This window comes from Cherax quadricarinatus, unplaced genomic scaffold (genome assembly GCF_038502225.1).
Source record: "Cherax quadricarinatus isolate ZL_2023a unplaced genomic scaffold, ASM3850222v1 Contig540, whole genome shotgun sequence".
Taxonomy (NCBI): domain Eukaryota; kingdom Metazoa; phylum Arthropoda; class Malacostraca; order Decapoda; family Parastacidae; genus Cherax; species Cherax quadricarinatus.
Window position 1 is genome coordinate 43,286 of NW_027195566.1, and position 66,715 is coordinate 110,000.

The following is a 66,715-nucleotide window of genomic DNA, read 5'->3' on the forward strand; positions in this document are numbered from 1 at the left end:
AAAAGAGACAAAAGGGTCTCCCGCCATAGTTTCTCATCCTGCCCCAAGGGGGAGACTCATTGTTTCTTTTTTCCCCGGCCAAAACGTCCCCCCCTGGTATCCCTTCTACACCCCCTTGTTTATCCCCCATAATCACCCTGTATCAAACCTTTTGCCCGGCTAAACGCCCCTATTTCCGCCTCAGTCTAACTGTTCCCCAAATTTCTTCTAAAGCCCGTATCGCAGACCTCGCGGGGCCCACCCCCCCCAATCGTCCTCTCTTAAAAAGTAAAAAAAGGTCCGGTACCCTCCTCCCATCTTCCACCCCCCTTTTTCCCTCCTGTTCTGTCCCTAGTTCTTCCCTCACTGGCTCAGTTCGTGGGGGTTCCCCCCCCTCCCGTAAACCTTCCTTCCTGTTCCCTCCCAAGTTTCTTCCTCTCCCACCCCCGGTTCCTGCCCTTTCTTCTCCCCCTCCCCACGTTTCCATTTCCCCTCCCCCTTTCCCCCCTTTAAAATCCAAAAAGTTCCACCCACTACCCTCCCCTACCATTAATTTTTTCTCTTAGCATCTCAATTAAACTTAAACAATCTCTGAATATATTTAGAGACCAAACCATCAATGGCCCTGATCCCCCTTGTTTTCCTCTCCCTCTGCTCCATCTAACCCTTTTCCCCACAGCCCTCCTTCTCGCGCGCTTTTTCCACTCCCTCCATGTGGACTTTTCAACCCCTTCGTCCGTGGAACCCTTACCTGGTTTGTTCTTACCACAATCATGGCCTTTACAGTGGAATATAGGCCTCAGGGGTAATCTGACTTAGATGTTCCCCCCAGTTTGCCCCCTGTGGTGTTTGTTGGGAACCAAATTCACCTCTGTATTTTCAAATCTCAGGCTATAATTTTATTTTTTTTAATCCTTTCTGATGGGATTTTAAAAAGTCCCCTTTTCTCCGCATATATTCCTACCATCAGCTATTTGTTCATCCTTTGCATTACACAGCATGTATCCATTTAAAAGGTGGTTCGCCTGTTTTTTAATCTCTCCTTCTCGGATTATCTATTCCGGTTTTGCCTTTTTTCCTTACCCCCCCGATTCTGCAGGGTTTTTAAAGCCCCCCATTTCCTCTGGGGGTCTCACGGATTCCGGGGAAATTTCAGTTGGGGTTTTTTCCACCCCCCTCCATTTTTAAATAAGGTACTACACCCATTTTGACCCTCGGACTATACTCTTCCATGATCCCCAATCTGCTTTTCCTCCACCTTTGACCCCCTTGGTCTGTTCTCCCAGACTTCAGAAAAGGTCTTTTCCCCAATCATTTTTCTTCCCTCTTCCCCCCTTTTGCACCCCAGGGGATTTAACGGGCAAATTAAAACAACACCTAACTTTTTTTAAAGGGTTCTTCTCCTCCATCGATGAGCTTTAACCTTTTTCTCGTCCCCCGTTTTCCTGCAGTTTCCCATTCTATCCCCAAACTGGGCAGACATTCTCAGAAACGTCCCTTTGGTGGTCTCCTGCTTGTGCTCGGCGTAGGGAAAAACCCATGGGGCGGACGACAATAGAACCACAGAGCGACCCTTGTTTTTTAAAAGAAGCATGCGATGCTCGGGTCACCCGTGATGAAACCCACTTGCTGGCAAAATTTGTCCCCACCATCCCCCTCTTCCTCTAGGTGCAGTCTAAAAAAATGAAAACTGAGTGGTAAAATTCTCCCGACCGGCCCCTTTTTTGGGGGTTCCCGGTTGATTTTAAAACCATAGATGTTCCCAAAGAAATTGGCAATCATCTGGTCCGTATTTAATCCATCTATGCCCTCATTTCTTTCCTCAAAGTCTGCCGAAGTTCCCCTTTTGGACTTTTTCTTTTGAGAAGAACAGTAAATCCTTTACACTTCAAGAACTGGAAACCTCAGCTTGTCGATCACCAGGGGGCCACGACATTCATATTCTACTCAACTTTTACATCAGTCACCCCTCAGTCCTTTACGCCTTTACAATCTTTTTGGCACAAGGAGTTCTTACAGCTTGGAAACCCCCATTGTTCCCCCTTTTCCCAAACCAGGACGGGGGGGAAATGCCCCCCCCAAATCGTCCCATTTTTACCAGTCGTTTAAAAATGGCCCTAGTAAATGACGTTTAGTGGTATTTGAGCACACAACAGCCTTCCACTCCAAATGGTTTTGAAAAGGGACGTTCTCCATAGCCCCCTTCAGCTTGGATCTATTTTCGTAATGCCTTTGAATAACCACCAGTTATTCCATATTTTTTGACCTTGAAAGGCATATGACACAACTTGGGGTATAATATTTACCCCGCCCACCCTTGGGCCCTTAGGCACCCACCCCCTTTCCCTTTAAAGAACTTTTTAACTGCAGGCATTTCCGTGTTGGGAAAATTTCCCCCCGGACTTTATCCAAGCTGAAGGGTTTCCCAGGGATGTGTTCTGAGCACAACCTTTTTCCCCTCTAAATGATTTGGCCTCTAGTTTTCCCATCAAATATTTGGTCATCACTTATTTGATGATTTCCCCATTGCCTGTGCGGGCCCTGACTGTCCCCTCCACAGTTTCTTAAACATGCAGTCGACCGTGTTTCCAACCCACCACACGGGGGTTTAAAATTTTTCCACACCCCACCAAATCATTTTCACTGCCTCTGTCATCCCCCATCACCCTTTTGTCCCCTTTGGGCCCCCCTTTCCCGAAGGGACAGAAATTTTCGGGCTCCTTTTATCTTTTTCCCTAAACCCTCCATTTCCTTTTGAGGGAACTTGCCACCCGGCTGAACCTTCAAAACCCTTTTTGCTCATCTTTGGGGGAGTGATGTCAACCCTCCTTCCCAATTCCACCCTTTTTTATCGAACTTGATTATGGTACCAGATCTTTCAGCGCATCTCCTGCTCTCTCTGTTAACCCCATTCATCCCCGGATTCGTTTATGCCTTGGTGTTTTTCGCTCTTCCCGTCAAAGCCTCTGAGAAGCGAAAGTTCCATCCTTATCCGATCGCCGGGTGCCCATTGCCCCGCGCCATATGCGCCTCTGATCCCCCCAAACCTTCCATTTATAGAATGGTCACTGATATTGGACATTCTTTTTTGTTCCCGCCCTTTACTCCATCCCTTCTCTCTTCCCTTCTTCGCCTTTTTTTTCTTTTCCCCTTTAACTACCACCTTTTTATGTACATTGCATTTCCCTTTCCCCACCCCTGGGGTTCCAGTGTTGAGTCTGTTCTTTTCCCTCTTTCAAAAAAAATTCACGGGCGTTCCCGCCTTTTTCTTTACCACTTTTACCTCATTCCATGCCCTTTGTGTACACAGATGGCTCTAAGTCTTCTAGGGTGGGGTTCGGTGTTTCCCGGGCAGGCTGAAAGGGCAATATCTTCGGCTAGTATTTTTTCTGTGAATTATATGCCATCCTTTCAGCATTTTTCCGGCATCTATGCCGTTATCATTTGTGGTTGTCTCAGATCCTTAGTGCTTTAGCTATACAAAATTTGATCACCACCCCATCCTCGATTCAACTTTCTACGCCCCATCTTTCCCAAACATAAAGATATTGTTTTTTTGGGTCCCCGGTCATGTTAACAGGGCTGAACAGGCAACACTGCTGCGGTCAGCAGATGAAACCCGTTTTTTTAAAGGATTTCATTTTCGGACTATTTTGCTGTAATATCTTCCCCTTCACACCCGTTGGAACAACTTGGTCCTTATGCTCAGCAACAAACCCGTCTATTAAACCGAGTATAGGTTTCTGGGGGTCTTCTTATCACCCGTGTCGAGGTTGGGAGACTACTCTGTCTTTCTTTGGGTTTCTGTCTTACTCTGGATATCTCATGGAGGGCGTCTTGTCCCCTCGGAGAATTGCGCTCCATTTTCAGTCACCCATTCTGTTTGGGCTGCCCCCACAACAAAAAACGAAATTTACCTCTTTGCGTTCCCCCCGCTGCCTCTTTTTTCCCTTCTCGCGTGGAACCTTTCATCCAGACTCTCCCTTGACTTTTTTACAACACTATTACCACAAATTCTGATCTTTTAGCCCCTTTTTTTCACCTTTTACCCCCCACCCCGTACATCCCTGCCCTTGTTTTTTTTCCGCGTCTCCCTCCCTTCTATCCACCCCGTTTTTTCCCCCACCCTGGCGCTGTTTGCCCTTTTGGGAGCGCTCTTTTTATTTTAAAAAATTCTCCCCGTCCCTACCTCCATAAATCAACCACCCCAAACACTGAAAAAGGCCCCCTCCCCCCTTTCCCTTAAAAAGCCTTACATTTTAATTTCCAGTACCAATAAAAACGCACCACCCATCCCCCATCAAATCTTTTTTACCCCTTGGGTCAGAAAACCCCACATCGAAGGTTTCCCTCCAACATCTATACCCCCCTTTAAAATAGATTTGTCCCAAACCGGGTTAAAATCCCCAGGAGAAAGGGGCTCCAAAGGTATCCCCCCCCCACCACATCCCCCCAATATCTAAAACATCCTCAGAACACCCCAACACACAAACCCCCCCCCTCGGGTTGACATCACCACCCGAATCACAATTCCCAAACACCTCCTATTACTGTTATAGCGGAAACCTCTCAAGTGATACAGCAACCTCCCACAAAACTCTTTTTCCCCGGGATTACAGTTGCTGGGATGTAAAAACCTCGAAACTGCCACTTTACCCCCGACACCATCCACCCTCACATCCCCCCCCACCCTTTAACCGATGACACGCAGGGGGTGGTCTCTTACCCACTCACCCCACCTTTTAACCCAAAAAACCCGGAACACATCCGTATCCTTTTACCCCAAACACACATCCCGCCCTGTGATTATTCGAGAAAGAAATGTCGACATCAACCCCCTAAAAAACCCTAACCCAAAATTTTTTGACCTCAGTCTGTGTAAGCCCCTTTTTTGCGCTTCTTTTGATTATAATAATTTGACCTCGCTTAAGTCCCTTAACATTAAGGTGACACATCTGAAAATTATAGAAGGGCGGCTTTCCCCTGCCGCTGGGGTTTCTCCTGCACTTTACATGGTTCCCTTTCCCTGAGTTTTCCGCAGTCACCTCCCCCCTCCCCCCTGTGCCCCGGGGGACCTCCCAAAATATGAGCACGGCCCACCACCGCTGCCCATGATTTCTTCCCCCCCCTGCCCCGGGGGAAGCCTTTTGTTTTTTCGCCGCAGTTCTTTTCCCGAACTTCCCTTTTAGATATCACCATCAGGTTTATGTTTTGATGGGTTTTATATTATATTCGGGAAATTCAATAAATTATTGATGTGATGGGTATATAGACGTGTTCAGTACAATTTTTAAGTAGGGTTAGGGTGTGATCAAAAATCTGGGCTGTAGAATAAAAATATATCGTTTGTTAATGTTTAAAGAATGACTATGATATTTTTTATAGGGTAGAAAAGTTTTTTTTAAAAAGTAAATTATATTTTGAAATATTACTAAATATAGTATTTGGGGTTCGCAGGATGATGTATTTTGTTCACTTTTAGGGTGATGTAGTGTTTGTTCATTGTGGATGATGTGGTTTGTTTACTTGTAGGGTGATGGTGTTTGTTCACTTGTGGATGATGAGTGTTTGTTCATTTGGATGATGTAGTGTTTGTTCACTTTTGGGTGATGAGTGTTTGTTTACTTGTATGATGGTGTTTGTTCCCCGAGGATGATGTAGTGTTTGTTCACTTGGGAAAGATTGTGTTTGTTCACTTGTGGATGATGAGTGTTTGTTCACTTTTGGGGTGATGTATTTTTTTTTGTAGGATGATGTAGTGTTTGTTCATTTTTTAGGATGAGTTGTTTGTTATTGAGGATGATTGTGTTTGTTCCTTGAGGATGATGTAGTGTTTGTTCCCTTTTAAGATGTGTGTTTGTTCACTTGTAGGATGATGTAGTGTTTGTTCATTTAGGGTGATGAGGGTTTTTTCATTGTGGATGATGTAGTGTTTGTTCCTTGGGATGATGTAGTGTTTGTTCATTGTGGGGTGATGTAGTGTTTGTTCACTTGTGGGGTGATGTATGTTTGTTCACTTTGGGGGTGATGTAGTGTTTGTTCCCTTTTTTGGGGGTGATGTAGTGTTTGTTCCTTGAGGATGATGTAGTGTTTGTTCACTTGTGGATGAGTGTTTTGTTCGTTTAGGATGATGTTTTTTCACTTTTTGGGATGATTTTGGGTTTTTTCACTTTTAGGATGATGGTTTTTTTTTGTGGATGAAAAGGTTTGTTCACTTGTAGGATGATGTAGTGTTTGTTACTTTGGGGTAGTATTTTTTTCGCTTGTGGGTTTAAAGTAGTGTTTTTTCCCCTTTTGGGGTGATGTAGTGTTTGTTCCTTTTAGGATGAAGTGTTTTTCACTTTAGGGTAGTAGTGTTTTTCCTTTAGGATGATTTGTGTTTGTTCACTTGTGGGATGTGAGTGTTTGTTCCTTGGGATGATGTAGTGTTTGTTCACTTGAGGATGATGTAGTGTTTGTTACTTGTAGGATGATGTATGTTTGTTCACTTTTGGGGTGATGTAGTGTTGTTCTTGTAGGATGATGTAGTTTTGTTCCTTGAGGGTGATGTAGTGTTTGTTCACTTGTGGATGATGATGTTTGTTCCCTGGATGATGAGTGTTTTTCCTTGTAGGATGATTAGTGTTTGTTCCTTGTAGGGTGGGGTTTGTTCACTTTAGGATGATTGGTTTGTTCACTTGGGGTGATTGGGGTTTTTCACTTGTAGGATGAAGTGTTTTTCACTTGTGGGGTGATGTAGTGTTTGTTATTGTAGGATGATGTGTGTTTGCAAGTAGGATGAGATGGTTCACTTTTGGATGATGTAGTGTTTGTCCATTGTAGGATGATGAGTGTTTGTTCCTTGAGGATGATGGTGTGGGTTACTTGTGGGGTGATGTGTTTTGTTCACCTTGGGGGATGAGAGTTTTGTTCACCTTTTGGAGAAAGTAGGTTTGTTCCTTTTGGATGATGAGTGTTTGTTTCCTTTAGGATGATGTGTGTTTGTTCCTTGTAGGATGATGTAGTGTTTGTTCACTTGTAGGGTGTGTGTGTTTGTTCACTTGTAGGATGATGTAGTGGTTTTTTACTTGGGATGATGAGTGTTTTTCACTTTGGGGGTGATTTAAAGGGTTTTTTCACTTGTGGGGTGATGTAGTGTTTGTTCACTTTGGGATGAAATTTGGGGTTTTTCCCTTTTGGATGATGTGTTTTGTTCACTTGTGGGGTGAATGTAGTGTTTTTTCCTTTGGGATGATGAGTTTTTTCACTTGTATGAATGAGGGTTTTTTGTTGTGGATGATGAGGTTTGTTCACTTGTGGATGAATGATGTTTGTTCTTTGGGGTGATTAGTTTTGTTCCGGGATGAAAAGTAGTGTTTGTTCTTTTGGGGTGTTTTAGGTTTGTTCACTTGTGGGGTGTGTAGGTTTTTTCGTCAGGGGTGAATGTAGGTTTGTTCATTGGGGGTGAATGTAGTGTTTGTTCGTGGATGAATGTGTTTGTTTACTTTGGATAAGAGTGTTTGTTCATTGGGATGAAAGTGTTTTGTTTGCTTTTGGGGTGATGTAGTGTTTGTTCACTTTGGGGGTGAATGAGGTTTTTTTCGCCGGGGTAATGGTGTTTGTTCGTGGGGTGTAAAGGGGGGAAGTGGGGGGATGAATGAGGGAGGGAAAAGGGGGGACGAATGAGTTATGGAATGAGGGGACGAAAGTAGGGATGGAAAGGGGGGGGGACGAATGTAGTTAGAAATAGGGGGACGAATGGTGTATGGGAAATGAGGGGTGGGGGCAATGTATGGAAGTGAGGTGGGAAGAATTGTGTATGGAATGAGGGGAGAATGGGTTGGAAAAGGGGGATGAATGTAGTGTATGGAAGGGTGGGACGAAAAGTAGGTTGGTGAGGTGGGAGAATCATTTGTTATATTATACTGTGTTATTTTTTTGGTGAGGGGTAGGGGTTATTTTCTAACCTTTATTTGTTTTAATTATTGAGGTTTTGTATTTTTATTTGATATGAAGTTTAATATACGACAATAATAAGGGGTAAAGAATTTTTGGGTAATTTAGAATGTCTGTACATAAAGGGTTTTTTGTAAATGTCAATATTAATTCTTTGGGGTTTTATTGCATATTGTGTTTATGGCTGCAATTTGATTAGTAAACCCACCTTTTTTGAAGCTGATTTTTTTGGGGTTTTGGGGTACAAAATTTTTAGTTGAACGTGTGTTTTTATGTACAAGTTTAGTGTTTTAGGAATTTGGGGTTTTCTTTGTTTATATAATGGATAAGTTTCATTGCTTTCATTTTCTCATGTATAATTTGTATTTCTTTTTTAAAAAATATAAAAAAATTTTCCCCTTTTTCTTATTTTAACTTTTTGTCTGATGAAGGTTCTTGGAAAAAAATTTTAAGTGTATGTATAGGTTTTGGGGCTATACCATGTTTTTTGGGTTATACCAACAAAGTCTTGTGGACAAGATTATCGGTTTATATACATGTATGGGAGGTTTAATTATATATAGGTTTGGTTTAAACCCTTTAATGTTCGAGGTTTGTTATAAAGCTTGTTTTGGAGTATTTTATTATTGTATGTTACATGTATGCTGTTCTGTTTTCTATCAGCATTATTGTATTAGAGGGTTAATATATAATAATAGTAAAATACTGTTTCTCTATGGTTATTGAGCATAAGAAATCATACGTTTCTTCCGAATTCCTATTGGTTAGGATCTAATGTAACATAATCGTAACTAGTACGTACCTCTGTCATAGCGGGTATGTTAGGGTTTGTCTTGTTTTGTAGTTGTTATGGTAGCTTTGGTTAGGGTCTTTATACTTTACTGGCATGATTTGAGTAGTACATATATTGTGTGTTAAAGGTGGTTATGGTTTTAGTCAGTGTGAAAATTTCAACTTTAGTAATCTTGTGATGTTGTACATTTGTATGATGTTTTTTTGTAATAGGACATGTCAGGTATTCATTTAATATTGTTAAACTATGTAAAGTTTCTTTTGGTGTGTTTTCTTTGGTACAATGGCTTGGCCAACTATTAATGACTGTTATACTTTAGTGAGGTTTGTCTTAGCGTGTATTGTTTGATAACAAGATGTTATAATACTTGTTCCGCCAGAATAACCTGTACTAGTAGCACAAAAGACTGTTTTGTATTCTTGTACTCTTATTTGCATCCTTTGTACTTTTGTAAGGTTTCTAATAAAAAAATATAAAAAAAATCTTCCAAGTTGCTCATCTTCAATCTGAACAGCATCCTCACCATACTCAAGTGATCCTCAGAAACCTGCTTCCTCAAAGGATTTTTCCTTCACGTTCACCAGTAGGCCTCCCTCTACCCGCAAGTCACCAATCTGCACAGTCTTCCTGTTTCAGCAGATGCCTCACTTCCCACTAACTGTGACAGTGATGGGCTGGTACCCACCAGTGGCAGCTCACGCTCCACTCCTCACTCCAGGAAGTGCACTTCTATGTCAGGTGACTCATCAGCATGACCCACCTCTGGTTCTGGCTCTTCACCATCTCACTACCTAGTTCCTTTCTCCACTGCCATCTCCCACACTCGGCAGCCATATGGTCATATGCACCACATAACCTACACGTCTTCTGCTGCCCAGCGTAGTACACCAGGTGTTTTGGTGAGAGCTTGAGTGGTTTGGGCTTTGGTGCCAAGGTGGTAGGGCGGGTGGATGCCTTGTATGTAGGAGTGAAGATGCGGGTGCAGGTGAATGGTAGGTTGGGCTGTAAGATTAGTATGGAGAGGGGTTTCAGCAGGGATGCCCGCTTTCAACTTTTGTTCGCATGTGTTCAGAATCAGTTTTATGAGCTTGTGACCGAGAGTTGTGTGGTGAGGGGCTGAGGGGAATGGGGGGGTTTTGGGCTACGTTGATGATACGACGATCTTACTTAGTGGAAAGGAAGTTTTTCAAGGGTGGATGGAGTCATCGAGAGGTTTGGGGCCATAACGGGGATGAGGGTTAACAAAAGCAAGTCGATGTTAGAGGCGGCACTTGGGTGGGCCGAGATTGGGTTGTGGTTTGATGGAACGTCGTGGAGAGGATCAAGATTTGTGGGATTTGTATACAGCAGACATGCAGGACAGTAGAAAGATTAATTCAGAGTTGGTTAGGCACAGGGCAGTATGCAGACTACATGGTCTATGGGCCAGAGATGTCACGTTGCACCAAAGGGCAGTGGCTGTAATTCTGCTGGTATACAGTAAGGTTTGGGGTGGCATCAGTATACCCTTGAGGAACTGTGATATAATAAAATCCAGAGGAGGGTACTAAGGTATCTATGGGGTTATGGAGGGTGTGGTTGGGATGAGACATGGTAATGACTGGGGTGTGTCAGGGGATTGGGTTTGGGGCATTAGGCCATGTGAGGGCAATTTATGTTAAGATGCGATACCTCAGAAGGGGTCAGGGGTCGTCATGTGGGGGAGGTGATGAGGGACGTTTGTTGTTGGTGGAGTGGGCGGGACCTGGAGGTGTGTGAGAACATGTTGGGGTATATGTTACGAGTTTGTGATGTACGTCATCTGAGAATGGGGAGGCTGGGGAGTGGACTATCATTGGGAGACGCTGCAGGGGTGGCTGTCTTCCCCACATATGAATGGAAGGTAATATGGGAGGAATTTCAAGCTAAGAATTCCGCCAGGGTGAGAGAAGTAGTGTACAGATTCCTCATGGGAATATTGGCGTCAAAAAGGTGTTGAGGCAGATGGGATGTGAGAGATGCGTCTATGCACATTGTGGGATGTGAAATGGCCTTCCATGTGGTGTATTTTTGTCCTTTTGGAAAATGTAAAATTGTAGTTGAGGGGTGTTTTGGGATACTGGGGAGGGAGGTCCTCAGGGCTTTACTTAGACGTGGGAGGGGTGTCATGTGAGGTAGCGAGGGCATTAAGGTATATTATGGTTGATTTTTTTTATGTTTCTTGGGGTATGAAGGAGGTGGGGTAATGTCAGAATAAGGCATTAGGTGAGTTTTATAGGTCGTGGGTAGGAATAGAAGCTATATGGGGCTGGGTGTGTTCTTTTCCGGGGAGTTATCGGGTCTGACAGTGGCAAACTGCTAGGTTGGTGCTGGGGTAGGATGGCAAGGTTGGTATCCAGTGGTGAGTGATGGAGGCTTGGGAATGGATGGTAGGGTAGTGCGGGATGGTGGCTTCTAGAGTGGTGTTGACGAGATAACCTTTGTTTTGGTGTGTTTTTGTGTGAGGGTTTGGAATCCATCAGGGATTGCTAGAAATCTGTGATGAGTGTTCTTCATGTTCAGGATGAGGTCGATGCCAGATGTCCTCGAGTCTAGTATACTGGCGGATAAGATGGAGGCTTGTATTCCTCCAGTTTTTAGGGATTCTAGTTTTCTCCTGCTTTAGTTGTACCTTGCCTGGTAATCGATATATGTCTTAACGGCATTTATTCATAGTGTGGGAAGTGTGTGGCCTTTAGTGTTTCGTGGCTGTTCACGTTTGGTACAAGCATGTATATGATTATAGTGTGGTGGTTTTGTATTTGGTTTTGGGGTATTGTGTTGAGGCGGATTATTTAGAATCTTGTATGCTCAGGCAAAGGAACCCAGTGTATTGCTCCTGTTGTGACTACAGAGTCAGTCCAGAGTATGGTTCTGGGTTTAGGTGTGGTCATACGAGTTTGTCATTCAATGTACCATGTTTTGACATGGTTAATGCTCTGCTGTATGAAGGCCTTTGTGTGTGGGGTGTGTGTGTGTGTGTGTGTGTGTGTGTGTGTGTGTGTGTGTGTGGTGTGTCCAGTTATGGTAATGTGGCTTTCGTAAGGGAGAGGTTGAGGTTATCTTTAGTATGTGTAGTGTACGTAACTGGAGGTTCTGCCAAGGTTTCTCTTAGATGTTTTTCACAGAGGGCCAGATGGAAGACACTTTTTAAATAATGTTCACAAAATCTTTTTGTGTTTTACAAGAAGTGGGAATTGTTCGTTGCCCCAGATATTAATATATTGTATTGGTTCTTATTCTACAATAATGTTAATAAGATTACACTGTAGTGTAGGCGAGGCACCTACATTTCCGGGCCATGTACTCTGATTATGTTTACTTTGTCAATGTTAGATGTTCTATGATAGAGACTGCAATGATGCTGCCCAATAATGCTCCTCCTGATGGGAAGGTTATCGTGGGATTAATGTATATATACCACAGATCACGGGGAAAATGTTAATTGTTCATACTTTGTATCCTGTGTATTTGGGAGGAGGGTGCTCCAAAGAGGGGGTTCTTGTATCTAGCCATTGATATAAATTTGGAATTGGTTGGGTTAGCAGTATTCAACATTGTTCATAATGTTTATAGCTATTACCTGAAGAGAGTTGGGGGGGTTTAAACGCCTCGCAGCCAGGTCTGTGACCAGGCCTCCGTAACATAGTAACCCTGGTGGGTTTTTTGGTTTTTTTACTGTACAAGAAAGTGCCTTTAAATAAAAAATATCTATATTGTATAATATAGGTTTGTAGTATGGTGTGTTTTGGTGGAATTGGGATGGAGGGATAACAGGTATAAGAGTTTTTGGGAAATTGAATGTTGGTTATTTCAAGATGTTGGGGGGAGAGTTTTATTTGCACGTTTGTGGAAAGTTTAGGGACAGGGGTGATCAAAGGGGATGTGTTGAGGGGTGGGATACAATGGCGAAGACCAGGATTTGAGAGTTCTGTGTCGCCAGGGAGGCAGAGAATCAGCTGGCATGGGCTTATTGGGATCTTGAGGGGCAGAAGGAGTATTATGAGAGAGGAATGGGGGATGGAGCCCCAGTGGCAGACATAGGGGGAGTGAAGGAACGACTAGTGGAATTGCAAAATGAGAGTCTGATGTGGCAAGGGTTTTTGGGGTTAGAGGAGGTCATTTGGGGCATACCTTCACAGGGTGAGTGTCCTGGAGGGCAGGCATGTCGGTGCATTGCTATGGGAAAAGGTAGGATTGAGGGTCCACGAGGACATGGAGGGGGATAGGTGGGGCAAGAGGGGTCAATGGAGGGGATGGGGGTAGGGTTTATGCTTTTAGTGCGATATGAGAAGTGCATGGAGTGAGGGGGCATTTAAAGGGGGACAGGAGAATGGGTGCAGGGTCACAGGAAACAGTTACAGGGACTATCGAGGAAGAGGTGGGACTGCATTAATGGGTATGAGTCAGGGTAAGGCACTGGGAATAGATGGTTGCCTGCCGACTTTCATATAGCATTGGGGTGTATTGAAGACTTTTGATGCACTTGTTTAATATCATGAAAGAGTGGGTGATTGGGGGAGTTGCAAGCAACAGCACTTGTAGTTTTGGTCCCAAAGGGGGATAGTACACAGTGAGGATTATCGAATGATATCACTAATGTGTGAGACTACAAACTCTTTGCAAAATTTGGAAATCTTATTAAGAGGGTCATTGGGAAAAGGGTTTTAGTAGGGGCCAATATGGATACCCGGGGGATCAATGTACGAGGGACATTGAGTTATTAGGGAAAGGGTTTTTTGAGTGTCCACGTGAGGGGGAACAAGGGCATTAGGCTGGATTGAGGGGGCGATGACAGTGTCGAGAGGAAGGCTTAGGAGAATCATGAGGTGGCAGAGGTTTGGGGAGGAAAAACGAAATGGGCACGTACTTTAATCGGGGGCCGGAATGTGTGTGCAGATTAAGGGGAGGGTTGCATGTGAAATGAGCGGGGGGTTGAAACGGGGATCCTGTTATCACAAATATTATTTGATTTTACAAAATCCTTTTTGGGGCAGTGGAAAGGTGCATAGGGGAGGTGGTGGGATGATCAAAGGGGTGAGAGCCCTGGTATCAGTCGATGAACGGGCGTCCTAGGGGGAGGGGAGGGAGAGATTTTAAGGGTCTGGGGAGGGTGGGGATTTTTTTGGGGGCAACGGGTTTGGCAGTGAAGGGGAAAAACAAAGCTCATGAGTTTGGGTATGGATGGGCAGGAGGGTGTGGGTGGGGGGGTGAGGGGTGTGTGGACCTTTAAGATTTTGGGGTATGGGGGATGCACAGACAAGGGGGGTTAATTGGGTGTAGTAATTATGTTGGGAAGATTGACTGTGTGGCGACACTTTACGCTACACCAGAGGGCTTTGGGGGAATGTGCTTCTATTTAGAAAATATGGCATGTGGGTTGTTCCCCTTGGGTATGGGGATGTCCAGAGATTTTTAGGGTTTTTTTTTTTATCTGGGGTTGGTATTGGTTGGGAGGTGGGAACACTTTTCCCGTGGCCAAGGGGGGGTGGGGGGGAACACCTGGAATGAATTTAAGAGCGATATGGAAGCACGGGTTCCCGTGGGGTTTGTTGGGAGGGGGTTGGGGTGGTGCAGAAGATATTTTTAAGATGGTGGGGGGGATGGGGGGAGAGACTGGAGGAGCTGTTGCGTGATTAATGCTGCCAGATCCGAAGAACAGTGGGGAGGTCCATGGAGAGGAAACGGCCACGGGGGGGGGTGTGGGGGGGTACCATGACGCATGGGAAGACATTTGGGGGGATTGGGGGTTAAACCCCCGGGGGAAGGAGATAATGTATAGGTTTCTCCCTGGGAAACTTCCATCAGGGGGAGTTTTCAATAGACAATAAGGGGGGGTGGGGGGGTCAATTGTGGGGGAAAGAACGGGTTTCATTTGTCTTTTTTGGAATGCTTAGGGGGTTTTGAGGGAATGGTTGGGGAAAGGGGTTTTTATGTGGGGGGGGGGAATGGTTTTTTGGTTTTGGGGGTCAGTTTAGATGTAGGTGGGGTAGGGGAAGGTTCAAAGAGCAATGACTTATTAGTGGTTGATTTTGTTTTATAGGGGGGCAATGAGAGACAAAGGGGGGAGGAATGAGGAGGGCCCCTAGCTGCATTTTTTGAAGGACAAAGTGGGGCAACACTTTGTGGAAGAGTGCGGGGGAAACCCAGTCACTGTTTGTTGACACCATTGTTTTTTTTTAAGGTAGTTCTGGCATGATGGGGACAGAGGGGGAAAAGCAATTTAAAAAATATGTGGGGCATGGGGTTTTATGTATATGTTTTATCTGAAAGGAAATATACAATTTAACATATGGTAGATAGTTTGAAATGAATATAGTGGGTGACAGGTGGTATTTGTTAAGATGTTTACCAAAATACAAATTTTCCACACCATTTGTTCAAAAATTTTTTCATAGTGAAAATTGAATAAAAACTGTTTTTCAGACAATTTTTTTGAATCATTAGTTGTTATTTTTAATTATATTTAAAGAATGCAAAAAAGGTTTATAAATATATTAAAATACATGGAAACTGTTTAAATCACAAAAACCCAAAAATGCCCCTAACACGTAAAACATACCAAAATTCAGGGTTACTTTCCCGACGCCCCATTCGACATCCATTATCATTCAAATGGTATTATTACCAATATGCTTTTTAAAAATTTGGGCACTTCCCCCCACACGCACACCAAAAAAAAACATCCTGAATTATATTACAAGAAAATATTTAATAAGTCTTAACATTTGGGGATACAGGAACACCAAAACAAAACCTCGAATAACGTACTTTAATATTTGAAAATTACATCCCAAACACAGTGACACCAACCAGGTCGAATAAATACATTGCAAAAATTTATCACTAAGAACGTTGTCACAATGGTTTAAAAGAGCTCAAAGGCTGATTTTAAAAGGGGATTTTTGGGGCTGCTAGGGGAAAGAGGGTTAATGCGGAACCACGGATGGAGGGGGGAAAATTGTGAGGAGCTTGGGGGGAGGTTTGGATAGCAGAGGAAAAAGGTCCGATCTGTGGATTTGGTACTTTGGGAGATGCAGGGGGGCAGAAGGGAAACAGCAATGGTAATGGATAAAGCTTTGGGTGGCTGAATTCCGAGCTGGGGATGTAACCGATCAACAGGGGGTAGTAAATTCGATCATACTAATGGGAGGGAAAATCATCCCTTTAAGGGTACAGGAATTTGGAAATACAGAGGAGAATCTTAAGGATGTGGGGGTTTTAAGGGGGGTTTGGGAAGGAGGTAGTTGACTGAGGTACGACGGGGAGGGTTGGGGCTGATGGCATTGGGACCTAGGTGAAGGTGCTCATGTTGCAGAGGTACATCTGCGCTGGGGAAAGGAGTCTCGGGTGGGGAAAGTGATGGAGGATGTCTGCAAATGGTGGAGGGCAGGGATTTAGTGGAGCGTGGAAGATTTGTTGAGGTTTTTTTAAACGGTTAGCAATGTTAAAACTCAGGTGAAGAGGTTGGTGGGGTGGGTCGTCGACAGGAATCACTCCACGGGGGCCCGATCCCACGTATGATTGGAAGGTAGGGGGTGGAATTTAGTAAACTAAGGATACCGGCAAGGGTGGGGGAATTAGTATATAGATTTCTTATGGGGACTTTGGCACGAAAGAGGTGCTGAGAAAATTGGTTCGTGAGGAGGCGTCCTGCATTCAATTGGGAAGTGGAAACCGCTTTTCATGCAGATATTTTTGTTCATTTTGGAGGTGGTGAGATTGTGGTTGAGGGGTTTTGTTACGGGGGGTCAGATATCCCCCCTTAGGGCTTCAATGTTGGATGGGAGGGTGACCAGAGAGGTGGGAGGGTCATCAGGTATGTAATAGTTGATTACTTGTCTGTTTTGTGGGTGCGGAAGGTTGGGAAACATTAGATTAAAGCGTTAGCAGCGATTTTTTATAGGACAGCGTGTAGGAACAAATTATTTATGGGTGTAGGTAGAAGTTCCAGAGGGCTATCGTGGCCTCACTGTGGCACGACTATCCACTTGATGCCGGGGTAGGGAGGCAAGGCTGGTCTCCAGTGAGTGTGTTTCATAAGAGGGAATGGATGCCTGAGCTTAGGTTGACTGGGGTGATGGTGTGGGAAATGGGTAAATGTTTTGCAGCAGTCGGAAGGTTGTTTTATGATATTTGAGAATGGGAGCTTTGGAGGAGAGTGCGGATTTATGGATGTCTTCGTGGGCATCGGGGTCCTTTGGGTCCCGAAGAAGTCTTGTGCTGGAGGGTCGTTGGGTACGGGGAATTATTTTATGGTTATGATGGGGGTGACATGAACGTGATTTTTTTTAATGGGGAAGATCTAGTATAGTCCGGTATAATTGTTTTTCTAGGGGATGGGGATCTTTGACTTTGAACTAGTAAAATTAGTTATTCTTCGCATTGTGAGATCAAACCATAACACCCCGGTTTCAGATAAGGTAACACTAGTCCCTGGGTGCTGAGGAGGCAGGTTCTTTTTTTGGTTTTTGTATTGACGGTATGTGGAGAAGATGGGTGAGACTTTTTAGTGTACTGGTCTGTGTTGATTCTTTTTGGGTTAGGTTCCTTTAGATAAATAAACAGTAGTATCAAGAGGTTTTTGATGCCCGAAATTTTTAAACCGTTATTGTATTTTTTTGGTGGGTTATTTTACATTATGAATAGACCTGTCCTTATCTGTGTAAGAGGGTATGTTGACCATTGTTACCTGCATGACATGAAAACTTTAATTGGTAGTACCTGTGAAGGATGGTGAACCACTGTATGGGTTTCCAATATAAACTTTATGACCTTGGAAACCAGTGTTACACGTGAGAAAGTTTTATTCTATTACCACAGTACTCCCATCTTGTTCCCATCCCAATCTAAAAGGTGCCCTTTTGGGCACAAAATGGGGCTAAAGGAATAAAAGGAAAAATCTCGATGGATCTATAATTTTCACAACAGAACACAAAAGTAGTAGTCAACAGAGTAAACGAGGCAGCTAGGGGAAAACCTGTTCCAAAGGCACAGTACTGCTCCCATCTTGTTTCTCATCCCATCCGACATAGACAAAGGGTGTGCCACACTGTGGGGCTTCCTTTTCAGATGACACCGAATCTGCATGACAGTGTCTTTCCCTTGCAGACACTGCAAGGCTCCAGGGGACATCAACCAAATCTTTTAGTGGGCCAGAAAAAAATATAAATTCAACGGGTGAGAAATTTCAATTTCTGATATGGTAAACACGAGGAAATTAAATCTTCATAGAGTACAAAAAAAATTCTGGGCCCCAAAAAAGAGGAAACACCAACGTCAAAGACCTGGGGGGATTAGTCGGGGGATCTCACCTTCAAGGACCATAACATTATACAACGCGCGCAAAAAAACAGGGTGGATAAGAGAACCCAAAAATAGGGGGTGCCAAGCCCATATGGCACCCCCAGGTCACTTTTCATCTAGGCTGGGAAAATTGCTGCACTCTAACAGCACCTTTCAAGGCAGGTGAAATTGCTGACCTAAAAATGTACAGAGAACTTCTACGGCGCGCGCATAACGTGACATAAACACCCCAATTACTGGAGCGCTGAGGTTTCTAAACTCAGTCTGAACGGAGGGAGAGATACATGATTATATACACCTGGAAAATCCTAGAGGACTAGGTACCGAACTTACACACGAAAATCACTCATAACGAAAGCAAAAAGACTTGGCAGACGATGCAACATCCCCAATGAAAAAATAGTGTCACCAGCACGTTAAGAGACCATACAATAAGTGTTGAAACGACTGTTCAATCCGCCTCCCAGCATACATAAGGGGAGATTACCAATATGACTCGCAGTCTTCAAGCTGGCACTGGACAAGCACCTAAAGTCGGTTCCTGATCAGCCGGGCTGTGGCTCGTACGTTGGTTTGGTGTGCAACAGCAGTAACAGCCTGGTTGATCAGGCTCTGATCCACTAAGAGGCCTGGCCGCTAGACCAGCCAAGTATTTGTGGGTTTTAATGAATGTCTCCTCCTGCATTGTTTGGGAGTCAGGACGTTTTCGTCAAAGGAGTTAGGTGTTATTGGTCATGGTGTATTTTGTAACATATGGAAAAGCGTTTTCTTTGTTTTGAGGATGTACTGTCATTGTTTACCATTATTTCTATTGTTTTGTTATTTTGTAGACTTATTTTTATATGTTATGTATATGTTTTTTAAATAAAATATAAAATAAAATAAAAATTTAACGTATAATATACATAAACATATCTTTTGACACAATTCAGAATATGACAGAATGAGTGAACTTAACGTCGCATGACACCGATTGTGTCATGTGTGTCCTGGACAAGGGTTCAGTGGTAAATTGATAGTGGATGATAATGATAAGATCGAGGAGATTTGGCGACCTGACGGGTCAGTGTTCATACTGCTGGAGGTGGGAAGTCCAAAGGAGGGCACTCAGTCAGGCATAACTTCAGACGCGATTTTTTTTTTTATATATTATTTAAAGGCATCAAGCACAACAGTTCATGTACAGAAAATAGAATAACACTCCACTAATAAAGGTATATTTTTTTTTTTAAATTCTATCATATAATATAAACCAATTGAAAAGTTACCTCAGCCCGCTTCTTAATCATACAGAACACCTATAGGTTTATGGGTCATATGACTCAACTTGGTATAGCCCCTTGACATACAAGACAGTCTAAACACTCTACCATGGAAACTTACTAAAAGTTTGTATGAACACATAATGAAATCAGACTGTAAATTCCAGTATTCAACCATTACTGGTATAGAAACGTAGGTAACAATGTTACAATGGTATTTAGAATTACTAAAAATAATAGCTTCCATGAAACTGGGAAATGAATCATGGTATTCTTTGATGTTTTTTCCTTTTAGTTGAAACCAAATGTGCCAAAAAACTAATAATGAGCAGGAGACTTGATAGAGCTAGAATGTATGATCACATACAAATGGAAAACCAGAAACACCTAAGACCCTGACCAACCCCCTGCCCAGTAGCATCTAGACCAATTATGAACCCACGAAAGTTTACTTCCTTGCCTGTATACAGTGATATTGGGTAAAAGGTGCGCAAGTATACATCAATGGACTATACACACCATGTAAGTGATAAAATTAAGCAATGTGATATCCCTGGGTGACAAAGGAACTTGAATGCCCAATGGTTACAATATAGACATACATGCTCCCCACAGCGGTGACCGCTACTACATACACAAAACAAGGTGAGACCTTCAAAGACCTGATATAACAGGCAATATCCCAGGAGATAACCATGGAACTTGTACAACTAGGAACTGAAACTGTGCTCAATATCAGAGAGGAGCGACACACCATGGGTAGTCGTTGTACAAAAGGAAAACATAAGACAAAAATTTTCATCAATCACCAAAAAAAAAAAAATGCTATTAAAATTCCCTTAAATGCCTGCGTATAACGTTGTACCGTTAACGATGACGCATGGCGTCTGCTTACATAACTAAACAAACACCCAATGGGAATCCTGAGAAAGACCTAACAAATACATTTAGCTGCAGATACATCAGCCATACTTGGAAACACTTGTATTCATTCAGATTTTTTCTATAGGCTTGGCCAGTTCAATAACTTCTAGAAAAGGATACCATTAACCTGTTGTCACTCTTTCATCATTAGAGAACCTCTTGCATATGAACAATCATTCGCAAAAGGTTGAAACATATTCTGAAATATTGCATTTTATCTGTGTTATCGAGATGCAGTGACCAATTTAGATTAATCCAAGATCTCAGTTCCACACAACGCCACATTCATACTCAATCAGCGCAAGTAACCAACCATAATACATACACGCAACTCACTAAAACCCGACCCCACCCTGAAGTCCCGAACATACTGTTTGGTTCTACCACTGGGGGAGTCCAGCCCCTCGTTGCCTTACCCCAATCCCAGCTGCAGCAACCTTTGAACTGTAAGACTCCGATAGCTTGCAGGAAAACTGTTATCCCACCTCCTACCATATACGAGTTTATTTCTACAATACGTTCTGTAGATGCCTGCTGCAATTGCCCTAATCCTAACTGATCCCCCGGTTTCCAGCATACCCCACGAGATATAGAGGAAATCAGCCACCACGTACATTATTGCTCTTCGTACCTCACTTGATACTCCGCTAACGTCTAATGTTAAGGCCCATAAGGTTGAGATAGTTCCCCCACTAAGAAAACCAAAAACCCGCCCCAACCACGAATGAACTTCCAAGGTATCACAAAAGTAGACCGCATGAAAAGCTGCTTCTTCCAGACCGCAATGTAAGCGATTTGCCTCCCTTACCAAACCCATCCTACTCAAGACCGATTTTGATGCTAAAATCCCCATGACAAATCTGTACACTAATTCACGAACCCTCGTTGCCAACTTAGGTTTACAAAACCCGTCGCATATTTCCCACCAATTATACAGCAGAAAAACAGACAATCCCTGCACAATTTCCCCACGACAACATATGTTGACCAACTGCCCCACCCGGATCCGTTGCACTTTTCTCAACTTTAACAACATCCTCACATTCGATTAATCCCCTGCCACCCCACCACTTGCACATTTCTACCATTACCTGACCCACCCAGATGCCCCCCTCACTGCCCGCCCTGAGGAACCGCTGCTTTACATAGATGGCCTTCACCCTTGGCCCCAAAGCCAAGAGACCTAAACCCCCATGACAAACATGAGTCATGACAACCTCCCGACTTAACCAAGCTCTCCCAAAACCCCAAACATAACGTAAGACCCTCCTTTGCAGTTCCTGAATATCCACGTCTCTTAAAGAGTACACCTCAGCCACACCCAATACCTTACTATAAACAAGTGTATTAACCACCACTGCCCTCTGTTGCAATGATACGTCCCCAACTCTAAACCCCCAAAATCGTTCCAAAGCCTTCTTTACCACCAATTCAGAATTTACCCATCGTCCCTCCCTCTCATCTGCCATGTACACGATACCATATATTTTAAGTTGTGCCACTACTGACCACCCATACCTTTTGCCCAAACACCCCACATACCCACCTCCAATAATTTCGATTTTGCCCTGTTCATGCACATGCCAGTCTCTGCCCAAAAAAACTCAACAACCCATCCCACGGTCTGCAAGTCTTCCTCTCCTTTTAACAAAATCGTGGTATCTACATACCCGACCACGCGCGCTGCATGGTCACTGCTCAGCGCCCCACGCCCCAAACCACCATCCACCAGTTCATAAAAGGGGTTTAGCATACAAGCAAAAGTAGCTGGGAGAGGGGTATCCCTGCCTCAAACCCCGTTCCATATTTACTGGCTGCCCCAACTTACCGTTTACCTGTACTCGTACCATTGCTGAGGCATACAAAGTATCAACCCATCTTACAACCCCCTCTCCAAAACACTGCTTCAATAAAATAAGCCTCAATAAATCCCTATCAACACAGTCATAAGCATTTTGTCAGTCAAGCCCGAGGACACCCCCCCCCCTTGACATTTTCCCAAAAACTCCCTTATACGTGCATGTCCGTCCCTCATGCTCCTACCTGGTATGCCTAGCTGTCCCTCATGAATAACCGACCCCATAACCTTCCTCATCCTATTTCTCAAGATTTTATAGTCCGAACACATAAGAGATATTGCTCTATATGCGCTCAGACCCCTCCCCCTCCTTTTTTGGGCACCAGTACAACGACCCCCGTACTCTGTGTCGCACCCAACCTCCCCTCCCTGAGCATGCAATTTAATACATCAACCAAACAATGCTTAATACTTCCTCAATGCGCCCTATAAAATGCATTCGAAATGCCATCTATACCTGGTTCCTTTCCTTTACTCATCCTAAAAATCGCCTCCTCTACCTCCTCCACTCGAATCCTACCTTCTAGTACCAGCCGATCCTTGTCACTTATAACTTTTCTGAAATCTCCCTCCCCCACCAGGCCACCTGCATGAACCCCCCTACCCCCAGCCAGAGCTTTTCCTCAAACCAAAGATCAGCATAAAACTCATGCTGTCTGTGGTGGGGAGTATCTGACCCGGCAGGTAACCACCCAAACCCGTGCATACTTCTAATTGCCTGTTGTCTAACCCTAATTTTTTGCAAAACACAACCCGAAGGTTTGTCTCCCCATAGCACCTCTTCCATATCCACCCTGACTCTAACCGCAAATGATCAGTTCACTGATCGCTACTAGGTCCTCTCTCTGCTTTCTGAGTTTTGTCTTACCTCGTCTTAAAGCTATGTATGGTTCCTGCCTCCACTACATCACTTGCTAGGCTATTCCACTTCCTGACGACTCTATGACTGAAGAAATACTTCTTAACATCCCTCTAACTCGTCTGAGTCTTCAGCTTCCAATTGTGACCCATTGTTTCTGTGTCCCCTCTCTGGAACAACATGTCTCTGTCTACCTTATCTATTCCATGCAGTATTTTGTATGTCGTTATCATGTCTCCCCTGACCCTCCTGTCCTCCAATGTCGTCAGTCCGATTTCCCTCAACCTTTCTTCATAGGACATTCCCTTGAGCTCTGGAACTAGCCTTTTGCAAACCTTTGCACTTTCTCTAATTTCTTGACGTGCTTGACCGGGTGTGGGTTCCAAACTGGTGCTGCATACTCCAGTATAGGCCTGATGTACGCAGTGTACAGTGTCTTGAATGATTCCTTACTAAAGTATCGGAACGCTATTCTCAGGTTTGCCAGGCGCCCATATGCTCCAGCAGTTATCTGGTTGATGTGTACCTCCGGAAACATGCTCGGTGTTATGGTCACCCCAAGATCTTTCTCCTTGAGCGAGGTTTGCATCCTTTGGCCACCTAGCCTATACTCTGCAGTCTTCTTTGCCCTTCTCCGAGCTTCATGACTTTGCATTTGGCAGGGTTGAATTCAAGAAGCCAGTTGCTGGACCACGTGTCCAGCCTGTCCAGGTCTCTTTGAAGTCCTGCTTGATCCTCATCTGATTTAATTCTCCTCATTAACTTCACATCATCTGCGAACAGGGACACCTCTGAGTCTATCCCTTCCATCATGTCATTCACATATACCAAAAATAGCAGTGGTCCTAGGACCGACTCCTGTGCTACCCCGCTTATCACAGGTGCCCACTGTGATACCTCATCCCGTACCATGACTCGTTGCTGCCTCCCTGTCAGGTATTCTCTGATCCATTGCAGAGCCCTTCCTGTTATACGCACCTGATCTTCTAGTTTCTGCACTATTCGCTTGTGAGGAACTGTGTTGAAGGCCTTCTTGCAGTCCAAGAAAATGCAATCAACCCACCCCTCTCTCTCATGCCTTACTTCTGTAACTGTCATAAAACTCCAGAAGGTTTGTGACACAGGATTTTCCTTCCATGAATCTGTGCTGGTTGTCGTTTATACTCTTGTTCCGTTCCAGGTGCTCCACCACTCTCCTCCTGATAATCTTCTCCAAGACTTTGCATACTATACTGTCCCACTGCACCTTCCACAGGAAGTTCCTCATACCTGTGTAGTATCCCCTCTCAGTTTGGCTTTTCCCCTTCGACTCCTGTCACACTCTCCACTTGTAACTCTATGTAATCAAAAGTCAGGACTACGTGGTCACTAGCTCCTAGGGGCCTCTCATATGTGATGTCATCAATGTCTGAGCTACTCAGGGTGAACACAAGGTCCAGCCTTGGTGGTTCATCCTCCTCTCTCTAGTAGTGTCCCTGATGTGTTGATGCATGAGGTTTTCCAATACCAGGTTTTCCAGTACCACATCCAGCATCTTGGCTCTCCATGTTTCGGGGCCCCCATGAGGCTCCAGGTTTTCCCAGTCGATCTTCCTGTGGTTGAAATCAACCATAACCAGTAACTTTGCTCTGCATGATTGAGCTCTTCGTGCCACCTCAGCCAGTGTGTCCACCATCACTCTGTTGTTCTTATCATATTCCTCTCTTGGCCTCCTGCAGTTCTGTGGTGGGTTATACATCACAGCAATGATTACCTTATGTTCCCCAGATTGAATTGTACCTAATATGTAGTCCCTTTCTCCAATCTCATCCATGCCTTCCATTTCCTCGTAACTCCATCGGTTTTTTATGAGCAGTGCAACCCCTCCTCCCCCTCTGCTCCTTCTATCTTTCCTCGGGATCTGATATCCCAGGGGGAAGACTGCATCTGCTATTATCTCAGTGAGTTTTGTTTCAGTGACTGCTATGATGTCTGGGGACTTCTCGTTGATTCTTTCATGCCATTCCTCGTATTTATTTGCTATTCCATCTGCGTTTGTGTACCACACCTTCAGCTTCTTGTCTATCACTGTGGACCTGGGAGAATAGTTTGGTTGGGGGAGCGGGAGCCTTTGGGGGGCTATGGGGGTTTGTGGTGGGAGTGGGGTTTGTGATGGGGGGGTGAGGGCAGAGGGCAGAGGGAGCAGTGTGTGGGTCTTTTCTTTGAGATTGTTCAGCTGCATTGGGGTTGTCACTGTGTGGATGGGGGGTTGTGGTGGGGGGTAGGGGCAGAGTGTCCATAGGGGGCTGCTGAGGGGTGGGGTTTGTGATGGGGGGTGGGGGAAGAAGGAACAGTGTGTGGGTTTTGGTTGAGATTATTCAGTTGCTTTGGGGGTGTTGTGGTTGGAGTCTTTCTGCAGGTGTCTATGTAGGGTATATTTGTCCTTCCACCTGAGTCTGGGTTCTGCTCGTCTTCATCGATGCATCCCATTCCTCCTTTCGTCTTTGTACCCTCTCTCTCAGTATTGTCCTTTCCTGCTGTGTTCTGTCGCAATCTAGATACACTCTCCGGTACTCTGGTTTGTCCCTCAATCGTGCTTTCTCCTGCAGGACCCTGGTACAAGCTGATTCTGCCTTGAAGATTACTTTGACAGGCCGTCTCATTTCACCCGCAAACCACCCAATTCTCCGAAAATTGCCACATGGGTCAAGTCTCCCTCACCTATTGCTTTCAAGATACCTTCGATTGCTTTCTTCTCCCTCTGGTTTCTTTCCTCCTCCCACTGTGTATTCTTTGCATCCTTTGAGGTACTTATGTTCCTTCCATCAAAACATTCCTGCCTTCAACCCCTGCCCTTGCTGCAGCCCCTATGCTCAGTGGACTGTCTTCCCTCCTCAGCTGTTCCCTGCCACTGTAGTTGACTGTTAGTCTCTGCATACATCATGTCTCCTTCTTTGTCTTCAGGCTTCTCATTTGGTCTTCCTGTATTCATCTTTTCCTGAATCCCTACAGCCCCCTCGTCTGTGACTGGTATAGAAGTTCCTGATGTCATGTCTGTAGTGTTATTTGTCTCTCTATTCTGTTTCAGGTTTTTTAGCTCCTCTTCTAAGCACTTTATCTTATTTTCTGCTGCTAAGACTTGTAGTTCCCACTTCCTGCTCTCTTCAGCTATGCTCTCCTCCATTACCCTGCCGAGCTCAGCTAGCTTCCTTCCCCACTCTTCCTCCATTTTTGTGAATTCTAACTCCCAATCTTTACTCCCAGGTTCCTCTCTCCTGGGTTCTGCCTCCAGACCCCTGGGTCTCCACCCTCTTGGGTTACCCTTTTTTTTAACCACAGAAAGGAGCTTGTGTGTGAGAGAGAGGGAGTGAGAGAGAGAGGGATAGAGAGAGAGGGAGAGAGAATATACACAAGGGAGGGAGGGAGAATGATAGGGAGAAGACTAGGGATGATGACTGGGAAGGGAGGGAAGTGAGGGGAAGCCAGGGGGGAGGGACAGGAGGAAAGGGAAGATGAATGGAAGGTATGTGTGAGGAGGAGAGAGATAGAGAGAGCGAGAGGTGGAGAGGAAGATAGAAAGAAAGAGAGAGAGATAGAGGAGAGGGAGGGGAAAGATGGATAGAGAGGGAGAGAGAGAGAGAGAGAACTAGAGGGAGGGAGAGAGAGAGAGGGGTGGGGAGGGAGGGACGGAGGGGGTTAGGGAGTATGCGAGGTGTGTGTGTGTGTGTGTGTGTGTGTGTGTGTGTGTGTGTGTGTGTGTGTGTGTGTGTGTGAGTGTGTGTGGGTGTGGGTGTGTGTGTATGTATGTGTGTGTGCTAATAAATACCAGTAGTAATACCAGTAATTCTAAAACTTACCAATAGTGTGTGTGTGTGCGCGTGTGTGTGCGCGCGCGCGCACGTGGAGGTGCTAATATATTCACCCTTCACTGTTACGCATTATGGATAATTTATATTAGGTAGGGTGTCTACTTATAATTCGAAATCAGTAAATAATTGTCAGCACCTTCGTATTTTGAGACTCCTTGTGAACGTGTAGCGCTCAGTGTACTTGGCAGGAATGTTTTAGCGTCATTAGGTATGATTTTTTTTTTTCAAACTGGACTGGAGTTTACCTGGAGAGAGTTCCGGGGGTCAACGCCCCCGCGGCCCGGTCTGTGACCAGGCCTCCTGGTGCATCAGAGCCTGATCAACCAGGCTGTTAATGCTGGCTGCACGCAAACCAACGTACGAGCCACAGCCTAGCTGGTCAGGAACCGACTTTAGGTGCTTGTCCAGTGCCAGCTTGAAGACTGCCAGGGGTCTGTTGGTAATCCCCCTTATGTGTGCTGGGAGGCAGTTGAACAGTCTCGGGCCCCTGACACTTATTGTATGGTCTCTTAACGTGCTAGTGACACCCCTGCTTTTCATTGGGGGAATGTTGCATCGTCTGCCAAGTCTTTTGCTTTCGTAGTGAGTGATTTTCGTGTGCAAGTTCGGTACTAGTCCCTCTAGGATTTTCCAGGTGTATATAATCGTGTATCTCTCCCGCCTGCGTTCCAGGGAATACAGGTTCAGGAGCTTCAAGCGCTCCCAGTAATTGAGGTGTTTTATCTCCGTTATGCGCGCCGTGAAGGTTCTCTGTACATTTTCTAGGTCAGTAATTTCACCTGGCTTGAAAGGTGCCGTTAGTGCGTAGCAATACTCCAGCCTAGATAGAACAAGTGACCTGAAGAGTGTCATCATGGGCTTGGCATCCCTAGTTTTGAAGATTCTCATTATCCATCCTGTCATTTTTCTAGCAGATGCTATTGATACAATGTTATGGTCCTTGAAGGTGAGATCCTCCGACATGATCACTCCCAGGTCTTTGACGTTGGTGTTTCGCTCTATTTTGTGGCCAGAATTTGTTTTGTACTCTGATGAAGATTTAATTTCCTCGTGTTTACCATATCTGAGTAATTGAAATTTCTCATCGTTGAACTTCATACTGTTTTCTGCAGCCCACTGAAAGATTTGGTTGATGTCCGCCTGGAGCCTTGCAGTGTCTGCAATGGAAGACACTGTCATGCAGATTCGGGTGTCATATGCAAAGGAAGACACGATGCTGTGGCTGACATCCTTGTCTATGTGAGATATGAGGATGAGGAACAAGATGGGAGCGAGTACTGTGCCTTGTGGAACAGAGCTTTTCATCGTAGCTGCCTCGGACTTTACTCTGTTGACTACTACTCTCTGTGTTCTGTTAGTGAGGAAATTATAGATCCATCTACCAACTTTTCCTGTTATTCCTTTAGCACGCATTTTGTGCGCTATTACGCCATGGTCACACTTGTCGAAGGCTTTTGCAAAGTCTGTATATATTACATCTGCATTCTTTTTGTCTTCTAGTGCATCTAGGACCTTGTCGTAGTAACCCAGTAGTTGAGACAGACAGGAGCGACCTGTTCTAAACCCATGTTGCCCTGGGTTGTGTAACTGATGGGTTTCTAGATGGGTGGTGATCTTGCTTCTTAGGGCCCTTTCAAAGATTTTTATGATATGGGATGTTAGTGCTATCGGTCTGTAGTTCTTTGCTGTTGCTTTACTGCCCCCTTTGTGGGGTGGGGCTATGTCTGTTGTTTTTAGTAACTGTGTGGGGCGACCCCGTGTCCATGCTCCCTCTCCATTGGATGGTAAAGGCTCGTGATAGGGGTTTCTTGCAGTTCTTGATGAACACGGAGTTCCATGAGTCTGGCCCTGGGGCAGAATGCATGGGCATGTCATTTATCGCCTGTTCGAAGTCATTTGGCGTCAGGATAATATCAGATAGGCTTGTGTTAACCAAATTTCGTGGCTCTCTCATAAATTCATTTTGATCTTCGACTCTCAGTTTGGTTAGCGGCTTGCTAAAAACTGAGTCATATTGGGACTTGAGAAGCTCACTCATTTCCTTGCTGTCATCTGTGTAGGACCCATCTTGTTTAAGTAGGGGCCCAATACTGGACGTTGTTCTCGACTTTGATTTGGCATAGGAGAAGAAATGCTTTGGGTTTCTTTCGATTTCATTTATGGCTTTTAGTTCTTCCCGCTATTCCTGACTCCTATAAGATTCCTTTAGCTTAAGTTCGATGCTTGCTATTTATCTGACCAGTGTCTCCCTACGCATTTCAGATATACTGACCTCTTTTAGCCCCTCTGTTATTCTTTTCCGTCGCCTGTAAAGGGAGCGCCTGTCTCTTTCTATTTTACATCTACTCCTCCTTTTTCTTAGAGGAATAAGCCTTGTGCATACATCGAGTGCCACCAAGTTAATCTGTTCTAGGCATAAGTTGGGGTCTGTGTTGCTTAGTATATCTTCCCAGCTTATATCGGTTAGGACTTGGTTTACTTGGTCCCACTTTATGTTTTTGTTATTGAAGCTGAATTTGGTGAATGCTCCCTCGTGACTAATCTCATTATGTCGGTCTGGGGCTCCGCGCATACATGTCTGAACCTCAATTATGTTGTGATTTGATATGGTGACATTTCGTATCAGATCATCATTGTTAGTGAAGATGAGGTCTAGTGTATTCTCCAGTCTAGTAGGCTCTATTATTTGCTGGTTTAAATTGAATTTTGTGCAGAGATTTAAAAGCTCGTGTGAGTGTGAGTTTTCATCAGAGCTGCCTCCTGGTGTTATTACTGCAACAATATTATTTGCTATATTCGTCCATTTTAGGTGCCTTTAGTTGAAATCCCCCAGGAGCAAGATGTTGGGTGCAGGAGCTGGAAGGTTTTCCAGACAGTGGTCAATTTTTAACAGCTGTTCCTGGAACTGCTGGGATGTTGCATCCGGAGGCTTGTAGACTACCACAATGACTAGGTTTTGGTTCTCGATCTTTACTGCTAAAACTTCCACTACATCATTTGAGGCATTAAGCAGTTCTGTGCAAACAAGTGACTCTGCAATGTACAGGCCAACCCCCCCTCCCTTTTGGCTGTTCACTCTGTCACATCTGTATAGGTTGTAACCTGGGATCCATATGTCATTGTCCAAGTGATCCTTTATGTGGGTCTCAGTGAAAGCCGCGAACATTGCCTTTGCCTCTGCAAGCAGTCCACTGATGAAAGGTATTTTGTTGTTTGTTGCTGGCTTTAGACCCTGTATATTTGCAAAGAAGAATGTCATCGTACTGGTGATATTGTTGGTACTGGGGGAATATTTTTTTCCGGCATTAGTATCTGTATCTGTTGGTTTGGAGTGGAGGCCATCGACTGTGGTTCCACTCCAGGAATGACTGGATTTGGTGTACGATTTCTGCCATTTCCTGCCAGTTTTTTTCTCCTTCCTGGCACTAAAAAAAACCTCTCCCTCTTGAGTGGCTGTGGCTACCCAGGTTTTCCCATGGCCTGGATGTTTTGTATCTTTTTGTCCCCTTTAGATGGTGTGCCTGGCAATTTAAGTTATAGCGCTGTCTTTCCTGTACTGAAGAGGGACACACTTCAGGGTGAAAAAGCTTACAGGAAGGGAGTTTGCATTTTCCTGTTGTCATATGGGCATGGCATTTTCCAGGGTGGTCATAGTTGCACGTCCCATCTGTTTTTCCAGATTTCCCATGTCTGCAGATACCAAGTGCATAGTATGTGCACAGGTTTGGTTTCCGTTTGCCTTGGGTTTCTGTGACTGTATTCCCTGTTGGTGCATGTTTACCTGTCTTATTCCTAACCTCCCTAGCACCAACAATGGAGCTCCCACCAGTTGTTTTTGGTAATATATCCTCACTATTGCTAGTGGAGTCCTCTTGTTTGCTATTTCCTGTGGTATTTCTAGTTTGCAATATTGGTTTTATCTTTGACTACACTTGTTTCCCCACTACGGCTCCTGTCTCCCATGAGGCCATTTATATGCATTCCTTCCTGCGTATAATTCCCGACTACCTGGACAAAATCTCCAGCTTCACCTTTACTGTCTCCAGGACAGCACCTCCAGCTTCACCATTACTGTCTCCCAGGACGTAGTGCCAGTCTTAACGTGTACATAAACTGGACTGGAGTAGTGCCAGTCTTAACGTGTACATAAACTGGACTGTAGTAGTGCCAGTCTTAACGTGTACATAAACTGGACTGGAGTAGTGCCAGTCTTAACGTGTACATAAACTGGACTGGAGTAGTGCCAGTCTTAACGTGTACATAAACTGGACCTTCGCAACATTCAAGTTTAGAATATAATGTACAAAAATAGTGAGAGATGAAGGTAGATTAATAAGTAAACACAAATAACAGATTTCAAATTATTTTTATTGATGCAAATTCAGTAAGTTTTCGATATTGCTGATTACATCACGAATATTAAATGTTAGATTGCGAGATTTAAAAAACAAAATATACATAAAATAGTCCGCCAGCAATGTATATAAGACTAACACAAACATCACCATAGACACAATAGAAAATTTTGAATGGGTGACTATTAAAAATTGTTAACATTAACAATGTCAACACTAACACTGCCAACAAAAACAATAACAATGTCAACAACAATGTTAATATCAACTCAAATTAAGATGTAATGAACTATGGTGGATGAACAAAGAGAAAGATGAAGGAGGGTTCCAACCGTGGTCTCTAAATTGACAGTCATGATCTACCGTCCGCGGGACGAACCCCTCCTCCACCCTTGATATATATATATATATATATATATATATATATATATATATATATATATATATATATATATATATATATATATATATATATATATATATATATGGTCTCTGGTCTCTCAGGCGATGGTCGCTCAGGCGATGGTCGCTCAGGTGATGGTCGCTCAGGAAATGGTCGCTCAAGCGATGGTCGCTCAAGCGATGGTCGCTCAAGCGAGTGGTCTTGAAAACGGGGCTTCGGAATTTGTGGTGAAGTAAAACCTGCCCAGAGCGCTGGAAAAAAGAATTAGGGGGGTTAAAAAGATTATTAATGATGGTGTTAGTAATGGATAAATAACTTGATAAATACAGGTCAGTACTGTGACTGGAACAAGTCACAGTAGTAGGACTGGAACAAGTCACAGTAGTGGGGCTGGAACAAGTCACAGTAGTGGGGCTGGAACAAGTCACAGTAGTAGGACTGGAACAAGTCACAGTAGTGGGACTGGAACAAGTCACAGTAGTGGGACTGGAACAAGTCACAGTAGTGGGGCTGGAACAAGTCACAGTAGTGGGGCTGGAACAAGTCACAGTAGTGGGACTGGAACAAGTCACAGTAGTGGGGCTGGAACAAGTCACAGTAGTGGGGCTGGAACAAGTCACAGTAGTGGGACTGGAACAAGTCACAGTAGTGGGACTGGAACAAGTCACAGTAGTGGGGCTGGAACAAGTCACAGTAGTGGGGCTGGAACAAGTCACAGTAGTGGGGCTGGAACAAGTCACAGTAGTGGGGCTGGAACAAGTCACAGTAGTGGGGCTGGAACAAGTCACAGTAGTGGGGCTAGAACAAGTCACAGTAGTGGGACTGGAACAAGTCACAGTAGTGGGGCTGGAACAAGTCACAGTAGTGGGGCTGGAACAAGTCACAGTAGTGGGGCTAGAACAAGTCACAGTAGTGGGACTGGAACAAGTCACAGTAGTGGGACTGGAACAAGTCACAGTAGTGGGGCTGGAACAAGTCACAGTAGTGGGGCTGGAACAAGTCACAGTAGTGGGGCTGGAACAAGTCACAGTAGTGGGGCTGGAACAAGTCACAGTAGTGGGGCTGGAACAAGTCACAGTAGTGGGGCTGGAACAAGTCACAGTAGTGGGGCTGGAACAAGTCACAGTAGTGGGGCTGGAACAAGTCACAGTAGTGGGGCTGGAACAAGTCACAGTAGTGGGGCTGGAACAAGTCACAGTAGTGGGGCTGGAACAAGTCACAGTAGTGGGGCTGGAACAAGTCACAGTAGTGGGGCTGGAACAAGTCACAGTAGTGGGGCTGGAACAAGTCACAGTAGTGGGACTGGAACAAGTCACAGTAGTGGGACTGGAACAAGTCACAGTAGTGGGACTGGAACAAGTCAGTAGTGGGGCTGGAACAAGTCACAGTAGTGGGGCTGGAACAAGTCACAGTAGTGGGACTGGAACAAGTCACAGTAGTGGGACTGGAACAAGTCACAGTAGTGGGACTGGAACAAGTCACAGTAGTGGGACTGGAACAAGTCACAGTAGTGGGGCTGGAACAAGTCACAGTAGTGGGACTGGAACAAGTCACAGTAGTGGGACTGGAACAAGTCACAGTAGTGGGACTGGAATAAGCCACAGTAGTGGGACTGGAACAAGCCACAGTAGTGGGACTGGAACAAGTCACAGTAGTGGGGCTGGAACAAGTCACAGTAGTGGGGCTGGAACAAGTCACAGTAGTGGGGCTGGAACAAGTCACAGTAGTGGGACTGGAACAAGTCACAGTAGTGGGACTGGAACAAGTCACAGTAGTGGGACTGGAACAAGTCACAGTAGTGGGGCTGGAACAAGTCACAGTAGTGGGGCTGGAACAAGTCACAGTAGTGGGGCTGGAACAAGTCACAGTAGTGGGACTGGAACAAGTCACAGTAGTGGGACTGGAACAAGTCACAGTAGTGGGACTGGAACAAGTCACAGTAGTGGGGCTGGAACAAGTCACAGTAGTGGGGCTGGAACAAGTCACAGTAGTGGGACTGGAACAAGTCACAGTAGTGGGACTGGAACAAGTCACAGTAGTGGGACTGGAACAAGTCACAGTAGTGGGACTGGAACAAGTCACAGTAGTGGGGCTGGAACAAGTCACAGTAGTGGGGCTGGAACAAGTCACAGTAGTGGGACTGGAACAAGTCACAGCAGTGGGGCTGGAACAAGTCACAGTAGTGGGACTGGAACAAGTCACAGTAGTGGGGCTGGAACAAGTCACAGTAGTGGGACTGGAACAAGTCACAGTAGTGTGACTTGAACAAGTCACAGTAATGGGGCTGGAACAAGTCACAGTAGTGGGGCTGGAACAAGTCACAGTAGTGGGGCTGGAACAAGTCACAGTAGTGGGGCTAGAACAAGTCACAGTAGTGGGGCTGAAACAAGTCACAGTAGTGGGACTGGAACAAGTCACAGTAGTGGGACTGGAACAAGTCACAGTAGTGGGACTGGAACAAGTCACATTAGTGGGACTGGAACAAGTCACAGTAGTGGGGCTGGAACAAGTCACAGTAGTGGGGCTGGAACAAGTCACAGTAGTGGGACTGGAACAAGTCACAGTAGTGGGGCTGGAACAAGTCACAGTAGTGGGGCTGGAACAACTCACAGTAGTGGGGCTGGAACAAGTCACAGTAGTGGGGCTGGAACAAGTCACAGTAGTGGGGCTGGAACAAGTCACAGTAGTGGGGCTGGAACAAGTCACAGTAGTGGGGCTGGAACAAGTCACAGTAGTGGGGCTGGAACAAGTCACAGTAGTGGGACTGGAACAAGTCACAGTAATGGGGCTGGAACAAGTCACAGTAGTGGGACTGGAACTAGTCACAGTAGTGGGGCTGGAACAAGTCACAGTAGTGGGGCTGGAACAAGTCACAGTAATGGGGCTGGAACAAGTCACAGTAGTGGGACTGGAACAAGTCACAGTAATGGGGCTGGAACAAGTCACAGTAGTGGGACTGGAACAAGTTACAGTGGTGGGGCTGGAACAAGTCACAGTAGTGAGGCTGGAACAAGTCACAGTAGTGGGACTGGAACAAGTCACAGTAGTGGGGCTGGAACAAGTCACATTAGCAGGGCTGGAACAAGTCACAGTAGTGGGACTGTAACAAGTCACAATAGAGGGCTGGAACAAGTCACAGTAGTGGGGCTGGAACAAGTCACAGTAGTGTAGACAGCCTGCACTGTGTGCACAGACAGCCCATGCTGTCTGCCAGCTTAGTTCATATTTCGCGCCACTCAAGTGTTGCCCTCTGTAGCCAGGCCTCTCGGTGGGCACGCCAGCCTGTCTGCCCTTGCCACGCTCTCTCTGGCGTCACTCTTCACTCAGTCAAGAAGTGTCCTCTCTCGTGGCATGGCCCTCCCGGGCCATGGGCACAAACACACAAGCCTGTGTACCCACCACGACATAACAATAAAGTAAGAAGCCTCCGAAGACGTTTATCATTAACCACCCGCTTACAGCCTACCAAACAAACCATTAAACAGTAGTGGGACTGGAACAAGTCACAGTAGTGGGGCTGGAGCATACCTGGAGAGGGTTTTGGGGTTCAATGCCCCCGCTGCCCGGTCTGAGACCAGGCCTCGTGGTGGATCAGGGCCTGATTAACCAGGCTGTTACTGCTGGCCGCACGTAAACCGACATATGAATCACAGCCCGGCTAGTCAGGTACTGACTTTAGGTGCCTGTCCAGCGTCTTCTTCAGGGGTCTATTGGTAATCCCCCTAATGTATGCTGGGAGGCAATTGAACAGTTTTGGGCCCCTGACACTTATTGTGTTGTCTCAGTGTACTCGTGACGCCCCTGCTTTTCATTGGGAGGATGTTGCATCTCCTGCCAAATCTTTTGCTTTCATAGGGAGTGATTTTCGTATGCAAATTTGGTATTAATCCTTCTAAGATTTTCCAAGTGTATATTGTCATGTATCTTTCTTGACAGCGTTCCAGGGAATACAAATCAAGGAATTTCAACCGTTCTCGGTAATTTATGTGCTTTATCGTACTCATGTATGCCGTGAAAGTTCTCTGTACATTCTTCAGGTCAGCAATTTCGCCAGCCTTGAAGGGGGCAGTTAGTGTACAGCAGTATTCCAGCCTAGAGAGCATAGGCGATTTAAAGAGAATCATCATGGGCTTGGCGTCCCTAGTTTTGAAGGTTCTCACTATCCATCCTATCATTTTTTTAGCAGATGAGGTAGATACATTGTTGTGATTCTTGAAGGCGAGATCCTCTGACATTATCACTCCCAGGTCCTTCACATTAGCTTTTCGCTCAATCATGTGGTTAGAATTTGTTGTATACCCTGATACAGCTTTAATTTCCTCGTGTTTTCCATATCTGAGTAACTGAAATTTCTCTTCATTGAACTTTGTATAGTTTTCTGCGGCCCGTTTAAAGATTTGGTTGATGTCCACTTTGAGTCTTGCAGTGTTTTCAATGGTGGACACTGTCACGGCAATTCGGGTGTCATCAGCAAAGGAAGACACGGCACTGTGGCTTACATCCCTGTCTATGGGTGGAACAAGTCACAACACTGTGGCTGGTAAAGGTTACTGTAAGACACAAGTAACAGTAACTCTGGATTACCGTAACTGTAACAGAATATTTGTCTAAATTATCCTTATTGTGAAATTAAATAGCTGCATTCTTCTAATTTACTTCTTGTTGGGTAAATATACACAAGTATTTGCGTTAACCAAACCTAATCTATCATAAACAAAAATCAATTGTCTAAACTATAAACAGAATTAATAAATATTATTATTATTATTATTATTATTATTATACACGACCAAAGGATAAACTATATATATCAAATGACTATAAACTTTAAGTTATCTTACCTGGCATTCGGATACAAGCCAAAGTTATTAACAATGTGACAATCACAGGTGTTATCTTGGAAGGTGTTCCAGTCTGGACAACCACACGCTGGAAACACCCCGTCCCTGGCGTGCCTCACTGCTTCTATCAACAGTGCAACAGCACGGTAATGATTGCACACTTGCTCTACTGTAACACACAAACCATACACAATGAGCACCTGCAAAATTTCATATTTTCTTGTGTGCAAAAGTGTTACATAGGCCAGTTAATTAGAACTCTGGTACTGTATTATTTATCCATTCAAGACAGGCTTCCCAAAGTGGTCAGTATCGATCTCTAAGGGTCGATAAATGACTGCAGGTGAAAAGGGGTCAGTAAATATCTGGGGACGTGCTTAGCGTTGTGACCTTCCAGCCTATCCCCTTGTCTCTCTCATCTCTCCTGTCCCAAGAAGTATATACATACATGTAGTAGTCCTGTTCGCTTCCCGTACTGAACGTACTTCCTCACCTGTTGCTAAATACCCCGGGTTTTCTGCAGTGATTGAGCCATTTTTACTTTCTATCCCAAGTTGGTACATTGTTGAAGCTGTTTTTAGCCATGCAAATGTAATTCTAACTAAGCAGAGGAACAGAATGAACCTGGAAGAACCTGGTGACTTACCGCTAATGCTCATCAGTCACAAACCAAGTATCAGTGTCCTTGTTCACGGTCATCAGATGCATCCTTCCCATTAATAATATCAACAGTTTTAATACAAAAGTCTAGGTTAAATCTTATAGTTCTCATAATATAAATATTACCTATTGTTTATAAAATTATTATTATTATTATTATTATTATTATTATTATTATTAGGGGTCGATGACTTGAAGAGTTTGGGGACCCCTGATTTAGGTTCGTTGTTTGATCTAATTTATATGTTAGGAATATATGCAGCTTAGGTAGGCTTATACAATGGTTTGCAAAGCCATCACCAGTGTCTATCCGGCCTCCCTCGCGGTAAGTCCATATAAGCATACCATGTGTGGGGTTACAACCCGAGATCAGTCTCAAAACTAGCTTGTAGGCCCAGTGGCTAACGCGTCGGTCTGGAGTTTTGAGACTCTCTAACCGCGAGTTCTAACCCTACCCGTGTCATCACGATTTCGTGAGTCAAGTCCATGTAACACCGGGCTATTTGATGGGAGAAGAGGTTTTATATCAAAAAAGTTTTCTGGCTGAAGGTTATATCAGGAACTTCACTTAAGAGCAAATATTCCAATACTCGATTACAAGTTCATTCATCTCACACACTGAGGTCCGTGGTTCGATCCCTGGCACGAGTGGAAACATTGGGGGCGTATTTCCTTAAGACACCTCCTGTCCCTGCTCACATAGCAGTAAGTAGGTACCTGCATGTTAACCGACTGGTGTGGGTCGCATCCGGGGGGAGCAAAATTAACCTAAAGGTGTCTGAAATGCTCTGTATATACAACATGCCGTTGATGTTAGCTATGGTATGTATAAGTTGTATCATGTACTTGTAGGAATAAAGATTATTATTATTATTATTATTATTATTATTATTATTATTATTATTATTATTATTATTATTATTATCAATATATGAAGTAACTTGAGAAATTGTTCATCACTTGTCGTGCGCATCTCCAGAACTGTACATGACAATCTTGCTGGGTAAGACACATGTGTAACAGTTAGATATCTTTATTCCGAAACGTTTCGCCTACACAGCAGGCTTCTTCAGTCGAGTTCAGAAGAGTTAACAGGAGCAGTAGAGATGTGAAGACGATGTAATCAGTCCATCAGCCTTAAAGACGTAGTTTTGAGGTGGTCAGTCCCTCAGCCAGCATGACTGACTACGTACTCTTCAACGTCAAGACTGAGGGACCGATTACCTCATCTTTTCTACATAATTCTTCACATTGTCATTGTATTGATAAAAAGTTGTTGCACATTTGTCTAATTCCTCATCTTGTCGGTACTGTCTACAGTACTGAGAGGTGTAGCCAGGAAGTCTTGTTTTTCCCACAAAAGGCAGTCTAAAACTTAGTTGGGTTTGACACACTGGTTAGCAGTGAATGATAATTATCTTGGAACTAGATGAATAACTAAAGTGTAACGAATAATTGGAGGCTCTGGTGGCCTGGTGGCTACAGCTCTCGCTTCACACGGCCAGGGTTCGATTCCCAGCCAGGGTAGAAACAGTCGTGTTTCTTTACACCTGTTGTCTATGTTAACCCATCAGTAAAATGGCTACCTGGGTGTTAGTGGACTGGTGTGGGTCGCATCCTGGGACACTGACCTAATTTGCGGGAAATGTTTAGCATAAGTGACTTTGTATATACATAGTAGTATGTTATTGATGTCAGCTATGGTCTGTATACCTTGTACATGTACTGGTAGAAATATTATTATTATTATTATTATTATTATTATTATTATTATTATTATTATTATTATTATTATCAGTAATAACCCATATTGAGATACACACGGGAGGTTGATTGGTCTGTATATTTCGACTGCTTCCTGGGGTCCTCTTCTTGGCTAGATGTCAACCTGGACTGACGAGATATCTGAGAAAACTAAAATATAACCTACTCCATAAATAATCAAATCTGTGACCACAGAGCTGTATAGCCCTTGTGGGTTAGCGCTTCTCTTTGATTATAATAATAATGTGACCACAGACGCATTATTTCATGACTGGGAAGATGGAGATTATCATTAGTTGAATCCAAATTATCATTCGCTGAGCCGAAATTTTCATTTGTTGTTCCCAAATTATCATTCACTGAATCCAAATTATCATAACCGAATCCAAATTATCATTCACCGAATCCAAATTATCATTCCCCGAATCCAAATTATCATTCCCCGAATCCAAATTATTACCCATTAAACCTATTTTTTTGCCTAAGATAATTTTAGCTTTAAACGAGAAGATAATTAGCCAAATATAATGATGAATCAGACAAAAATTTATACCAATAATTATAACGGCAAGAGTAAAATATACATATGAACACATGTCAGAAACTACAGGCACCTTGTTACAGGCACCTTGTTACAGGCACCTTGTTACAGGACCTTGTTACAGGCACCTTGTTACAGGCACCTTGTTACAGGCACCTTGTTACAGGACCTTGTTACAGGCACCTTGTTACAGGCACCTTGTTACAGGCACCTTGTTACAGGCACCTTGTTACAGGTCCTTGTTACAGGTACCTTGTTACAGGTTACAGGCACCTTGTTACAGGTTACAGGCACCTTGTTACAGGCACCTTGTTACAGGCACCTTGTTACAGGCACCTTGTTACAGTTACAGGCACCTTGTTACAGGCACCTTGTTACAGGCACTTTGTTACAGGCACCTTGTTACAGGCACCTTGTTACAGGCACCTTGTTACAGGCACCTTGTTACAGGCACCTTGTTACAGGCACCTTGTTACAGCACCTTGTTACACCTTGTTACAGGCACCTTGCACCTTGTTACAGGACCTTGTTACAGGCACCTTGGACAGGCACCTTGTTGTTACAGGCACCTTGTTACAGGCACCTTGTTACAGGACCTTGTTACAGGCACCTTGTTACAGGCACCTTGTTACAGGCGCCTTGTTACAGGCACCTTGTTACAGGCACCTTGTTACAGGCACCTTGTTACAGGCACCTTGTTACAGGCACCTTGTTACAGGCACCTTGTTACAGGTTACAGGACCACCTTGTTACAGGCACCTTGTTACACCTTGTTACAGGCACCTTGTTACAGGCACCTTGTTACAGGCACCTTGTTACAGGACCTTGTTACAGGCACCTTGTTAAAGGCACCTTGTTACAGGCACCTTGTTACAGCACCTTGCACCTTGTTACAGGTTACACCTTGTTACAGGCACCTTGTTACAGGCATCTTGTTACAGGCACCTTGTTACAGGCACCTTGTTACAGGCACCTTGTTACAGGCACCTTGTTACAGGCACCTTGTTACAGGCACCTTGTTACAGGCACCTTGTTACAGGACCTTGTTACAGGCACCTTGTTACAGGCACCTTGCTACAGGCACCTTGTTACAGGACCTTGTTGCAGGCACCTTCTTACAGGCACCTTGTTACAGGCACCTTGTTACAGGCACCTTGTTATAGAACTTTGTTACAGGACCTTGTTACAGGACCTTGTTACAGGCACCTTGCTACAGGCACCCTGTTACAGGCACCTTGTTACAGGCACCTTGTTACAGGCACCTTGTTACAGGCACCTTGTTACAGGCACCTTGTTACAGGCACTTTGTTACAGGACCTTGTTACAGGCACCTTGTTACAGGCACCTTGTTACAGGCACCTTGTTACAGGCACCTTGGCACCTTGTTACAGGCACCTTGTTACAGGCACCTTGTTACAGGCACCTTGTTACAGGCACCTTGTTACAGGCACCTTGTTACAGGCACCTTGTAACAGGACCTTGTTACAGACCTTGTTACAAGACTTCTTGTTACAGGCACCTTGTTACAGGACCTTGTTACAGGACCTTGTTACAGGACCTTGTTACAGGCACCTTGTTACAGGCACCTTGTTACAAGCACCTTGTTACAGGCACCTTGTTACACCCTTGTTACAGGACCTTGTTACAAGCACCTTGTTACAGGCACCTTGTTACAGGTTACAGGCACATTGTTACAGGACCATGTTACAGGCACCTTTACAGGCACCTTGTTACAGGCGCCTTGTTACAGGCACCTTGTTACAGGCACCTTGTTACAGGCACCTTGTTACAGGGACCTTGTTATAGGCACCTTGTTTACCTTGTTACAGGACCTTGTTACAGGACCTTGTTACAGGACCTTGTTACACCTTGTTACAGCACCTTGCACCTTGTTACAGGCACCTTGTTACAGGCGCCTTGTTACAGGCACCTTGTTACAGGCACCTTGTTACAGGCACCTTGACCTTGTTACAGGCACCTTGTTACAGGCACCTTGTTACAGGCACCTTGTTACCTTGTTACAGGCACCTTGTTATACCTTGTTACAGGCACCTTGTTACAGGACCTTGTTACAGGCACCTTGTTACAGGCACTTGTTACAGGCACCTTGTTACAGGACCTTGTTACAGGACCTTGTTACACATGCACCTTGTTACACCTTGCACCTTGTTACAGGCACCTTGTTACAGTATCTTATTACAGGCGCCTTGTTACAGGCACCTTGTTACAGGCACCTTGTTACAGGCACCTTGTTACAGGACCTTGTTATAGGCACCTTGTTATAGGACCTTGTTACAGGACCTTGTTACAGGACCTTGTTACAGGCACCTTGTTACAGGCACCTTGTTACAGGACCTTGTTACAGGACCTTGTTACAGGACCTTGTTACAGGCACCTTGTTACAGGACCTTGTTACAAGCACCTTGTTACAGGCACCTTGTTACAGGATCTTATTACAGGCGCCTTGTTACAGGCACCTTGTTACAGGCACCTTGTTACAGGCACCTTGTTACAGGACCTTGTTATAGGCACCTTGTTATAGGACCTTGTTACAGGACCTTGTTACAGGCACCTTGTTACAGGACCTTGTTACAGGCACCTTGTTACAGGTACCTTGTTACAGGCACCTTGTTACAGGTACCTTGTTACAGGCACCTTGTTACAGGACCTTGTTACAGGCACCCTGTTACAGGCACCTTGTTACAATCACCTTGTTACAGGCACCTTGTTACAGGCACCTTGTTACAGAACCTTGTTACAGGACCTTGTTACAGGACCTTGTTACAGGCACCTTGTTACAGGACCTTGTTACAGGACCTTGTTACGGGCACTTGTTACAGGACCTTGTTACAGGACCTTGTTACAGGACCTTGTTACAGGCACCTTGTTACAGGCACCTTGTTACAGGACCTTGTTACAGGCACCTTGTTACAGGCACCTTGTTACAGGACCTTGTTACAGGCACCTTGTTACAGGACCTTGTTACAGGCACCTTGTTACAGGCACCTTGTTACAGGCACCTTGTTACAGGCACCTTGTTACAGGAACCTTGTTACAGGAACCTTGTTACAGGCACCTTGTTACAGGACCTGGTTACAGGCACCTTGTTATAGGCACCTTGTTACAGAACCTTGTTACAGGCACCTTGTTACAGGCACATTGTTACATGCACCTTGAAACAGGCACCTTGTTACAGGCACTTTGTTACAGGCATCTTGTTACAGGCACCTTGTTACAGGCGCCTTGTTACAGGCACCTTGTTACAGGACCTTGTTACAGGCACCTTGTTACAGGCCTCTTGTTACAGGCACCTTGTTACAGGACCTTGTTACAGGCACCTTGTTACAGGCACCTTGTTACAGGGACCTTGTTACAGGCACCTTGTTACAGGCACCTTGTTACAGGCACCTTGTTACAGGACCTTGTTACAGGCACACTGTTACAGGACCTTGTTACAGGCACCTTGTTACAGGCACCTTGTTACAGACACCTTGTTTCAGGACCTTGTTACACCTTGTTACAGACCTTGTTACACCTTGTTATAGGCACCTTGTTATAGGTTACACCCTTGTTACAGGACCTTGTTACAGGACCTTGTTACAGGCACCTTTTTACAGGCACCTTGTTACAGGCACCTTGTTACAGGCACCTTGTTACAGGACCTTGTTACAGGCACCTTGTTACAGGACCTTGTTACAGGCACCTTGTTACAGGCACCTTGTTACAGGCACCTTGTTACAGGACCTTGTTACAGGCACCTTGTTACAGGACCTTGTTACAGGCACCTTGTTACAGGCACCTTGTTACAGGACCTTGTTACAGGCACCTTGTTACAGGCACCTTGTTACAGCACCTTGTTACAGGCACCTTGTTTGTTACAGGCACCTTGTTACAGGCACCTTGTTACAGGACCTTGTTACAGGCACCTTGTTACAGGACCTTGTTACAGGACCTTGTTACAGCACCTTGTTACAGGACCTTGTTACAGGACCTTGTTACAGGACCTTGTTACACCTTGTTACAGGCACCTTTTTACAGGCACCTTGTTACAGGCACCTTGTTACAGGCACCTTGTTACAGGCACCTTGTTACAGGCACCTTGTTACAGGCACCTTGTTACAGGCACCTTGTTACAGGCACCTTGTTACAGGCACCTTGTTACAGGCACCTTGTTACAAACATAGATGAACGCAGGCTTCGAGATAATAATATATATTACTACCAGTACATGTACAAGGTATACAGACCATAGCTGACATCAGTGATATACTACTATATAGAAAGTAAAGTCCCTTGTTATGCTGAGCATTTCCCGCAAATTACGTCAGTTTTGTCCCAGGATGCGACCCACACCAGTCCACTAACAGTTTGGTACCCATTTGATCCCGATAAGTGACCAGGGACATCAGGTGTCTTATCGTAACATCTCCCTAATGTTTTCCAGCCGTACCGGGGATTCCAACTCCGTACCTCAGTGTGTGAGCTGAGTGCGCTGGCGACCGAGCTACAGGACACCCTAAGATGGTAAAGAAGGTAACATACCTAGGTAAGGGGTGTACCAGTCTTGACATCCCGGTTGTGTTAGGCCTCCATTAGGATAGAAATCTATGTGACCTGGAGGTGAATGTGATCCAACTGGGGAAGTACGCAGGTTGACTACCAGACTTGCGTCACTGGCTTCCAAGAACTCCTCGTCAGATTCAGGTGGCACCCAGGGATACGACGCATCTATACCTGTAAATATTGAAGTGACGTGATGGCAGGTTATGAAATATATTGCTGTCACCAGACATGACGTCTGTCACTATACACATGACGGCTGCCACCAGAGACAGACTGCTGTCACGCCTGTGTCTATAGTGACACTCACGCGCACCCCACCCCACACACACATACACACACACACACACACACAGAGATGTCAGAAAGTATTTCTTCAGTCATAGAGTAGTCAGGAAGTGGAATAGTCTGGGAAGTGATGTAGTGGAGGCAGGATCTAAACATAGCTTTAAGGAGAGGTATGATATAGCTCACGGAGCGGGTAGAGTGAGTAGCAGCCAGTAAAGAGGCGGGGCCAGGAGCTTAGACTCGACCCCTGCAACCACAACTAGGCGAGTACTAGGTGAGTACACAGACACACAAATACTGATGCAACAAACAGGCGTGTTGACAGCCACCTCAGACACAGACTTACGAAGTACCGGAGATAACAAACACGTACACCATCAAGGACAGTAAGTTGAGATGCAGGAAGTAGTGATACTACGCGAATATTAAGAATCCTACCACCTTATTTATAGTGTTGAATAATCATGTGGAGAGTACGTGATGTATACACTACGTAATATTTGACTGTCTTACCCAGGGTATGACGTACAGTGCATGCCGTCTACTTAGCACCTGTGTATTAATGGGTTGTATTAGGTCGTATGAATTTCCCCACTACCCACAACAGTTAGGTATCTTGTTGAAATGTTTCGCTTACTCAGTAGGCTTCTTCAGTCAAATTCAGAGGCTGCAGATGAAGTAGTGGAGAAATAGGATTTGAGGTGGTCAGTCCCTCAGCCTGGACTGATTACATCATTTTCGTTTCACTACTACACCTGCTGCCTCTGTATTTGACTGAAGAAGACTACTGTGTAGGCGAAACGTTTCAACAATAAAGATGCCCAACTGTTGTACATGTGTCTAATCATCAAAAATTGTGGTATTTTATACCATTATCAACATCCACGTAATTCTCTGGGCAGTGTACCAATGATATTGGTACAAGCAGGTGTACCAGTTTTATTGGTACACCTGCAGCAGCCTGTTAACCATTGTGACAACTTCTCAAACCTCTTATTTGGCAACACTTCTGCTGTGGCAACATAAGTGCCACACCTGGAATTATGGCAGCAGTGTCAAGCAAGAGAGGAGAGAGACAGCTGTAGAACGGAGACTGATTTCTGTTGGCTTGGCAGAGATGTCATTGAGAAAGGTCAAGTTACCTGTGACTGTGGTCAAGTTATTTGTGATGGTGGTCAAGTTACCTGTGATTGTGGTCAAGTTACCTGTGATTGTGGTCAAGTTACCTGTGATTGTGGTCAAGTTGCCTGTGATGGTGGTCAAGTTACCTGTGATTGTGGTCAAGTTACCTGTGATGGTGGTCAAGTTGCCTGTGATGGTGGTCAAGTTACCTGTGATTGTGGTCAAGTTACCTGTGATTGTGGTCAAGTTACCTGTGATTGTGGTCAAGTTACCTGTGATTGTGGTCAAGTTACCTGTGATTGTGGTCAAGTTACCTGTGATTGTGGTCAAGTTACCTGTGATTGTGGTCAAGTTACCTGTGATGGTGGTCAAGTTACCTGTGATTGTTGTCAAGTTACCTGTGATTGTGGTCAAGTTACCTGTGATGGATGCCAGCTGACCTGTGGTGATCCGTGCTCCCACCATTCCAGAAATACGACCACCAAGACTGAACCCTATGAGGTGCGTCTGGTTCAACCTGGAGAATATTAACCTACCATATTAACCATAACATTAACCTTCAATATTAACCCTAACATTAACCTATATTAACCAGCTAATAAGGACACACTGTTGAAAAGGTTACTTGTGTACATTTCATGACACGATTAAAACAAACATTTCGCGGAGACAAGGAGAGAGAACTGACTCACGAAATCGTAATGGCACGATTGCAAACAAACCATACCACGGGCGGGGATAGAACCCGCGGGTTCTATCCCCGCCCGTGGTATGGTTTAGGAGAGAGAAATTTTACGAGTGTAGGCCAACCAACTGTGCAACATTTGGTAGCCTTTACTGATGAACGTTTCGCCAGCCAATGACTTCTTCAGTCCAATAATGCGAACAGAATCCTTGGCTTCATATCAAGAAGCATAAATAATAGAAGTCCTCAGTTTGTTCTTCAACTCTATATATCCTTGGTTAGGCCTCATTTAGACTATGCTGCTCAGTTCTGGTCAACGTATTACAGAATGGATATAAATGCTCTGGAAAACGTACAAAGGAGGATGACAAAGTTGATCCCATGTATCAGAAATCTTCGCTATGAGGATAGACTGAGGGCCCTGAATCTGCACTCTTTCGAAAGGCGTAGAATTAGGGAGGATGTGATCGAGGTGTATAAATGGAAAACAGGAATAAATAAAGGGGATGTAAATAGCGTGCTAGAGGGACTTTGATGACCTTCTTGCAGTGTTTGACATGAGAAACTTTGTTGATTTCCCTACTCATATCTCTGGCTCCTCCCTTGACCCAGTAGTGAGTGATCTGGCAGAAGGCATAGTCACTTGTTAACCCCTCGGCTACGTTGGATCGTCTGACCACAAGGCTGTTTTTACCACACTTAAGATCCCAACAGAACGAGGTGAGGAGTCCACACGCACAACCTGGCTATGGGAAAGAGGTAATTGGCCAGCCCTTTGCTCTGAGCTCGCCACCACCGACTGGAATGCTCTTCTCCAGGGGGATGTTGACAACCAAGTGAAAGCCTTCACTGGACACATCCTTAATCTGCAACAAGAACACATTCCTCACCGGCAATATGTGACAAAGCCTACAGATCAGCCTTGGTTTGGCTTTCGTTGTAGAGAGGCTGCTACTGCTAAGTACAAAGCATGGCGAAGGTATAAGAGACATCCTACCACCTATAACAGGAACTTGCACATGCAAGCCTGTAGGCATATGGGTGATGTTCAAAAGTGGGCCATTGCTAAATGGGAGGTGGACACTAAAAGAAAGTTAGCTTCAGGTAGGGTAGGCTCCAAAACCTGGTGGTCCCTGGTCAAGGACAGACAAGGTTATCTGCCTGATGAACTTATTCCACCTCTAAATCGACAGGATGGGACCACCTCTACTAGTAGTCAAGAGAAGGCGGACCTCTTTGCTGAACACTTTGCTACCAAAATGCAAGTTCCTGATTCAGCAAGGGACCCTCCTTGGCTAGCTGCAAGAACTGTGTCAAAACTGTCAGTGGTGACAATAAGGCAGGAGGAGGTGCATTTCCTTCTTAAATCACTTGACCAAGAAAAGGCTGTGGGCCCAGACAAGTTGAGCCCAAGATTGTTGAGAAGATGTGCAGACCAGCTAGCAGCACCTCTAACTCGCATCTTTCAGCACTGCCTAGTGCAGTGTAAATGGCCCTCTCCATGGAAAGAGGCAAATGTAGTCCCTGTTCACAAAAAGAAGAGCAGAGCAGAAATCAGCAACTACAGACCAGTGTCACTCCTGTCAATCACTGGTAAGATCCTTGAGACAATAATCTCAAGACAAATGACAGATTTTTTTGACTACCACTCACTATTTTGTTATCGTCAATATGGCTTCAGGAAAGGTTACTCTGCTGCTGATCTGTTGTTAAACCTCTCCACTAAGTGGCACCAGTCACTGGATGAATCCAAAGTCAGCTGTGTGGTAGCACTGGACATTGCTGGCGCTTTCGACCGGGTGTGGCACCAGGGCCTCTTAGCAAAACTTCAACCACTGGGAATTGCAGGCTCTACGCTATGTCTCCTCAGTGATTACCTTCATGGTAGATCTCTAAGTGTAGTCCTCAATGGAACGGAATCAGCAAAGCATCCTACTGGGGCAAGCGTTCCACAAGGAAGCGTGCTGGGTCCACTGTTATGGAATGTCTACTTCAACGACCTTCTTCATCTCATCCCAGAATCACATGCATATGCAGACGACTGTACACTGACATTCACTTATCCAAGAGAAGAAATGCCAGCTGCTCTAAGCTACATCAATCACCAGCTGAGAGCTATATCAGCTTGGGGAAATAGATGGCAAGTAACATTTGCACCTGAGAAAACGCAAATGATGATCGTCTCTAGGCACCATGATGGTAATGCTGGTGCAGTAGTAAGGATGAATGGGACGATGTTGGCACCTGGAGAAGAAGTTGATATCCTTGGGGTGAAATTTGACTCCAAACTAACCATGAAGAACCATGTTGTAAATCTTGCAAACAAGGCAGCCAGGAAGCTTACAGCACTTCGCCGTATCTCGCATCTGCTTGACAGTAGGGGTTGCAAGATCCTGTACGAGGCACAAGTACGCTCACACCTTGAGTATGCTCCACTTTCTTGGTTTGCCTGCCCCCCCCCCTCTCATCTGCGACTGCTTGACAGAGTAGAGAACAGAGCAAGACGTCTCATCTCTCGCCTGGACCCATCCTGGATAGATCTGTCATTTCAGCAGAGCCTTCAACATAGGAGGGATGTGGGTGGCCTTACTGTTATGTACAAGGCCAATATTGTCAAAATACCACATTTGGATCCACTTCGAGGACAGCGTGAAACAAGCTTTTATGCCACAAGACGGGCAGAAAGCAGCAACTTCACTCTGGCTGTACCCTTCTCCAGAACATCACTCCATCTGAGATCATACATACCCAGGATGACTCGAGTATGGAACACATTCGTACAGCATAATGATGTCAACGAGATAAAGTCAGTTGATCAAATGAAAATGCTGGCCCACAGATGGCTCCAACTTCATCCTGTCCCGTACTTGTATGTCTCATAACAATAAAAATGCTTTCAAATGAGCTGATGTAGGTAACAGCTCTTAGCTTGGCAATAAAGTTAGGAATCCTTAACCTGTAATATAGCTGTCAATAAAGCTAGGGATCCTTAACCTTGTCAAACCCTGTGTAAAAAAAAAAAAATAACTAGCCAAGACAGGATTCGCAGCAATGGTTTTAAGTTGGAAAAATTCAGATTCAGGAAGGATATAAGACTATGGAGTAAAACTCTTCTCCAGGGTGAGGGACTGACCACCTCAAAACTACGTCTACAAGGGTGATGGACTGATTACATCGTCTTTACATCTCAACTGCTTCTGCTGCCTATTCTGTACTCGACTGAAGAAGCCTATTGTGTAGGCGAAACGTTTCAGAATAAAGTTACCTGACTCTTGCACATGTGAGGAGAGGATTTGAATGCTGGCTTGAACGCCTTTTTTAATACCTACAACGTCCAACAGATGGAATTTAGTTGGGTCCAGTACTGAAATTAACTGTTGTGTGCTACGGTAACTGTAAGCCAAGTGCCAACTATCTATAACAATAGGTAGATAGGTTCGCAGGAAACAGGACAAGGGTTTCCTGACTCGGGGTTCTAGTCATATAATGACCCACAGCTGGATCTTTTGGTGGTCATCTGAAAGTGGCCTTCCGCTGGCTTACCCCTCCACCCCCTTTAAAAATTATAGTTATGAAAAAAACCGGAGTCTTCTGTAAGTGGTCTCGAGCCTGCTGACTACCTAGGGACTACCTAGGGACTACCTAGGGACTACCCTGCTTGACACTACACAAGGGACTCCAGTGGTACAGAAATATGACTGTTGTCCCCAGAAACCTTGATGTGAGGGGCTCCCATGATTTCCATTTTCCCATAATTATAATGGTACAAAGGGACCGTTATTCTTAATTCCAAAATAATTTATGTAATTTACTCATGCAGCAGTCTGAGAGATTTATTATAAGCAAAAAAAAAATTGAAACCAAAACAAAAAAATTACATATCGAGTGAATTATGCAATAAGCACGAACAAGCGAGATAAGATGTAAAATAACTACAGGGGGACTCGAATGATAGCTCTAGGCCTTTCGTATTGCCATCAACACGTCATCAGGAACTTGCACTGTTGCAGAAATAGAGCAGGAAAACCAGAAAAGTCTATTCATGTGATTTGAAGAGGCAATCACACGAACGGATCTTCCTGGAGTTCCTGCTCTATGTCTGCAACATTGCAAGCTACTGATGAGTTGGTTGTGAAAGGTCTAGAGTTATCATTCAGTTCCCCCGTGATTATTTTGCATATGAGTGTATATAATCTACCTTGTGAGCTCTGCAACACAATTATCCTCAAATATTTGTTAAGTTATACCATGAATTAAGGAAAGATCCTGGACTTCACCTTACGAAACAAAGCAAATACGATAGTAATTATGGACAAGGTAGATTATAGCGGAAAAAAATGAACATGTCATTAGAAGACGGGGGGACTTAGGTGTCTCTTTAAAGAGCGAGAGGAACTCACTTCATGTTGTTATGAGTGACGAGGTTGTCAATGATGGCAGCCACCAGTGTGGCTACCAGACGAGCATTCTGTCTCATGTGAGAGTATATCAGGCTCAGCATATCCCAGTAGTCCACCACTACCACTACTGTCTCCTCTGCGCCATCTACCAGCAGTGCTGACGTAGTCAAACACACAAGGAAAAACAAATCCTCAGATATGATTAGGAAGCCACGTATGTACAATGATATATACTGTTTTAAAATTTATGCGGGTTGTATATATTAATAATTATGATAAGTCCTTAATTTAAAACTTGTTTGTTTAGAAGACAAGTTGAAGAGGTTAATTGTAACTTATAGATAATGTAAGACTAAAGTTTAAACTTTATATTAGATATTAACACGAGATAATATATATAAAAACTACACACACACACACACATATATTATATATATATATATATATATATATATATATATATATATATATATATATATATATATATATATATATATATATATATATATATATATATATATATATATAGTTGGCTTAGGCTAAATTAAATAGCGCTTATTATAAAAAGGATAGGTAAGTTTTCTAAGGTGCTTTTGGTAAAAAATTATTAATTTTTACATTAACGTAAATAAAAAAATATAACTTTAAACATATAAGAGAAAATTATAGAAAGAACTTGATTATAAATGAGTTGTTGCTAATTGACCAGTTTTACCTATTTGGCCCATTTGGCAAGGGTGAACTTCGCCGAATAAGACGAAAGAAAGTTTGTTTTTGCAATATATCAGCGAAAATCGATCTGACCCTAAGGAAAAAATATATAGATTTAACGAAATATTAAATATATTTAAGTTGAGCAATGATATATATAAGAGAATTTACCTACAAAAAATTGCTAGTTTTAGGAAGGTTATGTGAGGTTCTTAAGTTAGTTTTAGGAAGGTTATGTGAGGTTCTTAAGTTAGTTTTAGGAAGGTTATGTGAGGTTCTTAAGTTAGTTTTAGGAAGGTTATGTGAGGTTCTTAAGTTAGTTTTAGGAAGGTTATGTGAGGCTCTTAAGTTGTTTTAGGAAGATTATGTGAGGTTCTTAAGTGAGTTTTAGGAAGATTGTGTGAGGTTCTTAAGTTAGTTTTAGGAAGGTTATGTGAGGTTCTTAAGTTATTTTTGGGAAGGTTATGTGAGGTTCTTATGTTAGTTTTAGGAAGGTTATGTGAGGTTCTTAAGTTAGTTTTAGGAAGGTTATGTGAGGTTCTTAAGTTAGTTTTAGGAAGATTATGTGAGGTTCTTAAGTTAGTTTTAGGAAGGTTATGTGAGGTTCTTAAGTTAGTTTTAGGAAGATTATGTGAGGTTCTTAAGTTAGTTTTAGGAAGGTTATGTGGGGTTCTTAAGTTAGTTTTAGGAAGGTTATGTGAGGTTCTTAAGTTAGTTTTGGTCCATAAATATTAATTTTTATATTCTTAATGAAAAAAATAGCTATCGGTCAGTGAAAGAATTTTTGGAAAAATTTGTTTTTTCAGTGAGTTAGGCTTATTGGGCCTATTAGGCAAGTTCGGCTTATTTAACACGACACACACACACACACACACACACACACACACACACACACACACACACACACACACACCTAGGATCCATACATAGCTTTAAGAAGAGGTATGATAAAGTTCATGAAGCAGGGAGAGTGACCTAGTAGCGACCAGTGAAGAGGCGGGGCCAGGAGTCGTGACTCGACCCCTGCAACCACAATTAAGTGAGTACAATTAGGTGAGTACCCACACACACACACACACACACACATTGTGCGTGTGTGCGTGTACGTTATCTGAAGGCTAACTAAAGCTTTCTGTTAGCTTTCCAAGGCTGTTTCTGTAACTGATTTTATTTGATTATTGTTCTCCTTGTGTTCTTCCAGCAGTACAGTGAACACTCATAACTGCTGAAGTTATATTGTTCTCCTTGTGTTCTTCCATCAGTAGAGTGAACACTCATAACTGCTGGAGTTATATTGTTCTCCTTGTGTTCTTCCATCAGTAGAGTGAACACTCATAACTGCTGGAGTTATATTGTTCTCCTTGTGTTCTTCCATCAGTAGAGTGAACACTCATAAATGCTGGAGTTATATTGTTCTCCTTGTGTTCTTCCATCAGTAGAGTGAACACTCATAACTGCTGGAGTTATATTGTTCTCCTTGTGTTCTTCCATCAGTAGAGTGAACAGTCTCTTAGCTGGTGTTCTATTGTTCTATCTTTGTTCTAGTTTTAGTAAGTCACGAATGAGAAATGAAGCTGGAGAAAGAAGATCAGGGAAATGAGACACAGTGAGTCAGGTAAAGTCAGGACCTGACTTCTTCCTGAGGAATTCGGTTAATGTACCGTATTTTCCGGCATATAAGGCGCACGCTCATGTGAGATGTATAACACGTGTTAATCAGCAGTTGTAACATAACATTAGTAAACAACTGTTGAAGTGTAACACCAGGCCTACCCTTGACGCTGACCTCGGGCATATAAGGCGCAGGCTGATTTTCCAAGGCTTTTAGTGGGAAAAATGTGCGTCTTATATGCAGAAAAATAGGGTAATTACTTGTTTATAACTGCAGAAACAGATCTCGGTTCTCGGTGTCCCGTCTTCAGTATTTAGTCTATCTTAAAAGAAATTAAAGATTAAGAAAAGTTGGTATATATTATATACTTTCCTTTCGCCACCGGACCCGTGACCTGGTGGGCCACGGGTCCGGGTTTGGTTCTCGACGAGGGTGGAAACATTACGCGTGGTTCTGTACACCGGTTGTCCATGTTCACCCATCAGTAATAATAGGTACCAGGGTGTCAGTGGACTGGTGTGGGTCGCATCCTGGGATAAAACTGACCTAATTTGCGGGAAATACTCATCATAACAAGTCACTTTCTATATAGTAGTATGTCACTGATGTCAGCTGTGGTCTGTATACCTTGTACATGTTTACCTGGAGTTTACCTGGAGAGAGTTTCGGGGGTCAACGCCCCCGCGGCCCGGTCTGTGACCAGGCCTGGTAGTAAATAAACATTATTATTATTATTATATTATTATTATTATTATTATTATTATTATTATATTGATGTAAGACACTGGCAAGGAAAGAATTCTAGCAGCCATAGTTGCTAGTTATCGCATTTAATGTTATCCAATGTTTCTTATCAGTTTCTTATCAGTTCTTTCTTACCTTTGTATAATGTTAAAAGTATCTTTTTCCTCCCAAAATCTGAAGATTACATGTTAAAAAAATTAACTTTTTTTATTTATTTGGTCCCTAGTAGGTGTGTGTGTGCGTGTGTGTGCGTGTGTGTGTGTGTGTGTGTGTGTGTGTACTCACCTAATTGTACTCACCTAATTGTGGTTGCAGGGGTCGAGACTCAGCTCCTGTCCCCGCCTCTTCACTGATCGCTACTGGGTCCTCTCTCTGCTTCCTGAGCTTTGTCATACCTCTTCTTAAAACTATGTATGGTTCCTGCCTCTACTACTTCACTTGCTAGGCTATTCCACTTGCTGACAACTCTATGACTGAAAAAATACTTCCTAACGTCCCTGTGACTCGTCTGAGTCTTCAGCTTCCAGTTGTGACCCCTTGTCCCTGTGTCCCCTCTCTGGAACATCCTATCTCTGTCCACCTTGTCTATTCCCTGCAGTATCTTGTATGTCGTTATCATGTCTCCCCTGACCCTTCTGTCCTCCAGTGTCGTCAGTCCGATTTCCCTTAACCTTTCCTCGTACGACATTCCCTTGAGCTCTGGGACTAGCCTTGTTGCAAACCTTTGTACTTTCTCTAACTTCTTGACGTGCTTGACCAGGTGTGGGTTCCAGACTGGTGCTGCATACTCCAGTATGGGCCCAACATACACAGTGTACAGTGTCTTGAACGATTCCTTATTAAGGTATCGGAACGCTATTCTCAGGTTTGCCAGGCGCCCGTATGCTGCAGCAGTTATTTGGTTGATGTGTGCCTCCGGTGATGTGCACGGTGTTATGGTTACCCCAAGGTCTTTCTCTCTGAGTGAGGTCTGCAGTCTTTGTCCACCTAGCCTATACTCTGTCTGCGGTCTTCTTTGCCCCTGGCTTGATTGAATTCGAGAAGCCAGTTACTGGACCACATGTCCAGCCTGTCCAGGTCTCTTTGCAGTCCTGCCTCATCCTCGTCCGATTTAATTCTTCTCATCAACTTCACATCATCTGCGAACAGGGACACTTCAGAGTCTATTCCTTCCATCATGTCGTTCACATATATCAAAAATAGCACTGGTCCTAGAACTGACCCCTGTGGGACCCCGCTCGTCACAGGCGCCCACTGTGATACCTCTTCACGTACCATGACTCGTTGCTGCCTCCCTGTCAGGTATTCCCTTATCCATTGCAGTGCCCTCCCTTTTACATGCGCCTGATCCTCCAGCTTCTGCACTAATCTCTTGTGGGGAACTGTGTCAAAGGCCTTCCTGCAGTCTAGGAAAACGCAACCTACCCACCCCTCTCTCTCGTGTCTTACTTCTGTTACCTTGTCATAAAACTCCAGGAGGTTTGTGATACAAGATTTGCCTTCCATGAACCCATGTTGGTTTTCATTTATAATCTTGTTCCTTTCTAGGTGTTCGACCAATCTCCTCCTGTGTGTGTGTGCGTGTGTGTGTACTCACCTATTTGTGGTTGCAGGGGTCGAGTCCTAGCTCCTGGCCCCGCCTCTTCACTGATCGCTACTAGGTCACTCTCCCTGAGCCGTGAGCTTTATCATACCTCTGCTTAAAGCTATGTATGGATCCTGCCTCCACTACATCGCTTCCCAAACTATTCCACTTACTGACTTGACAACCTTGTCAATTCCTCTCTATTATTACTGTATGTGGGTATCATGTCCCTGGTGGGAAAAAGAAAATTTTCTTATCATGGGGTTGTGGCAGTGGATAGCCGAAAATGACTAGGGGAGGCGGGAAACCCATACACATTTTTAAGACGAGGTTTGAAAAAGCTCATGGGCGGGGAGAGGCCTATACAACCGGTAAAGGGCGGGGCCAGGAGCGGGGACTCATGCCCCCAAAAAAAGGGTATACAAATATGGTACACACACACACACACAAGCAAGGGCAACTTGTGGGGCTGCTGGGTAGGCCCCAGGGGGGTTTGTCAGGACGTTGCAGTTTACAAAGATTCTCTACCCCACACACACACACAAAAATCACACACACACACATGCACACACACGAACCAGTTTTCCTCCGGTGTTTTATAAGAAGGGGAAAGCAAAAATCCCTCTCAATTTGAACAAGGAAAATGTATTAACCAAAAAATTTCTAAATCCAGAAAGGGCAATAAGTGGAGAGTAGAAAATTTGGGGGGAAAAGAAAAATGAGACAAAATTTGCCTCCCGGGATCTTTCAACCCAAAACCCCCCCCCTAACCCTCCCCCCCTCACACAAAAGCACACACACACACACACCAACTAAAAAAAGGACTACACGGGAATGAGAACTACCTGAAGGGGTTCTGGGACAGAAACGGCAGAAAGCCAGTTAATGAGATGATAAAATATGTAAACAAAATGAAGGAGGCTGGGGAGGTTTGACCCAAGGGTAAAAAGGTTAATAAAAAAGCCAGGATAGCCATGGTTTCAAAGGTGCGGGGAGGCAAAAAATTTGCTGGGAATGGAAAAAATTTAAAAAAAGGCCCCAGAAAAAAGGAGAACGTCGTAGAGCCAGAAACAAATTGCTGAATGAAGGAGGCCCAAAAATATAAAAATGACATGGGGAAAGCCTCTGACGAAACTGCTTAACTCATCAGGGGGAAAACAACAGTCAAGGACCAGGTAACCCAGGCTAAGGAAGGAAGGAGGAGAGACAAAAGAAATGACCGGTGAAGTATGTGAAGAACTCAAAAAAGGGTTCAAAGAAGTTTTCCCGGAGAGACAGAAAGGGACTCCAGAAAAGCGGAGGGGGGGGCCCCAAAAGTGCTGGACACAGTGCACACAACCGGGGAAGAAGTGAAAAAGGCTTCTGGGTAAAATAAAATACCTAAAAGGCAATGGGGCCAGATAACATCCCCCCATAGGTTTGAGAGGAGAGAGAGGGGGGGCGTTTGGACCCCTAACAAAAATTTTTTAAACACCCTATGAAACAGGGGTTGCCTGAGGCAGGGGAAGCCCGAAATGTAGTCCCAATTTTTAAAAAAAGGAGACAGACAGGGAAGCGAAAAACACAGACCAGTGTCACGGGCATGTATAGTATGCAAAATCATGGAGAAGATTATCAGGAAAGAGTGGTGGAACACCTAAAGGAATGATCTCATCAACAAGCCAAACATGGTTTCAGGGACGGGAAATCCTGTGTCACAAACCTACTGGGTTCATGACATTGGTGACAGTTAAGACAAGGGGGGGGTGGGTGGATTGTTTTTGGACTGCAAAAAGGCCCTTTCCCCACATTTCCCACACAAGGTTTGGGTTGCAAAACTGGAGGACCAACCCAGGGATAACGGGGAAGGCACTACAATGGATCGGGGAATACTTGTGGGAAGCCCCAGCACCCGGGGTTCATGGTCTGGCGGGGTGTCAGGTGGGCACCTGTGAAGGGGGGTGGGGGGAAGTCAGCCCTAGGACCAGTGCTGTTTCTGAGTTTTTGAGCGGACATGGGGAAAGGGAAGGGGGCTCTAAAAGGTGTCCCTGTTTGCAGAGGGCGTAAAAGTTTTTAGAAGAATACCCCTCGATCAAAGCCCGGGCCCAGAACTAAAAAGGGGATCTGGACGGGCTGCAGACCTGGTCAGCAATTGGCTCCTGGATTTCCAATCCCCCCAAAGTAAAAAGTCATGAAGAGGGGGGGAAAGGGCAAAAAGGCCACAGACGGAGTACAGTCTAAAAGGGTCAGAGACTAAAAACCCCCACCCCAAAAAAAAAGATCTTGGGGGGGAGTAAAACCCGAGAAATCTCCGGGAAGCGAAATCAACCAAAAACTGGCAGAAAGGGCGCCTAGAAAACCTCAGAACAGCATTCCGACATCTTAAAAAGAAATCTTTGGGACCCTGTACACCGTGTATATTAGGCCCCATATTGGGTTGGGGCACCATTTTGGGAAACCCCACAGCCAAGCACGTGAAAAAACTAGAAAACAAAAGGTTTGAAACAAGACTAGTCCCAGAGCAAAGAGGTATGTCCTCGGGGAAAGGGGTTTAAAAGGGAAATCAACCGGGCGACACTGGGGGGAAAGGGAGAGATGGGGGGGACATAATGCGACATACAAAAAATCTGAGGGGGTTGACAAGGTGGACAAAGGGCAGGATTTTCCCAGAATTGAATTTTTTGTAAAAGGGGACACAGTTGGAAGCTGAAGACACAGATGAATCCCCCAGGGATGTTGGGAAGTATTTCTTCAGCCACAGAGTAGTCAGTAAGTGGAATATTTTGGGGAAGCGATGTATGGAGGCAGGACCCATACAAAACTTTTGGAGGTATGATAAAGCTCACGGCTCGGGGAAGTGCCCTGTGGATAGTGGGGGCCCAAACCCCCCAAACCCTCAGCTGGGTAACAAACTGGTAATAAACACACACACACACACACACACACAAAATACATAAATAAAACACACATAAAAATAAAAATACACCCCCTTTAACAAAACACATACATACCCCCCCAAACACACACACACACAAAACACACACACACACACACACAAACCACACAAAAAAAAAAAAAAAAAAAAAAAAAAAAAAAAAAAAAGGAACGGGAAGGGGGAAAACCAAACTAAAAAAGAGGACTACACGGGTTTAAAAAACTTCCTGCAGGAGGTTCAATTAGGACAGAGAAATGGTAGGAAAATAAATCCGAGATGATGGAATATGTGGCAGCAAAGTGGGGGGAAAGGCAAAAAAAATTTTTTTCCCCAAAGGAAAACAAATAATAGGAAGCCCAAAAACGGCCCCTTGGTTTCCCGAGAAAGGTGTAGGAGGAAAAAACCTAATGAAAACAGAGAATGGAAAGGTACAGGAGGCATAGGACCCGGGGAAAACAAGGAGATTAGTAAAAGAGCCAAAAACGGTATCCCAAATGGGAGGAGGCCCGCGACATTTGAAAACGACCCCATCAGAAAGCCCAAATCTGACCCGAACTGCTGTATCCCAAATTGGGGGGAAAAGACAACGGTCAAGGACCAGGTGAAAAGGGCCCTGGGGAAAAAAGGTGGAGAACCCCGAAACGATCAAGAGGTATGGGAGCTAAACAGAGATTTGGGAAGTATTTACAGTAGAGACGGGAAGGACTCGGGGGGACAGCCCCAGAGGGGGACACCAGCAAGGAAACCAACAAGTGTTGGACGACAAAATACAGATGAGGAGAGGGGGAAAAAACTGCAAAAGGGACATCGATACCTAAAAGGGCAATGGGCCCAAAACAACATCTCCCCGTGGGCCCTTGAGGGGAACCAGATATGTTGTGCGTGCCCCACAATTTTTAACACACCCCGGGAAACTGGGCAACTACCAGGTAGGGGGAAGACCAAATGTAGTTCCCTTTTTTAAAAAAGAAGAAAAAGAGGCACAAAAACTATGACCTTTTCTTTGGGCGTGTATAGTTTTGCAAAATTTGGAGAAGATTATCAGGAGAGTGGTGGGGGCCACCAAACGGAACAGGGTATAAATGCCAACCAGCAGGTTCACGGGAAGGCAAATCCTTTTCAAAAACCCTTTTGGATTTTTATGATAAAATAACAGAAGTAAGACAAGAGAGGGGGGGGTGGGTTGATTGCATCTTCTTGGACTGCAAGAAGGCCTTTGCCCACAGTTCCCCCAAAAGAATTGGTGCAAAGCTAGAGCATCAGGCGCATATAACGGGAAAGGGGCACTGCAAGGGGTCAGAAAATCCCCCTGACAGGGGGCAACAACGAGCCCCATGACGTAATGATGTATAAATTGGGCCCCTTGAGGGCCCGGGGCCCCAGGTCGGCCCTAGGACCAGTGCTTTTTTTGGTATATGTAAACGACATGGGAAAGGGGTTAACTCAAAAATTTCCCTTTTTTGCAGATGATGTGAAGTTAATGGGGAATTAAATCGGGTGGGGACCAGGCAGGACTTAAAAGAGACCTGGACAGACTGGACACCTGGTCAGCAAAAAAACCTTCCAATTTTAAAACCCTCCCAAATGCAAAGTCATAAAAGATGGGGGGGGGGCCGAAGCCCCAAGACAGAGTATGGGCCCCTGGTGGCCAAAGACTGAAAACCCCTCACTCGGGAGAAAGATCTTGGGGTGAGTAAAAGCAAAGCATGTCCCCGGGAAGCACACATCAATCAGATAACTCCCTGCAGCATTGGGCCCTGGCAATCCCCAAACCGTCTAACCCCCCAACTACCTCCAATAACCATCCTCCCCCTCCCCCATAACCATCCATCCCCTCTCTCCCTCGAACCAACTAACCCCCTCCCCCAACTATCTCTACCCCTCCAATAACCATCCTCCCCCTCCCCCACAACCATCCATCCCCTCTCCTCCTAACGATCTATTCCCCTCCCCTTAACCACCCGTCCCCCCTTCTGTGGAGCAACGGGGGAACCTAGAACCAGGATGAGGACAAGGGGCTCCAAGGACGAATCTGGGAGGGAGGAATGGGAGGTAGAGCTCAAAAAAAGGGAGGAAGACTGGGGAAGGAGACTAGATGAGCTGGAAAGGAAGATGGAAGAGAGGTTAGCAGCAGAATGCAGAAGGTGGAAGCAACAGGCCACAGCAGCAGAAATCAAGATAGAGAGATTAGGAGCTGAGACATCTGAAACAGCACAGAGACAAAGATATTACAGAAGTAGCATCAGCAATGGCTACATCAAACAGACAACAGGTCTGAAGGAAGCATTGAAACTAAACTGTATGCAGAGGTCCTGTCAAACCCACATGGGTCCAAAACAAAGGCAGGGAGCACACTAGGACAGAATGAGAGGTTGGAAGACATTGAAGGAACTAGGACATGTGCAAGGACCTTACCAGATACCTGTGGGGGCCAGGAACAGGTGAGCAGGAAGGACAAACCAAGAAGCATAGGTGCCATAACTAGGGAAGGGACTGAAGGAAGGAACACTCCACGGGAAGGAACTAAAACACATCAGAGGATGCAATGGGAGTCACAGTGGGAGGTGGAAAGGGAAAGATCCGTGTTTGTCTATGGGCTAGACGAAGCTAAAGGGGAAACTTATGATGAAAGAAAGCAGGAGGAGAAAAAAGCGATTGAAGATATCATGAAGGTGATAGGCGAGGGGGACATGACCCAGGTGGCAAATTTTCGGAGAATTGGGTGGTTCACAAAGAAAAGGAATCGGCCTCTCAAAGTAATTTTCAAGGCAGAATCAACCCGAACCATGATCCTGCAGGAGAAAGCATGGCTGAGAGGCAAGCAGGAGTTCCGGAGTGTGTACCTCGATCGAGACAGAACACAGGACGAAAGGAAGACAATGAAAGAGAGAGTTCAAAAACGAAAGGAGAAATGGGAGGAAATGAAAAAGGAGAGCAGAATAACCCAGGATCAAATGGAAGGACAAGCGCACCCCCCAGAAACACCTGCAGAAGGACTCCAGCCACGACACCCCCAAGGCAACTGAACAATCCAAACCAACCATCACACACCGATCCCTCTGTTTCCACCCCCCGCACCACAGTTACAGTATTAGAACAGAAGTTGAAGGTTTGGTACACAAATGCAAATGGATTAACGAATAAACATGAGGAATGGCAAGAAAGAATCAATGAGAAGTCCCCAGACATCATAGCAGTTACAGAAACAAAACTCATGGAGACAATAACAGATGCAATCTTCCCACCAGGATACCAGATCATGAGGAAAGATAGAAGGGGCAGGGGGGGAGGTGGGGTTGCTCTGCTCGTAAAAAACAGATGGAAATTCAAGAAAATGGAAGGAATAGATGAGACGGGAGAAAGAGACTACATAGCAGGTACACTTCAGTCTGGGGAACACAAAGTGGTCATTGCAGTGATGTATAATCCACCACAGAACTGCAGGAGGCCAAGAGAGGAATATGAAGAGAGCAACAGAGCAATGGTGGACACACTTGCTGAGGTGGCAAGAAGAGCTCACTCCAGCAGAGCAAAGTTGCTGGTTATGGGGGATTTCAACCACAGGGAGATTGACTGGGAAAACCTGGAGCCACATGGGGGTCCCGAAACATGGAGAGCCAGGATGTTGGACGTGGTGCTGGAAAACCTCATGCACCAACATGTTAAGGACACTACCAAAGTGAGAGGGGAGGATGAACCAGCAAGATTGGACCTTGTGTTCACCCTGGGCAGCTCAGATATTGAGGACATCAAGTATGAGAGTCCCCTAGGAGCTAGCGACCATGTGGTTCTGTGCTTTGAATACATAGTAGAACTGCAAGTGGAGAGAATAACAGGAGTTGAATGGGAAAAGCCTGACTATAAAAGAAGGGACTACATAGGGTTGAACTTCCTACGGGAGGTCCAGTGGGACAGTGAACTGGCAGGAAAGCCAGTAAATGAAATGATGGAATATGTAACAACAAAATGCAAGGAGGCAGTGGAAAGGTTTATTCCCAAGGGCAACAGTAACAACGGGAAGACCAGAACGAGCCCCTGGTTTACCCGACGGTGTAAGGAGGCAAAAACAAAATGCAATAGAGAATGGAAAAAGTACAGAAGGCAGAGAACACACGAAAATAGGGAGATCAGTCGCAGAGCCAGGAATGAGTACGCACAGGTAAGGAGGGAGGCCCAGCGACAGTATGAAAATGACATAGCATCGAGAATCAAGACTGACCCGAAACTGTTGTATAGCCACATCAGGAGGAAGACAACAGTCAAAGACCAGGTGATCAGATTAAGGACAGAAGGTGGAGAACTCACAAGAAATGATCAGGAGGTATGTGAGGAGCTGAACAGGAGATTTAAGGAAGTTTTTACAGTAGAGACAGGAAGGGCTGTGGGAAGACAGCACAGAAGGGAACATCAAGAGGGAATATACCAACAAGTGTTGGATGACATACGAACAACTGAGGAGGAGGTGAAGAAGCTCTTAAGTGACCTTGACACCTCAAAGGCGATGGGACCGGACAACATCTCCCCATGGGTCCTTAGAGAAGGAGCAGAGATGCTGTGCGTGCCTCTAACCACAATCTTCAACACATCCCTTGAAACTGGGCAACTACCTGAGAAATGGAAGACAGCTAATGTAGTCCCCATATTTAAGAAAGGAACCAGAAACGAGGCACTAAACTACAGGCCTGTGTCTCTGACATGTATTGTGTGCAAAGTCATGGAGAAGATTATCAGGAGGAGAGTGGTCGAACACCTGGAAAGGAACAAGATTATAAATGAAAACCAGCATGGGTTCATGGAAGGCAAATCTTGTATCACAAACCTCCTGGAGTTTTATGACAAGGTAACAGAAGTAAGACACGAGAGAGAGGGGTGGGTAGATTGCGTTTTCCTAGACTGCAGGAAGGCCTTTGACACAGTTCCCCACAAGAGATTAGTGCAGAAGCTGGAGGATCAGGCACACGTAAAAGGGAGGGCACTGCAATGGATAAGGGAATACCTGACAGGGAGGCAGCAACGAGTCATGGTATCAAGGGGGAAGCGAAGAGGTATCACAGTGGGCGCCTGTTACGAGCGGGGTCCCACAGGGGTCAGTTCTAGGACCAGTGCTATTTTTGATATATGTGAACGACATGATGGAAGGAATAGACTCCGAAGTGTCCCTGTTCGCAGATGACGTGAAGTTGATGAGAAGAATTAAATCGGACGAGGATGAGGCAGGACTGCAAAGAGACCTGGACAGGCTGGACATGTGGTCCAGCAACTGGCTTCTCGAATTCAATCCAGCCAAATGCAAAGTCATGAAGATTGGGGAGGGGCAAAGAAGACCGCAGACAGAGTATAGGCTAGGTGGACAAAGACTACAGACCTCACTCAGGGAGAAAGACCTTGGGGTGACCAAAACACCGAGCACATCACCGGAGGCACACATCAACCAAATAACCGCTGCAGCATACGGGCGCCTGGCAAACCTGAGAATAGCGTTCCGATACCTTAATAAGGAATCGTTCAAGACACTGTACACTGTGTATGTTAGGCCCATACTGGAGTATGCAGCACCAGTCTGGAACCCACACCTGGTCAAGCACGTCAAGAAGTTAGAGAAAGTACAAAGGTTTGCAACAAGGCTAGTCCCAGAGCTCAAGGGAATGTCGTACGAGGAAAGGTTAAGGGAAATCGGACTGACGACACTGGAGGACAGAAGGGTCAGGGGAGACATGATAACGACATACAAGATACTGCAGGGAATAGACAAGGTGGACAGAGATAGGATGTTCCAGAGAGGGGACACAGGGACAAGGGGTCACAACTGCAAGCTGAAGACTCAGACGAGTCACAGGGACGTTAGGAAGTATTTCTTCAGTCATAGAGTTGTCAGCAAGTGGAATAGCCTAGCAAGTGAAGTAGTGGAAGCAGGAACCATACATAGTTTTAAGAAGAGGTATGACAAAGCTCAGGAAGCAGAGAGAGAGAGGATCCAGTAGCGATCAGTGAAGAGGCGGGGCCAGGAGCTGTGACTCGACCCCTGCAACCACAAATAGGTGAGTACACACACACACACATACAAACACACTGGAAAAATCAAGGGAGAAACTGACCACATACAGGCAGGATCCAGAGTCACAGAGGGTGAGGCAATGGGAGGAGGAAAGGGCAAAATCAGTGTTTATCCGTGGGCTTCAGGAGAGAGAGGAAAGGACACACACTGAAAGGCAGCAGGAAGAAAGAAAGGAGATTGAGAAAATCATCACGGAAATAGGTGAAGAGATGGACGAGATTGTAAATTTTCAGAGAATAGCGGGGTACTCGAAGGGGAGAAACCGACCAATCAAGCTGATTCTCAGGACGGAAACAGCGCGGAACAGGATCCTCCAAGAGTACAAGAGGGTGTTCCTAGACAGAGACAGAACACAATCAGAACGACAGCAGCTGAGGATGAGGACAAAAAAGCGAAAGGAGCTAGGAAAAGAGACAAGGATGGAACCAGCAGAGGTCAGTCAGAGCAGAACAGAACAGCAAGGGCAAGCACACACACAACTATTCTCAGAACCATACAACCTATCACACCATCCCAACACACACTACAATCCATACCCACAGCCTCCACCCAACACCGAGCTATAGAATCCCACAGTATGCTACCAGGTCTCCCACCCTCACAGGCCCCCCAAACCACAGTGTTGGAAAGGAAACTGAAGGTATGGTACACAAATGCTGATGGAATAACAAATAAGTGGGAGGAGTGGCATGAAAGAGTCAAAGAGGCATCACTGGACATCATAGCTCAGGGATCAGTCTTGGGCCCGTTGTTGTTTATAATATATATCAATGATCTTGATGAGGGAATTACTAGTGATATGAGCAAATTCGCCGATGACACAAAGATAGGTAGGATAATTGATTCAAACGTAGATGTTATGGAACTTCAGGAGGATTTAAACAAACTCTATTCTTGGTCAGAAAAGTGGCAGATGCAGTTCAATGTAGATAAATGCAAGGTTCTGAAGCTTGGGAGTGCCCATAACCCTAGTACTTATAAGTTAAATGATGTAGAACTTAGCCATACAGATTGCGAAAAGGACTTGGGGGTTATGGTGAGCAGCAACCTTAAACCAAGACAGCAGTGCCTAAGCGTACGTAATAAGGCAAATAGATTACTGGGATTTATATCAAGAAGTGTAAGCAACAGAAGTCCAGAGGTCATACTGCAGCTTTATACATTAGTAAGGCCTCACCTAGATTATGCAGCTCAGTTCTGGTCTCCGTATTACAAAATGGACATAAATTCGTTAGAAAACATTCAGCGTAGGATGACTAAATTAATACATAGCATTAGAAATCTTCCTTATGAAGAAAGATTGAAGACTCTTAAGTTACATTCACTTGTTAGACGAAGAATGAGGGGAGACCTGATCGAAGTGTATAAGTGGAAGATAGGTATTAATAAAGGGGATATTAATAAGGTCTTGAGGATGTCTCTCCAAGAGAGAACCCGCAGTAATGGATTTAAATTAGATAAGTTTAGATTTAGAAAGGACATAGGAAAGTATTGGTTTGGAAATAGGGTAGTTGATGAGTGGAACAGTCTACCTAGTTGGGTTATTGAGGCTGGGACTTTGGGTGGTTTCAAATCTAGGTTGGATAAGTACATGAGTGGGAGGGGTTGGATTTGAGTGGGACTTTCACATCAGAGCTTATTTCTTGGGTGGCATTGAAAATGGGTGGCATTGTTGGGTTGGGCAAATGTTTTGTTAGTGGGATGAATTGTAAAGGACCTGCCTAGTATGGGCCAGCAGGCCTCCTGCAGTGTTCCTCCTTTCTTATGTTCTTATGTTCTTATAGCTCTCACAGAAACCAAGCTTACAGGTATGATAACAGATGCCATCTTTCCAACGGGATACCAAATTATGAGGAAAGACAGAGGGAACAGGGATGGTGGAGGAGTGGCATTGCTGATCAAAAATCGCTGGAATTTTGATGAGCTGGAGAGAGGAGACAGCGGAGAAGAAAGTGATTACATAGCGGGAACTCTTCACTCTGGAGGTCCCAAGGAGGTAATAGCAGTGATGTATAACCCACCACAGAACAGCAGGAGGCCAAGGCAAGAGTATGACGAGAGCAATAGAGCAATGGTTGACACACTGGCTAGAGTGGCCAGAAGAGCTCATGCATGCAGGGCAAAGCTCCTGATCATGGGTGACTTTAACCACAAGGAGATCGATTGGGAGAACTTGGACCCGCATGGGGGCCAAGATACATGGAGGGCTAAGATGATGGAGGTTGTACTGGAAAACTTCATGTACCAACACATAAGGGACACTACAAGAGAGGAGAGGAGAGGATGAACCAGCAAGGCTGGACTTAGTATTCACCTTGAGTAGTGCAGATATCGAGGACATCATATATGAAAGACCCCTTGGGGCCAGTGACCATGTGGTTTTAAGCTTCGAATACACAGTAGAGCTACAAATGGAGGGAGAAGCAGGAAGGCCAGGACGAATGAAGCCAAACTACAAGAAAGGGGACTACACAGGAATGAGGAACTTCCTGAACGGGGTTCAGTGGGACAGAGAACTGGCAGGGAAGCCAGTTAATGAGATGATGGAATATGTAGCAACAAAATGCAAGGAGGCTGAGGAGAGGTTTGTACCCAAGGGTAACAGGAATAATGAAAAAGCCAGGATGAGCCCATTGTTTACCCAAAGGTGCAGGGAGGCAAAAACCAAGTGTGCTAGGGAATGGAAGAAATAT

The 66,715-nt window shown here is 44.8% G+C and overlaps 1 protein-coding gene across 1 annotated transcript; it reads right to left on the reverse strand.

Annotated features, from left to right (window-relative positions):
• Window positions 1-31,598: 31,598 nt before the first annotated feature.
• On the reverse strand, window positions 31,599-50,587 carry LOC128705695 (lipase member I). The gene is made up of 5 exons (XM_070080502.1): window positions 50,402-50,587; window positions 45,736-45,833; window positions 43,889-44,080; window positions 36,382-36,550; window positions 31,599-31,791 (listed from the first exon to the last, which is right to left on the reverse strand). Exons 1-5 carry the CDS (start codon window positions 50,500-50,502, stop codon window positions 31,728-31,730), a joined length of 624 nt encoding a protein of 207 aa, XP_069936603.1. The 5' UTR covers window positions 50,503-50,587; the 3' UTR covers window positions 31,599-31,727.
• Window positions 50,588-66,715: the final 16,128 nt, after the last annotated feature.

What these genes read in the sequence shown, in the direction of transcription:
- LOC128705695 (XM_070080502.1), bottom strand. Translation starts at nt 50,502, where the DNA reads ATGCTGAGCCTGATATACTCTCACATGAGACAGAATGCTCGTCTGGTA. An exon ending in GTCACTCATAACAACATGAA is followed by an intron (nt 45,834 to 50,401) that starts GTGAGTTCCTCT and finishes AATATTCTCCAG; the next exon opens with GTTGAACCAGACGCACCTCA. An exon ending in CTGGTACACCCCTTACCTAG is followed by an intron (nt 36,551 to 43,888) that starts GTATGTTACCTT and finishes TGTGTGTTACAG; the next exon opens with TAGAGCAAGTGTGCAATCAT.